Source organism: Bombus impatiens, unplaced genomic scaffold (assembly GCF_000188095.3).
Source record: "Bombus impatiens unplaced genomic scaffold, BIMP_2.2 scf_0693, whole genome shotgun sequence".
Taxonomy (NCBI): domain Eukaryota; kingdom Metazoa; phylum Arthropoda; class Insecta; order Hymenoptera; family Apidae; genus Bombus; species Bombus impatiens.
Window position 1 is genome coordinate 1 of NT_177112.1, and position 60,883 is coordinate 60,883.

The following is a 60,883-nucleotide window of genomic DNA, read 5'->3' on the forward strand; positions in this document are numbered from 1 at the left end:
TTGTTAGATTTGTGTGTTACTTTATTATATGGATAATAAAGCGCTCCATCTCGCGTGAAAACGCACAGATACGCACTTCTTTCTCATACTTTCATTTCGTTTATGATGTAATTTTCTATCGACATCATGAAAAAACTTACCTGCAGAACCACCGCCTACGATTATGAAATCGTAAGATGGCAAGAGTGATTCGGAAGGAAGATTCTTCGAGGAATAATTAACAATCGAATATGTGGCGTATAGCGATACGGTTAAGAGAATGGAAAGCGTCGATCTGATCAATTCTGATTGGAATCCTCCCAGAATATTGCGGCTGACATCCATTTTATACGTCTCCGATCTTCTTTATCGAACTGTAACATTAAGATATAACAGTTTACCAATTATCTTTCATAAACTTCCGCAAGTGACCACGCGCGGCAATTTCGTGAGTTTTCCCATTGATCATAGCACACAATAAATCCTTTTCAAATGCGTAACAACATATAATTGTAATATCGGAAATTTAGGATATAAATGTTTCCCCGATTACTTACAGTTTATTAATATTGAATTGAATATACAGGCGTTAATTGGACAGAAAACGATGTTTGTTTAACCGAAACTAAATGCGATACTCGTATCAATCCCAAGTAACTTTACAGACATCTGGCATCTTTCGTCACAATGAACTTAACACTCTCACTCTGTCTCTCTCTGTCTCTCTCACTCTCTCTTTCTCTCACTAGCAACTCTACAACTCTACAACTTTATCAATTTTTTCAACTTTACTCTTCGACGTCTCGATCAATTATAACTCTCGCAACACACATACTTTCCAACTGGCATACTTTGATCTCTCGGACACCCAAACAAGGACAAGTTTGAGAAGCTGCTAAGTTCTCGCGCATAATGTTATTGGTACTAGAGAGGTTAGAATTTCTTACACTTATAACGTATTAAGGTATAAATGTGTAATTAATATGCGCATTTGGGTGATGTTAGCACGTTTTTAACTTAATATCTACAGGTTATATATAAGAAAAATATATTGAGACTATTTCGATGCAGCTTATATTTAGTTCTTCAAAAAATTGTTCCTGCAAAATTTATCCTCTTCCTCTGAGAGAAAAATATCATGACCCTGATAAGTAAAAATGTACTATAGCTGATAAGTAATGGAAATTGGATCTATAAATATCTGGAATTAACTGTTACACAAAGCATTAAATGTATCAAAGAAACTCGTTAGACAGCATCCATATGGAAACTACTAAGCATTCAGTAATCTCGACCATAATGATACGTAAACCTTCACCCGGGCTTGTTACATCTTTTATGCTAATTTAATTTGGAAGATATATTTATTACTTTATTTATTTGTGTATTATAGCTATTTACTGGTATCTGGATGTTACTGTCGATTTACTTTTCTCCAAGACATAGTAGCGGGATAAATATTCTTTAATGGTAATTATTCTATAGAAGGTACTCATCACCGATTTGAATAATATTGAAATACATTTTGAAGATGGACATTCTGAGCAATATTTTTCTATACCTGTAGACGCCGCTTGGCATGGGTTACCAAGGTATTCGCAAGAATATATTTAAGTTACGATGACACCTCTTTCTGAAACAGGCGACCACACTTTCATATAAACAGAACTCACTATCATAACTATTTTTAACTTTATACGAATATAAAAAAGAAATTGATTAATGGCTTATGGGTTCGGCTGTATTAATAGCGGATGGCACAAAATAATATTCGAGAAACTAACTGATGCTTGGAATGCTGCACTTAATACCGACCGTCAATTAGTCGAAAACGTCACATATATACCTTTATTTATTGAGAAGTTTACAGAGAAAAAACTTGTAAAATGAATTGTCAAATAAAACATATTAAACATAAATTTCGTTCTACCTTGAAAACTAACGTCGAGTGACAGGTGTATGTAGATGTAGTAAAAAGTTGTCCAGAATGTTTGTTTCGACGAAATGTTTCGGTTTCATCCAAATTGATGAGTTGTATCCTATTCTAAACAATTCTTTATTTGACATGTACACAAATGGCGAATAAGACTGTCAGATATTGGAAAACCTATGACATATACGTGAATCTTATATCTTATGGTGTAGAAGATCAGAAATAACGGAAAAATCGAATATTAGCGAAAATGCGGAGACTTTGAGAATACGTACGTGGAATGAACCTCAAACGGAAGAGAGTGCACCGATCAAACGCAAAGCAAGGAGGCAAATGCTGCTTTGCTACCGAACTCTTGAATACTCGATTCTAATTAACTATTCTGTTTCTATTCATCAGTTATTTCATTATCATCTGTTTAATTCATAGTTTATATATAACAAAGGACATATAAATATGCATCAAATAAATATATACGTGCTTCCTATTTAGCATACGTTCATTAGAAATGAAAATAAATTAGTCAAGTATGCGGTAAGAAATGTGCTGCTCACAAATATCAGCGAGGAAATATAACTATTAGTTAAAATAACTTTACATAATGGTTGTGTTAAAGATTGTTTTGAATAAATTATGTTACATTTTGTGAATTCACCGGATGTGTGCCATTTAATTTTGTTATATCTCATTCTGTTGCAGATGCTAAGGTGATTTTGAACTTTTTTAAGCTCAATGTTCTTTTTTTGTAAGTTCTACATCGTAGCCGATAAAAAGCACGATCCAATGATCTGTCATAAGGTGTAACCCTGAGTTGATCTTGTACCTGAAAATCAGATAAAATAGGGAGTGTAATTGTATCGGTTGCTTTGAATATTTCTATCTAAAGTTTTCGCCGCTTATCTTTGCTTATATCTGCAAAGAATGTAGGGATGATTGATGAACTGCTCTAAGCGTATCTGACGTAATTTTGGCGCACGCTCTTTCGATACGCTTCATCTTCTTTTTTCAATCATTAACTCTAAGGTGATTTCTGAGCAGATACATTATGGCATAAACGCGATAACCGCGTTTGTTTTTAGTCTTTTGTGCTAATGACTTGTTTGATCGTGTATTCACAAAAATCTTAATTCAAGTACTACGACTATAACTGTATACTATCGAACAGTCGAGACTGACGAGCTTCCGTTCCTAAATCTTGACCCTCTTCTTTCCTTGTTTTGAGCGTATGTTTATGATATTTTGAGAGAAGCAGCACCTACGTGCGCGGTGATATCCTCCTTTGTTTTGAATGAATATGCGTGCAGGGAGCAGATATTACAGCGATTCGAAAATAGGATGCTACAAATAATAGGAAATGCATCGTTATACGAGATGTACGATCATAGAAATTTACAAATAAAAGAAATCAAAGACGAAGGCAGTAAATGCTACGAATGTTACAGTATGTTACAAAACACAAGGCACGCGAACAATAATATTTTAATGCAGAAACTGGCCTAAATCGATGTTCAAAATGTTTACCTATGCTGCAGGCAAACCTCCCATGTTCTTTATTTTCTATTTTCTGCCTGCATTCATTTAATATCTGTACCTTCAAAGACTACCTAGGAAAGTACTGGAAACATCTTGTATATTACATTCAAATTTTTATCTCATATTATATTGTATGCGGTTACTAAGAGCCACATAAGAACTTGAAAGAAAGCATTCGCTGACTGCCTGGGTGGTTTAACCAGCATCTGCCCCACAAGTGGAAGATCCGCATTCGAAACCTGGTCGAATAACACGAACGGAGGAATGTTTTAGTCCCTACAACGTTTAATTTCACTTGTCTTTATGTATTCAATATTGAGTACTTATTGTGTATACTTACTCTATATTTATGTAAGAAAACGCGAGATTTCAAACGTTCGTAACGGTGGGCTGAATTCCGTCATCCGTGGATCTAGAAGAAGATAGCGAACACTTGATGGTATCGCAAATTATGCCTTTTGCGTCACTGGCTAGTGAACCTCGGCGGTTTCGTAATGCAACGCCTAAAATACTCGAGTGTTTTTAGTAGAATCGTTGCTGACACGGAAGTGCTGCCTGTCCTTCGAGTTTTACGCCGATGATGTTATGAAAATACTGGATTTTATTCACTAGAAATTCATTCACATTGAATTTATTACTTAAATTTCATGGCCAAGTTTATTTGAAACGTTTTATTCAAACGGTTTCTTCCCATACTTTTATATTATACAGGGAATCACCTGCGGGCCCGTCCAGGTAGAAAGCTGATATCTTTTTCTATTTATTTCTTGATCTTGTAATGCTTCTGCGTAAACTACAATTTTACTTTTATTCCCAGTAGGAATTAATATATATCGATTTTGTGAACTTCCGGATCTAGATATAGACATATTATTACATAGGCATATTATTACCGATGAGAAAAACATTCTTACTTTAAATCTGTATCTATGTATTTTTGAATTTAAACTTACCATTTGTTGATAATTATTGCGAGAGAAAGTTTAGCTGGAACCTACAATAGTTCGAACGTGAAAAGCAGATCGGCGGGAACTATGAGAATTCGGGATTTAGGTGCTATTGTCGGTAATATGATCATATAAACTGATTTCGAAATTGACTAGGAAAAACCGTCGGAAAACTGAGTCGTCTCTAGTCGTGAAAAATCTACATGGAAAGTTATCGTATTCCAGGATCTTGCGAGACAAATAGAAATGAATCGAGTATTAGTGTATGTCTCAGCAGACATAACATGACACGCAAGCGTTGAACCTAACCTTCTTGTTTTCCATTTTGATTTTTCTATGTTTATTTTTATGTATGATAATTATGAATGATATGAAATCTATACTATATGAGACTACACAACAATATTATTATGGATCCAGGCTATACATGATTATCTAAGAAGTAACCGCGAATTAGATAATTTATACTATCTGTACTGATATACTAATGTTAAAGACAACTACGTACTTTACACCGTGTCGTATGTATAGTAGTCCTTTCGATATCATTTAATACATAATCAAACTATATGCATTATTCTGTATGTACTTCTAATGAAAAACTATAGAAACCAACATGCATTTCAGATTTCAATATTTTTTAAATATGTTATAAAGCATAACATTTTGAGCAACTTTTTCCTCTAATGTAACTATAAATCAGCATACACATATATTCTGGTACATAGTATCCATGATATTCGCAAAAAATTATCGATATAATTGCGTGTCCATAATAGCGTATGCTATTTGATTCCCAAATGCCGGGACGAGTATATTTACGTAAACAAAATCTTTACCCAACAGGCAGCTACATGTACAGTAGGAAGTCGTTCAAAATGTTGATTTCTACGACATATCCAAAAAATCTTCCAAATTCAGTTAGACTTTCTACTTTTCTAATGTTATAAAAGAAAGATCAACATGTAAGGTACGTGTGCATCAGATTACGCTTTGCTCGATGGATAGTCAAGGTCACGGCAGACACGCCAGATATCCGTCACTTTTGCTACGTGATTATTTTGAGGAAATGTTCTTTCCAATGGGGAAGAAATTATTCAAATCGCTTGAGTAGCTTTTGAGATTACACTGGACACACGCATCCTGGCGTGGAAATCGTCTTTCTTTATGATATAAATATCGGCAAAGAATGTTCGATACGCCAACTGGTGGCAGAAGATTAAAATGCATCATTAATATAGAAAATTGACCTTATTTATCTATGCATACATTTATGCATGATACGTTAAAAAGTTGCACCTGCTATTTCATACAATAACGCAAAGAAACATTACGGCTGTCTTCATTTTTTGTTTTGAATATGTTTGAGTTACAAATTGATTCAAAAACGTCCTCTTATCTTGAAAACTGCATTTACGTGCACTTATTAAGATTTGTGGGGAAATTATAAAACGCTTGCGTTCAACGTTCAAACATGTACGTAAAAATGAATTTAAGATAATTTAAGTTATGCGGTTTGTGATTCTTTTTTATTTTACACAGAATTACAAGTTAGCGGATTCCTTTACACAAATATACAGAACCTGTATGCAACATGGTCCCTGCTTTTGCAGGAACGAAATATCTCTTATTGTACACATAGAATAAATTCGTATTTTCTTGACCATTATTAATGAATACAATTTAATGTAACACTAAGGTAAGATTAAGAGATCTTTTCAATGAACTTGCACTGGGTCAATCTAGCTTATTTTACAAAAGTTCGCATTTGTCTTGTCTAATACAATTGAATATTTATACACAATGTAATTCGCGTGTAACAAAGTTGAGGGTCCATGCATAGAACTTTTTCGATGCAATATATTATACAATCTTACACGTTTATACCGTTGATTATTTTTACAGCAATGTCAATGAAATTTGTACAGAATATATTCTGCTTCATACTCTAAGTATGTACATGAACCGTTTTTCTCTGGCAGTTTTTAAATTTCTTTTTTGTATTGCCACACTCATTACTTCAAAATCGGAGAATCAATGTTTTGCCATGAAGCTACAATTTATACTATCGTAGAAAATCTAATGTGAAACATCGCATAGTATGAAGTTAAAATTATTATGAAAGTTGCATAGTACGAAGTTAAAATTATTATGAAAGTTGCATAGTATGAAGATTGGTAGAATAGAAGATTGTGTAAAAAAGTATGGGAAACGTTTTTGATATTGCTTCGAATAGAAAAAACGTAGTCAAAATCACCACAGTGGGAAGATACGATAAATGCAGTTGAAGACTTCCTAAACACTTTTGGCATTCCTTTGGATACCGATCGATGATTTCGGCTTCTCGATTTCTTGTTGTGCTTCCCCTCTTACAGTAAACGTTACGTAATATTTTTTCGAACGATCCAGTCTTTCAGCTGGAAGAGCTATTATTTGCTTCTCTTCTCCATGTGTTACTTCCACCTGCAACAAAGATAGAATTTTTTGTATAGTTTCACAACGTAATTTTTAAAGAAACACGCGCATTACTCATATTATTTTTGTTCAAATAAGTAAGCACATAAGGATTTCATTTGACACGAATTAACTTGATTTGAATCAAGTATTTAATTACTTAGTATTTAATTATCGCACTAATGCAACTCTTGCATAATTATTTTCAGTTTAAATGACTAGATTTTACCCTCATTTGCCCCTTTCCACGGCTCTCTATCTTCGGAAGAAGATCCGCTTGTTCTTGGCCGCCTCCACCTACTGCAATTATAATCTACAATCACAATAGGGAAACTGATTCCTTTTGAAAGTCATTTGGATTGGATTCTCGTATTCAGCATACCATTTCGGAATTATTAATCATAAAAATAGTAACGTTCCTTTAAACTTTTCGCGATTATGTATATGTGTCTCATGGATATTTTTTCAAAAAAACGTTGCGAAACTTTTGTGTATAAAAATTTCTTATGAAAAAATTTTCTATTATTTCCCAACTTATTAATTAATTAGAACGTTAATGGTGGAAGGTTGAGAAATATTATTGAAATGTTATCATATCAAACGTTGATAATTAAAAGAAATTAAAGAATACAATTAACATTGTATAAATTTTCTTATTCGACTATTTCACGTATAAACGTCTGAAATGGAATCCTGAAACCTATCAACTATGACAATGCACGGAAATAACGTACGATATGTGTACGCTGGGAAAGAAGTGTAAGCACTAGTGGCGTGATGACAGCGGTGAGTTTTTTGGATGCACTGCTTCGCTTCCATACAGAAGTCTGGAGTTGCTGGTCTTTTTTGAATCTTCCTGAGCTGATCGTACAGGAAGGCCTCGAAGTGTCTAGTAAGAAACATTAATTACATTTTCATTCACAATACTATAAAAATATACGCTAAGTCAATTAAGGAATCATTATGAATGGTTTTATAGCATCAGTAAAGTAAACAGCAGCAAACGAGTCCTATATATAGACTCGATAGACCGTCATGTTATTCATATGATACTTTTAAAAAGATGGATTCTAAGACAGTCGTTACAAAAAATGCACAGACACATAAAAATCAAAGTGACACAAAAAACGATCTTCTAATTGTTTTAAACAGCGTATTTTTTTATATTTAGAAAACAATAACCTGAACGTTAAGGGTTGATCGTATTTTGCCACACCAAGGGTGGGTCCAGACATCCCAGCTTTATGGAAAGCATCCACCTGAAACAAAGAATATAATTCAGTGTGATTTTAGATCCTGATTAAGTATTTTGAATTAAATAAAATCTTAAATTCCAATTAAACAGATCAATGCGTAGATTATGTTGCATTACATAGGGAGAAATAGGCAAGATTATTACTTGTCTCTTAACCAAAACTTGTTCATTCGCTCTGCCATGACGTATCTGTAGTCTCTTCAGTTCCATCAGTTGGAAGAATATCTTTCTTTCCAAGTGATATCGTCGTAAACTGATTTGGACATCTCTTATTATGGTGTCTTTGTTAAGGGATTGTTGCTTATCGGTGTTTGGACAACATTTCATGATTCTTCTTCTCGGTATCCGTGATACCCTAGGACTGGGTTCTATGCCACTATCCCTGCCGCCGCTGTCACGGCGTTGTTTCCCTTGCAGTCGACTGACTCTACTTTCCTGAGGACTTTGAACTCGTGTCAAACGAGTTCGAGTACCGGATTGCATCTTTGTGAAATGAAGAGAAAAAATAATTGGTTACGAGAAGACAATCTTCTGGTTGCAATGTTATTTACACAATATGTATTACAATACTATTGTTGATGTGTTGTTTGATATAGTGAATCCAATATTACGAATTAATGTGAATCTATTTCGTACTAAAATATGACATTAAATAATGAAATGTTCTCGATGGTAAATTTGAAAAAGATGGTCAAGGCAATCTTGTACATCTATGTGCCTTTTCATTTTCACAAGTTTCTACCACTGATCGATACGAATAAATACGAATGGTACTCGCATGTTGTTATTGACATTATAAACATTTAATTTTCAAATTCACGCACAAGAAGCTTATTTTATCTTTTAAACCGATTATACATATTTATACATATACAAAAATTATATTTCATATTTTTATATTGGGTGTATAGTAAATGTTACATCGAATTGCATCATATTGATTTAAGGGATGAAATAAACTTGCAAAAATTGAAATACGGTAAATAATGAAATTTTCCCCATTAAATATGTCACAAAGTATATTGTAGGGAAAGACGTAAGATCCACCGGGTTATCGCCAATCTCACAAACGATGAGGAAAGACTAAATACCATCTAAATTTTTCTACCATCAGAATTAGCCTACTTGGGATAACGAGTCGGTCGCCGAAGTCCTGCAAACATCATGTCCAGCTCGAGACATTTCTTCCTCGCTCGTGCTTGGCAATACCCTGATGACACCCATCTCATTATCATCCTCGGCTTCCGTCTCGTGTTCTCCGTCCTCCCCGATAGCGTCTCTGATCTCCTTGTCAATCTCCTCGTCCTCTTCGTCCCATTCTGGACTCTCAATCACCGCCACTATAGCGCTCCTATCTGGAGAACGTTCTTCTGAACTTTCGAACAAACATTTTCTTACCGACGATCGTCCAGTTTGTCTAATTTTTCCCGTTGACGGTCTCGAGCGTCTGGTTTGCGCCGATTTCGGAGAACTCGAGGAACTTTCGTCAATATATCGAAAGGTCTCTACTAAAAGCACGGCAAACGGTATAAAGACACTCATGGAGTGGTTTCAGTACTCACCTGTCCCCAGTGCGTCTTCCATAGGATGTGTCTTCACTTTTTTAGCTTCGTCTTCATCCTTGTGATCTTCTAAATCGGACTTTGCAGGAGACGAGTCTTGAGCAACTTCCTCCTCGTCGTAAATCTTTCGTTTCGTGGCAGTTGGTGTATCTGCGCTTAACGATTTGTCTTCCATTAACGTAGAGTCTTTGGAGGATGAGAAATCGACAGATTTTCTATGAGCAGTTTGTTCCTTCTCATCCGGTGACTCCTTGCTCGAGCTTTTTGTTAAGACGGTCGATGTGGCCTCTTTCGTTTGTACCCCGTCAACAGCAATTTCATCCTCCTTCTGCACTTCTGACGTCTTCTCTGCAACTACTTTGCTCGTTTTTTCCCTGGACAATTTCATGGAAACGTTTTTCGTGGAAGATTCGCGCTTCTTACCAAATTCTTTCCTTTTTTGAGTCCCGCCACTCTTTTTGGGACTCTCATCCGACTTCGAAGACGAGGACTTTGATCTTCTTTCATCGAAAGACGCCTTTCTCTTTACGGTTGCAGATTTAACTTTTGATTTACTTTTCGTTTCTTCCGACGCCGACTTTTTCTCTTCTCCTTCTGACGGTGAAACGCCGGCTGTCCTTGGTGTAGTGTCCTCTTTCTCTAAACCTATTTGACTTTCCGGACTTCCAGATTTGGTCGCTTTCTCCGAATCTTCGTGGTCCTTCACTAAGATCGACTCAGACACGTCCGTTTTCTCACTACGCGTCTCTTTATCGAGATTCTCGTCGGGTTTTGTTCCAGATGACGCTTCGTCTGATCTGGAAACGAGATCGTCTTCCTGTCGGCTCTGGTGTCGTTGATACTCTTCAGAATCCAACGTGGGACTTTCCGACTCAATCGGCTCGCGTGCATCTAACCTGCCTGGAAAGAGGACTCTACAGAAAATTGGCAGAAACTTTATTTAAATAAAATCTACAGGAAATTAACAAAAATGTTTCTTTAACAGTAAGTTACAGTTCCAATATATTACGCATAAAAATAAATTCAGTAACAATGATATTGACATACTTACAATCCAGCTGTTATTCCGGATTAAAGTCTTACCTTTCTCGCTTTCATCTTTCCTCCGATCTTTTTTCTTTGCCTCATCACTAAACGAGGTCTCGATTTGATCATCCTGATCTTTTCTCGTGTGGTCCACGGCTTTCGTGTCTTCTTTCTCTCGGTCTGATTTTACATCTTCTTTTTCTTGGTCCCGTTTAGAATCTTCCTTCTCTCGACTCTGCTTCGAGCCTTCTTCTTGTTCAATTTTCTCTTGTGCAACCTGCTGTCTCATTTCTTCCACATCTTTCTTCAAACTGGCAGCTTTCTGCACAAGATCGGTACGCGATGCGTCACTCTGCTCTAAAATATCGTCCGCTTTGCCTGAACTAACGTCTCCCGCTATTTCTTGCATCTCGATCACTTCCGTTCTTAATCTGTCGTCGAAGGTGACTTCCTTCGAAGCTTCCGCTACGGATTTTGGCGTATCTGGACCTTGATCTTTATGGACCATCGCTGTCACAACGACGCGTTCCACCGTTTCTTGGCTGGTGCTGTCGGTCACGTCCCTACGATATCGACTTTCAACGATGTTCCCTTCGTTTTGCTTTTCCTCGTCTATCGATGTTCTAGGTGTTTGTTCGCTGTGAAGCGTTGATTCTGTTGGCCCTTGTTCTTTGTCCAGCGAATGCATTCGATCGGTTGCACTCTCGCCATTGTCCGATGTTTTCGATCTGCTGGATTTCAATTTCCTTCTGGTGCTCCTGTGAGTCTTTGTGAATTTCGTTTCTCTTGAACTTTCCCTGGGTGTCTTTGATCTTCTTCCAGACACCACCTTCTCGCATTTCCTCTCCAAAGATTTTCGTACCACCACCACTTCCAGGCTATCGTCGCTCACGCTTTCGTCGTCGTCGCCTCTCTTTGAACCCTCCGTTCCATTAGTTTTGCTCTCGTCTTTTCTCGAATCGAATTTTTGCTTCGACGTGTCTTTAGCGCGTTCGTAGCTGCCTGACTCTGAGGATGATCCGCTTGAGTCGTGTCTGGATTTCGATGATCGTTTTTTACTTCTTTCCCTTCTCAATTTTCGATCCGTATCATTTTCTTCGTACCTGCAATATGTTGTCGTGATTATTTATTTAAAAGTGTACTTTGGAACAAATAATAGATTCGTTACTATTCATATTTAAAGTTATGAATAAATTGAAATCTCATCTCTGCAGAATGATTTGACATTTTATTATTATTTTAAGTTCTCCGAATAATTGGTAGTTTCCGATTATGATAGTAATTAAATAAAAAAGATTATATTCGTGCGATTTGAAAGTATAATTTGTGAATGTTTCAATTTATATTTTAAACATTACGTTTCGATTTCTCAATTTCCATACTTTCGAACTTGCAAATTCTTAACCTGCAAATCATCAGACATTTAGGTTTTTAGGTTTTTGTATTTCCAAAATTCCAATCTCTTATACTTTCAAATTAACGAATATTCGCGTTTACAAATCTGCAAATTTGCAGCATTTAAAAATCGTCGAGTTCTTTTTGTATTTTTTCTACGGTAAATAAAAAAACATAATGCTTAATAAACGTAAATGAGTATAAGAAGAATATAATTATGAGAGATATGACGTTCGAGGAGAGACGTCAGACTTTCGGGATTTCAGTGTTGCCAATATCAAAACATAGCATTGCTCGTTTCATTTGCTTTATGCTGTTTGTCTTCCTACGTTAACGAAGTTTGTTAGTTTTACAAATTGTAAGTGAATCGTGGTAGCGACGTGGCCGGCGGTGCTTTTAACGGAATATTTTGTAGCTTGTAACTCGAGTGTTCAGCATCGGATCAGCAAAGGCTTTTGATCATCGATGCTGCACTGCTACGTGCATCTCCGTCGAAGCGCACGTCGAGCTGTCTGTCTTTTTCCTCTATGTCTCCCTGTAAGATCGTGTTATATTTCAAAGCAAGTCTACTGCACTTTGTATTTGCATTTTCCTTCGCAAGTTGTTCGTCGAGTTCACTTGCACTGTCATAAAACTCAAAAATTTCTAGTTTTTTGAAATGAAGTACGTTAAGATGAATTTACGATTTATTTGCAGGTATAGGTTATTTTCGGTGTAGCACGGAGAAATACGAAAGTGCGGTGTCTCTCCCGGGCACTTGAGATAGGTGCTGCACTTTTAGTCGGTATTCACACGGCGGCCACAACGACACTGCATCAGTGGATGCTAAATGGGCTTAAATGATGCTTTCAATGTTTAAATTACAAAGAACATGCATCATGTACGATATTATGTGTAACGACAGTGGAAGAAAGAAGAGAAGACAACTAAATTGCAACTCGGGCAAATTACAATGAAAGACAATTGCACTGAAAAACAGAAATAATAATTTCATTGTACTTTATAATTCTATAAAATAAAAATACGTTCTGTATACAAATTTCGACTATATTAATGCATAAATTTATAGAGACTTTTATTCTATAAAATTCTATAAAATAAAAATACGTTCTGTATACAAATTTCGACTATATTAATGCATAAATTTATAGAGACTTGTTTCTTGGCACTTACAGTGTTTTCTACAAGCACTTTCCAACTAGCATCAAAGAATCTTGCAGTGAAGAATATAACGAGTGAATGTAACAAGTGTAAATTTTGAGTAGTACATATTAGGCATTGGAAAAATATAAATATGCGTATGTATGCATTAGGTTGTCCAAAAAGTTTCTTTCATTTTATAAAGAAATAATAGACGCACAACATTTTTCGTTTTATATTATTTTATTGAATCATTGTTCTGTTGGAACAAAATGGATCATACATAATTCAATAAAAGAATATAAAACAAAAATCTTGCGCATTTATTATTTTCTTATAAAACGAAAGAAACTTTTGGGGCAGCCTAATACATCTACTGTACTTCAGTTTCCGCAACTACGCGGTCAGTCTGTGTCCCTAACCGACGTGTTATTCGAGGAAACACCGTATGTAATTTAAAGATATCTTACCGTGCTGATTCGCTACGAGCTCTCCTTTGATGATCTTTTTTCGAGGATGACTTCGATAATCTAACCTCTTCCTCGCTGAAGCTCCGGCTATCCTGGCGCGCCAACTTTCTTAAATTTCCTCTTCGTCGCGTTCTCTTCTTAATCCATTGCTCCTCGTAGTATAATTCCGGAAGTTTGCAACTACGATCTTGTCTACGGGGACTGCTTTCCGTATCGGTGCTGCTATCCAGATGCCTCATTCGCAATTTCGTTGAGAATACTGAAATCGATTCGATAAAAATGAAAAATCCAAAAAATCTGAATCAAACTATTATGGAAATTGCTTCGAAGGGAAATTGGTAAAATTTGCAGCATTTACGAACGAAAATTTTGTTGTAATACGAAATCGATTATTTGGTAAAATGAACGTACTTGTATTGGTTCTTAAACATGCAAGTAAGTCGGATATTGTCATCAATATCATCATCACCAATATCATTCCTTGAGAAACATTGAACAATTTATTCACAGTTCTACGACAAGTTCCTGAACATTTAATTACGATTTTCTGATAAATCTTATATAATCTAATCATGATCTCCTTTGACAAGTCTCGAACAATTTATTTTCAATTATTACAACCGCCACTATCACCACAATTACTAATCGCAATTAGTATTATCACAACAATAATGCTTTCCACCCTTTCACTATTATCGAATAACTTTTCAATGATTCACACGTGAACGTTCTAGGATTCTCAGACGACTGAAAGAATTGTAAGATAACTTTCTTGATTCTCAGTCATACTACACTACCACAGTCTTGCAGCTTTCACCACTAAGAACACTCATTTCTGCCATGTATAACCAAACCTCTTGTCAGAAATCAAATAAATATTTTAACGTAAGCGATATTTTTATATAAACATTCAATCTCTTTGCACATTGTCCTATTCGTATCTCACCGACGTATCACTTCCTTTGTCAAATCACAGCCGCATTTAGCACGTATCACACGTAGCAATCAACAAAAGACTTGGTTACATCGTACGTCTTATGAAAACGACATTTCTGTTAGAATGAAATGCAAAATTTTACTACAGAGTTGTTACTTTTTATGTCGTTTCTACGTTAGGGTAGAGACAGCTGTTGTACATGTATATGAATATATTATAAGTAATGTAAAATGAAAAGAGAATATTATCGCATGCAATGACAGACGAAACTCTTTGAGATAAGGAGATCCACGTGGGGGTCACTCGATAACATCATCGATAGGATGCGAATGTATAGGATGGCTCACTTAAGCTAAACGATAGGTTAGAAATAGAGATATTCATTGAGATATAAAAGCTTCAACAGCGTGTGAGAAGGTCCCTAACCTCGCAAAAGGATACGATAAAATAATTGTATATAATACGTACTAATAAGCTTGCCATAAATGTGCATAAAGCTTGTACCATAAACAGGAAGTGATACATCAGATTTGATTACGGTATAGTACGACAAATATGCAAATTACCACTATCTCGTACCGGTATCTTAATGGAGATTGTCATTCGCGTGCTATTAATCCTCATTGTTACAACGAATTATCAAATGTCCCTAGGAATAAAGTTATGAAGAAAAAGTGGCGTTTTATAAGAAAAATTTTAACGCCAAAAAGTCTGATATTGCGTCTTTGAAGCTCATAACATAGAACATAAAATTTTTCTACGCATAATACACGTTATAAGACTTTTTTTATACTTAATACACTTTAAAGACATTTTTGTAAATAAATACGTATATACCTGACCTGACCTTTATTCGGCACAGTTTTCTGCATCCTCAATTTCTGTGCCGTAGTACCACCGTGCATTTGGATCAATTTCGCACAATCCCTGTGTCCCCTGTAAAGCGCCGCGTCCAGAGCTGTCATCAGATTGCCTTTGCTAGTTCGGAGAACAGCATTGATCCTCGCGCCATTGTCCAGAAGAACCTTGCACACATCCAAATGTCCGTGAAGTGCAGCCACGTGCAAAGGTGTCTTGCCATCTTGCGTGGCAACGTCCAAAGTGCTTGGCCGTTTTTTCGCCAACCATTTGATTAATTCGATCCTACCGGAAGCAACAGCTTCATGGGCGACACCGGTTCCTCGTACACTTCTCGCGTAAAGAGAACCACCGTGCTGGGCAAGAATCTTCAAGGTTTCCAGTTGTCCTTTCGCTGCCGCACAAAGTGCTGGTCTAAAATATTTCAGATTTTTTTTTAGCTTTGAGCTTTCTTTGTAGTTTCGTCTAAGTTGGATATTTTTCATACTCTCGTTTGATTTAGCTTTTCTCTTATATTTCCTGGAAGCCAGATATTACATATTTTAGCTCACTTCCATTTATACATTCATTTTAACTTTATACATGCTCGAGTCACATTCCTTAGTTTTCATATCTAAAGGCAACGTCTATGTATGTGAGTACATTGTATCAGAAACGTGTATCATTATTGATAATGACAGTCTCTCTATATGTAGTATCTATAGACTATCTGGTATTGTCTATTATTATGTATGTACGTATGTGTATATGCAAGATAATAGTGTCAATGCACCCTATGACCTATGAATTTTAATACTATAATACTGACAGGACAAAATTAATGTTGACATAGATGCAGTATAGTCGGTAGAAGAAATACAGTAAGGTCATAAAACTGGTTAGGGGTAGATTATTGGTAAAGTATAGGTAGGCCGTAAAGAAAATAATTATAAATTGAGGCATTTTGAGAGACATAGGGACCTAGTTCAAGACGCTGTACGTATGATGTGAATCATCAAATGGTATAGTTGAAAAATTGACCTGTTTTTTAAAGTTACAGGAAAATAAAAATTATCTAAATTACAATATAAATATAAATTTTCTTATTATTTTATTTAGATATATAGAAATATAAGAGTTCGTTGAGATCTAAATTTAATCAGAAGATAATTTTAATAACAACACTTCCTAAAAAATTTCAAGTGTACTGGAAACTTACTGAGTTATGAATGCACTCAGTTTAATAAACCCTGTCTTGAGAAAGACGTTCTAATTTATGACCTCACTGTTTTGAGACCACTGATTAACCGCGTATTCGACTACTACCAAAGACTCTCGAAATAAAAATCTAAACTTCTATCACTTTTGTCGTACATCAAGATGTTGAAATGCACCAACAAATCTTTTGTTTATGAAGCTTTTACCATAGAAAGCTAGAACGAGTATTCTCTGAGAACTATGCACATCCAATCTACTTAATAGATTAGTGAAAAATAAATTTCCTGTTTTAATTGACAGTCTCGTTAATATCAATACAATTTGTTTTTTATTTTAACCGACAAAATTGTATCATAAAATTGAAGTCTGTGCTTCAATGAACATTCGTTCCAGTTTTCTACAGTACTTACGTTCTACCCTTTCGATCCTGCCGATTCGGATCGGCTCCTAACTTTAGAATTAAGGCTGTGGCATCAGCGTGACCAAGAGTGGCAGCATAATGTAGGGCTGAACATCCATTATCGTCTACGTGATCAGGGTGAGCACCGCAGAGATTCACTAAGGCCTCGACGCACCTAGCGTGACCTCTGGAAGCAGCGCAATGAAGTGCTGTCAGGCCATCCTTGTCTGCAGCTCCTGCGGCAGCTGAGCCACCGGCTCTATATTTTAATTATTGCTTTTAGAATCATTCGTCTTCTTTCTTCGTTGAACATATATCGAAAAACTACTTCCTACCCGATTTTGATGATTTGTATACTGACTTGGGAAAAGATGGAAGGCATCTCAACTCGATGGATATATTTTCTTCTTTCCTTTTTTGGGTTCGCCGATGTATTCGAAATCGCTTGACCAATCGGGATGATTCGTTTTGCCTCGTAAGGTATATCCTCCCGCTGATCTCGGTAATAAGCTTTTCCGGATTTATTTATTGCAAACTATTTTCCTTCCGAACAATCTAATTTTTGTTCTCCTATTTTAACAATTTTTATCAACTTTTACCTGTACAGAGAACCGTCGGTCAGGCTTAGTTTTCGAGATGTTCGTAAATGCTGTCGGTAGGTACCATTACAGTGAATTCTGCTTTTAATTGTACATCCGTGGCAGCGTATGCGCGACAGTATTGCTTCACGGCGCGGCGGCTAAATAAAATGACGTCTAACCTTAATGGAATGATTGTCTGAGAAAAGGATGTACGTTACATTTCATAAAATTTACAGGGAACGTAAAAACAATTCATTGTTCACTGTAGTAATAAAAGAAGCAGCTGGTGTAACATACAGCATTCTTCCACTTTGTAAAAGAAGTATTAAATTAATAATGAGAAAGTAATTTATTAATCGAAAACATAACATTGGGTATAAAAGTCATTATTTTTGACATTGGCAAGTAAATTTTTGAAAAGTCATAAAAATAATTCTTTTTTTTAAACGTACTTGGTAATACGCCTTTCTTCCACTTCTTCGCTACTGTTTACTCTCTTTTCAACTATAGCAGCTCCTGACCTCTCGTCATTATTGGGTACTAAGAACGTTGCCAGAGATCTACATCATATTGGGCCTTATTCCACGGAAATGTCTTAGGTTTAGATTAGGTGTCATTTTATCTGACCGCCACTGTGGAACGGCCGGTAAACAATACTAACGCATACCTTGCTACGAACGCACAATTATAGGCAGAATTCTCTATAGTGATACCAACAGTTATTAGCAAATATCTCAAAAATCAAGACCGACTGTGATTTATATATATAGGAAAAAGATATTCAACATGCCGAGGTTAACAACACATTTCAAAATCATCAAAATCGGAGAGGAGATAGTTTCTCTACAGTTCCACCATATAATATGTAAGTAGTTTCAGAATTTCGATACATATTTGTCGTTCATATATACTCGGATCGTTTCTAGATCTCACAATTAATTAATTATATATTACGGTACTTTCAGGATCTTGGTACGTTCACATGCAATTGTAGTTGCATAGTTTCGAGATCTCGATATGTTCGCACGCAATCGGATAGTTTCGAGATCCTGGCGAATTTTGTACTTTCGAGAGCCGGCTCGATCTCGCCCGAGTTTTGCCGACCCGTTCCGAAGCACGAAAGTCTCATGAATTCGAGAATCAATTAAGGTATTTCATACATTTTACGATATAAATATTTAACGTTGCAAAATTCAATTCTAATCCCAGCGACGTCACTTACGAATGTGTTACTAGTTTTAAAAAGAATTATTTTCTCAAATTACCATTGTGTATTGTTAAAATTTAAAGCGTCATTCTTTGCGATAAGCTACCCTAAAATAGGATTGTTTTCGGCGTTAACGTTCAACGACAGTGAAAGACCGCGTATTCGAATGAAATCAAACTTTACCTCGCTAAAGCCAACACAGCTTCCACGCTACCGGCACTTGCCGCCCATAGAATCGGCTGTCTTCCATCTTCGTCTTTCGCATTCACATCGGCACCGAATTCCAGCAGAGTCTGGAGAACTTTTAAACCAACTTTCTTAGGTACAGCAAGTTCCGCAGTCGCAGCTGCACCACAACATTGAGCGGCATAGTGAAGAGGAGATCCTCCGCGAAGATCGGGTGTGGATGGCCGAGCACCCGCCGCTAACACCAAGCGAACACATTCTGCTTCCCCGCACACTGAGCGACAAATAAACATACATTTTTATTTCTTTGTCGAGTTTTCAACTTTGCATGTGTTTATCCCGATATAATTGTTTGCTAACAAGCCAAATTTCTGAAACCTTTTTCAGAAGATATAATTGGGAAGATAGCAATTCAAGGTAATTTAGTTTTTTGAAACAGTTGTAATGTTTCAAGAGATTCATTGCTTACACTTTTTGTCCTGCTTATCGAAGTAACCATTAAATTATCTTTTTATTACTTTCAGTTTCCAATTACTTACAGTATTCTCTAAAGCTACTTATTAAAATGCACATGATGTACTCTATAATGATATTAATAAGAAATAAATAAATAAATATTTTCATGAATATTAAACAATATAATATCTTTCGTACTACAACAATTTAAATAAATTTAAATTTTAAATTTAATATATATATTAACTTCGTAGGCCTTCCGCTTTGCAAATGTCGTAATAAACTACATAAGAGCTTGGATTAAACATTTTGAACGATAGGTCTCTGTTTTTATACTAATAAATTTAAGGTGGTTAGTTATTTTGAATATAAACATATAAATAAATTTACTACGCACATTAAACTAGCAATGAACTTTTTTCGCTACAATAGAAAAATGAAACCATTTGGTAAACATTATGTTGCAAGAATTAAAAACATCATTATTATGCGTTCGCGTGTAATTTTTTATTTCTTGTTTTCTCTAAACAAATTGCCATCCAGTTTCATTTTTTGCCAATGAAACATGCAAATCAGTAATATTAGCAGTTATTATGCAATACATGTCAACTTTATAAATCATATGCAAAGAGATGTTTCATCTGAATTATCATCATCTATGAAGTTGCTAGCAGCAAGCAAACTAATTTTTATGCGAAGTATTTTCTTGAAGCCGTCGCCTTTCTAAGAAAAAAATATCAACAAATAGTGCATATGTAAGTCAAACAAATCACGTAGTATAGACTCAGCATTGGTAAGATAGACTTCCTTCGACCATAGTTCTGCTTGTCTTCGATAATAGGCTCGCAAGATAGCATCATGTCCCGCGTGTCCGTATTCGGAACACTCGAGTAACGTTACAAGCGATAAAGCAGCGACATCGACAAGTAGGTCGGAATATTACTTGGTGAGAAGTTGGCTTTGTTGCGTCCGCGCTTGCAACTCGAGGCGTTCGTGAATTACACAGATGCGACTCGTCGATAGAGAAAACTTTCTTTTTCATACCGTAAATCCGACAGACGAACGTAATACATGGGCAATTGCGGTGTACGGCTATAAATCTCTGGTCATTTGAATACACCAAGGACGACTATGGTCAATCTTTCGGTTTATCTCGGCGTGGGTCTTGCTCGCGTGTTCCTTAGAGAACCGGAATGACGTCACCAGAACTGACCCACTAACCTTACCTGACCAATACTGAACCCTTATTTTATCGGAGATTAGTAGAAAAGATACGCCCTGTAATTCACAGTTTCCGCAAATTCTAAGGAATCGTTACCGAGCTCGTGTGGCCGTTCGCGATTCGACCTTTCATCCGGCAAAATTAAAGCTGGCTCTTTATAAGCCAATTTATGCCCACTTTCCACCGCGGACTTAAACGACGCTTTGGCTAATCTTGATCGCCAGCGTATTCTCTGACCGTAAAATTACCATTCACGCAAGATGTAGTTATTGTAAATTGAATATTACATGCAAGGTGTAACGTCGTCAGCGTTTGGATGAGCAAGAAAAGATTTCATACAGAGTGCGATTGGAAGTATAGAAATGTACAGGTAAGGATCTCTTTTACGCGTGTAAAGATAAACGAAAATTATAGGTTAAAATTTTTCCATTCGAAGGTTAATTTCTCAGGAATGGGTTAGTCTCGACTTTGAAAATTCATTGCATACATATCATCGACTTGCTGGAAGTGAGTGACTCTATTAGGAAAGGATATTACGCGGAGGAAATTCTTTCGGAATACAATTTTTCAGGTGTTATAGAAAATGACTAGTAGCTTGATTATTTAACGATGGACAAATTTTGTTTACAAATTATAGTAGTGGTCTTTGGATTTCTAAGATCTTTCTAAAATATCTATTATATAAATATATGTAAGTTTGTATTGTTTATACTGTTAACGAGAAGGTTAGAACAATCTTTGAATTATGATATTCTTGTTATATATTGTAATTTTGTATAACATAAAAGAATGTTACTCCCATCTTCCTTTTGAATTAATATAAAACATTTGCTTGGAAAAGATGGAACAAATTTTCTTCCTTTATAAATCAGATAGATTAAAACTCGATAGATTAAAACTATGATTAATATACGCTGACTACATTACTAGAGAATCTTTTTAGGAAATACTTGTATCAAATTTTAAATACACCAGCGATATTCCAGGTGATAGGCGGAACACCATGTATAAAATATTGTTATCTACAAAGAAAGTGCCATGTACAATGTGTCTAGATTGTCTCGAACCGCTCAAATATTTGGAAAAATATGAAAGATAGTCCGACAGATATCAGACAAAGATTGCAATGCAGCGAATGATGCGAAAAACACAAATTTGTAGCGTTTTAAAAACCTCCAAACGTGAGCTATAAAGATATGTACTAATGAAAAGTCGCCGTATAGTCAAACACACAAGAGTACATTTTTTTGTACCATTCATATTTCCCAAAATAGTTGAGCGATTCCTGATAAACCGGGCATACTGTATGTACAGATTAAACGTGAAATAAGGAGAAAATAACGAGTAAGATGGAGTGACCGATAAGGTTAGATCGATTGATTCGAAGTATGTACACATCTAAGTGATTTCCAAGAACACACTTAAACTTTTCGGTAAAATACGTAATTCGAGTGTATGGTGTATGTACGTATATGAAATGCATCAAGAGTGCCACGCAATGAAACAATTATGAGCCAATTGCAAATAAGGCTATTTAGAGAGTCCTTGGCCAGAGTTATGCATTACTAATCGTTAGAACGAAATTACGAACAGATCGAAATATACGAAACGCGAATACATGGAAAGGTAGAGGCAATAAATAATAAAAGAAATGCATAAATTGATAAGTAAATGTATATATATATATGTGTATGTGTGTGTACATATCGTGCAGTAGTAGTTACACTCGTATGACGCTAGTGTAATCGCTAGACTGCGGATTTTTATGCGCTTAGGTACGTGAAATGTGAAACGTAAAAATCCATAGAATGCAGATAACGTAAAAAATGTCACAATGACCATTACACTATTCAGTAAGGAAATTAATTCTCTATCTACGTTACGTTCTTTTAATCGTATACAGGAAAACAGGAATCTGCATAAATATCCTCAGTCTAGTGGTCATCGATCGTCATAGCGTTAAGGATTAGTGATCATGAAAATACCAGTGGCCCAATGAAGAACACTGTGTCCCTCCAGATCCCTGGCATTCACGTCGGCGCCGTTTGCCAATAAAACAGCCACTAATTGCGTATCACCTGCGATGACAGCCAAATGAAGCGGCGTATGTCCTTCTGCGTCTGGCGCATTTACCAGTTCCGGTGCCGCCGCCGCGACGGCACCTGCGGTTCCAGCGTCCATGCAATAGTGAAGTGCGTTCCTCAGGGTACGATCTCTGTAGCCAATCGTCTCCTCTTGCTCTCTCAACAGCCTTAAAACCCTGGCTCTGTCGCCCTGTTGGCAAGCGTGCATCAAAGGCGTGGCGCCGATTTGAAGCACTCTGGAAAAGTTGAACGACGCCCTTTACACGTCGAAAGGAAATCTCGCGGAAATAATGTACGAGGGTCGTAGGAGAAAGAAAATATATTCACGGAACTTGTTGGAGAAATTTCATGCAGAACGATCCTTCCTATTTGCCGACGTTTCGCAACCGCGACTTCTTCAAACGTTTTCTAACGATGCTTCAGCTCACGCGTAAGAATCGAGACCCTGCTGCTAAACAGCGCAGCGGTTGAATAAATGCATGCATCGATCGCAGGGGAAAGTGTACCTGTAAGGCCTTTTTTTCTGATGATCCTGATACCGTACGGCGCTGGGCACATCACGCGACCACTGAGTTCCAGGCGTTTTCTGCCTCTGACGATGATTCCTGTATGGTGTCAGCGGGGGCAAGGACACGTCGGCCACACTTTTCTGCTGCTTCGGTTTTGGCTTCTCCTGGACCTTCAACGGGATCGGTGGAGTCTTAGTGTCCATGCCCGTCTCTGCCACCGGTTCACAATTGGTCTGACCTCGCGTGGAAACATCTTCCGCCCTCTCGGCCGATCGAATTCATCGCGCCGAAGAGAATGTCCGGTTCCTCTACCCGTGAACTGGGTCAGCCCTTCGAATAAGATTCCATGTAAACTTTGTCCGCGCCAGCGAATACGAATTTTTAACAGATTCCACGCAATCTTTTTGCGTTATAGTTTCTTTGGTATTTACGCGTATACAGGGTGGTAACTGGTGGTACAAGCGGGAAGGGGGTGATTCTACGCGAAAAAAGAAGTCGAAAATATAGAATACAAATTTTTCGTTCGAGGCTTTGTTTTCGAGAAAATCGACTTTGAATTTTCGCTCGGTACGCGTGCACTCTATCACGTCTCATTATAACGGACCTCACTGTAGATCTTTGTCTCGATGGAAAAATTAAAAAAAAAATTTTGTTCTATATTTTCGACTTCTTTTTTCGCGTAGAATCACCCCCTTTCCGTGTACCACCAGTTACCAGCCACCCTGTATATGAAACGAAAATCGGAGTGTGTACTGTAAGCTGTAAATTTAAGTTGCTTTCTTGTTGCGTGTAGATAGCAGATTATGTTAGGGTTATTTAAAAAAGAAAGATTATTTCAAAGATTCGGAAAATTGTTTTCGAGTCAGGGAAACCTTCTGTTTCATAATAACTCTGATTTATTTGGTTGAAGACAGACGATTAAATTCCATTACAGTGAATTACGAGCTTTGTTTCTCAGGGTTTGTCAGAGGTTTCCTTCTCTGTGTTTTTAATTTGTATTATTATATTATTATATTATAATTTATAATTAAGCAATCAAATTGGACGTCTTGATTGAAGTAACAAGTAAACAAATGGACAATTAAAAGCAACAAATGTAATTGTAAAACCCATTGTTATTAGGTATAAAACAATTGTTGAAATACCATTGCGCTTAAATAATTGCATGATCATAAATAAGTAATAATAGTTAACGCTATAAAATTAACAATAAAGAAGCTACGATAACAACGTCATTAATATTTAATAGTCTTTCATGTCACATAAGTATCCATTATTCGGTTATTATAAACGTGTAATTAATGTACGTTAAGGTATAGTAGCCAACAACGAATAAGAGCTGATCGTGAATGAATGTAAAATGAGGGCATTTCCTCGGCTATCTAATGTCTCTGCCACATTTTTTACAACCTAATTCTAGCACTGTCCGTTGTTAAATATTGTCTGGCTGAAAACGCTTTAATCAGTGCGCGCCGGGAGTAAACACAGCCACTGCGTGACTGACAGCGAACACCTTACAGTTTACAGCAATCGCAACAATAATCGCTACAGAACTACTCACGGACATGCCCGCAGCGTTGCCGCAAATCCACCAAATTTGACAACGCTGCGACGCGACAATGTGAAGATTTCTATGTAGATTTTTCTAATATCCGTAAGTAAGTTTCGTCGACATCGATCGTACGGAAAGATTCCGTCTTCCAAAGTAAAAATAACGAATAGTTTGGATAATGATTAAATTGATTGACACCGAGACCTCGTTCTCATACGAAATAGCCGACACGATCGCAGATCCCATCAGAAGTTTATCACTAAACTCGACCCGAATTTAAAGCTCGGTTACTGACCACGTGGTGGATTGACCAGGTCACTCGCTGCCATAGAAACCTAACGCCACAACACCTATCACTCGTCGAGAGCTATTATGCCGGGTTTCATGGCAAGGTCGACATATCTTCAATTTTCGTTTCTTTCTCCCCTACATCGTTTCCCCCGCCGTGCGATTAAAACGTGCGATAGAACTCGCAAGACATTGAGCGACCGATAAAGCGTCTCGCGCTTGTTTCGTCGAACGACGAATTCAAATGATTGGAGAAGCGAAAAAAAAATATTCGAGTAACTTGATCCTTCTACGTTTCACGGATATTTCAATGTCGCGTAAAGTGGTATAAAAAATGGAGGAGAAAAGGAAACGAAGGGAAGCTTGTTCATTTCACACGCTCCTTTCTTATCGCGAAGCGATCACTTTCCACGCGAGGCTATTATTACAGTCGATATTGAAATTTGAAATTTGTATCGTTTTTCTTAAGCGTTTAACGACGTAAGCGATGCTCGCTTTCTTACGTATTGCGCGAGCCAACAAACTCCGTACGCTCGTTCTATCTCGTTTTAGGCTGCAAGAAGCGCCATAAGAGACGAAGAAGGCTGGCGTAGTCCGAGTATTCGGCGTATAATTTGAAAGACGTATGCGGCCGTGGAAAATAGAGCGATATGAATCGATTGATCTTCAAGGGAAAAGAAGTTTGATAAGAAAACTAAAGACGAGCAGCTGTGCACGCTACTGGCACAGTAGCACTGAACGAAATTGACTCTATCGGACGTGTTGACGAGCGCCCTTGAGTTTCGCCGTGAAACAGGGCAGTCTAATTTGAGTGGACTATGGAAAGTACGAAACCCGATCGAATCTACACTACAACCTTGATTACGATCACAGCGAACCACAAATTACAGCCACACGAACTTTAATGACATTTTACTCAGAAAGAAAGTTTACTCTATGCAGAGCAAGATTAACAGATCTCTCGTGTCGTTGAAAAGCGAGACTTTAACGAAGCACAGAGGATAGATAGGCGTTTCAAATTTCAACTTTGATCGCTGTTGTCAATGAAACCCATTTCTACCAAATTGGATCACTTTGACAGATCCGTCCCGTCACGCTCGAAATGCAGAAAATCGTTTCCTAACCTACACATGCATCATCGAAAATGCAATTTGCTCTGCACCTCGAACAGTGTTACCATCGTTCTTAAACAGCAGCGTCTACGTTCCTAACCTGTTTCCCGTCACGTGTCACGCTATCGTGGAGGTGGAACCAGACTTCCAGTCAGTTTATAATGTGTGTAACGGCATGGCAGAATCGATAGTGGTTTTCAAGTAACGATCTATTTTTCCCTGAAAATCCTACAGAGGAGAAAGATTCGTCCTGGCGAGATTCGTTTTTATCAGCGACGAATCGATCCAATCATTCGACCATCACTTCGCAAGGATACTTCTATTGCTCGGTGCGTTCAAAAAAATGATGTGTTTGGTTGTTCGAAAAGTTTCTTTCGTTTCATAAGATGATAATAGATGAATGACAATTTCTGTTTTATATTATTATATTGAATTGGGTGTGATCCATTTCGTTCTATTTCTATTATTATGTCCTTATTACACTAAAATTATTATTATTTCCTTATAAAACGAAACGAAAAAAACAGGTTAGGTTTCAAACAACCTAATACGTCCAACAGCATGCCGATCGTAAGAACTTGAAATAGTTTTAATTTATATACTATTTTTATTTTACTTCATTTAATAATATTTAAATACTTGAATAATTATCGCCAAGGATTGGCTTCATGTGCCTTTAGACTCTAGACGAGCGGCGAATCGCGATAAAAATCGATTTCAAACTAAGAAGAAAGTACTATCAAATACATAGGAGCGAAGAAAGTATTTCCTTTTAAATTCATTGAATAGTCGTTCGTAGAAGAAAGCTCTTCGTATATTTTTCAAATTAACATGGTCATGTCAGCCTATAGAATATTAATACCTCGTTAACCTAACCTTTAATTACATCGTAACGATGGGATTTTTTAAAAAATTAACCTTGTAAATAAATAACACATTTTATTTTCTATTCTTTACATATCTTCGCACAGTAGAAAAATCTGCTGCTACAAATTCTATTCTTACGTTTACTTTCATCTTACTCGTTATTTATCACCATATGAACTATGCCTAATTATTTTAACAATTATCCTGCCGATTGGTCACTCGTATCGCGAAGATTCAAGATCATAGAAAAGGATCTGTCAGTATCGGCAAACTTGCAAACGCGTGACTTATGAAATTCCGCTAGTAGTGTCAGTTGGATCGCGAGAGAATTCAGAAAATTCGTGATTGGAGAGAAGTCGAGTCGTCGTAAAAGCGTCACGCGTATCGACGGAAGGAAAGCAACTGGGTCTAGCGGGTAATGCAACACCTTGCAAGGAAGAAAGTAAAAGCGGCAAGAAACACGACATCTCTACAACGTTATGAATATAGTGAGCGCCAGCAAGAAAAGTGCATTCTACATTCCAAGAGCGTTTCTGCTGGAGTACTGAATCAGCGTGGTGCTGTGTAACGAAGTGGCGAACGTTTAGTGATATCTATACACACGTACGACGAACCCACGTGCACGTGTTGCCGTAACGCGGCGATGACTGAAAATCGTTATTTCGTTGATTCACCGTGCCGCACGTCGATCGTTATTGCTCCGTTAATAATTCGCGGAGGCCTTCGTTCCTTCGTGATGGCGCGTCGTTAATATTTAATGATAACATCTCCGGTTTCACGTGAGTTTACGTGCGCTGCGCAGTAACGTCGTGAGAACGTTTGATTAATCGCGTTTATTGGTGACCAAACTGATCGTTGGCAATCGTCGATCGACAATAGAACACGAAAACGATCACAGTCGTACGAACAATCATGAGAATCGATCTGAAGTAAGCGGCAAGCCATGATCGAGGTAAGAGGAATTTTTAACTCGAACTCATAGTTTCTAGTTTCTATATTGTTCTCGCTTCAACAAACAGAAAAATAATATTGCTGAAAAGACTTTTGCTCAAACTCGAGATGTTGTTTATTAACGTTAGAAAAATATGATCGGAAAGAAAGAACGAAGCGCAGTTCAGACTTATCCTTCGATTCGTTGCGTGCTTATTTGAGAAAATTAATGAAAGTGAATGTGAGTTGGTAGTATTAGCGTGTTTGAAGTAAATCGAGTAGCTCCTCTTCAGATAAGCCCCGTATCGTAAGCGTACTTCATTGATGAATATGTTATCCGGATCTCGTCTGTGAATAACACGTAGAATAGTTTGTCGTGGAAAATGTGCGAGAAATTATTTTTAACACGTGACAAACAGGACGCTAGTTTGAAGATAAATATAATTGACGAAGCTGACAGATTGCATATTATAATTGTTAATGCGGGAAAATTAAAAATTACGTCGCATGATTTAAACGTGGCGGCATATCAAGATTGTAACGATAGGGATTAATAAATATTTTCATATTAACTTTTTAACATTATATAAATCTTCATTTTATATAAATATTATATACATAGTTTTACAGTGTTATGTTATGAAAAATGTAGATGTGAAATGTATGACTGCGTAAGTATGTAGATATGTGGCCATCTACAACTGCTTGCTGTGCGATACACATGTACACTGTCTGTCGGTGTAACAACAGTCGTCTCGTTGCTCACAAATTCCATTAATTTTACTTCTTCTATAAAGCTTTCGTCTATAAAGTTTTAACGTGTAACTTAAAAAATGATAACGTGCCTGAAAGTATATATACAAATGTATATTTATCATACTATTAAAATTACGTGTTTTACTCCGAACGTGTGCCACCGTGTCCGAGGATTACACGTGCGTTTCATTGCCAGTGATAAGGTTTGAATTCGATAGAGAGTGTCGAAAGAGCGAATAATATGGGATATTGTTGTTTTGCTTAGAACTTACTTTCTGAAAAATTGCGCTCCCAGCTTTTGACTATTTCCCATTGCGAGGTGTAATCTTGAAAAATGTATTTGTCACTGATCGACGCATCATCCACGAGGTTTCAAGAACTCTGAAGCGCACCACACGAGGGTGGGACGCGCACTGACATCCCTTTGATACCGCGGCTAGTTAATGTAAAGGTTGCCTAGTTACCACCGTCTCAGTAACGTATCAACAGAGGCAGAAACACTTATATGTCTCTGTGACTGGAATTGGATCTTTGCACTTATTGCTTAGCTCTACTATATTTACCTTATTTTCCTCGACTAATTTACGTTCTCAATTTGTTACATTCAACGACAGTAGAAACATAGATTAACAACGTAGATACGATACTAATTAATTCTACGTTGTTATTTATTGATATTCATTGTAATTAATCTTGCATAGAAAAGGATTAAGTGGAGTAATGTGAAAAATACGCGTGAATGAAACGATATATGTGTAAATACGTCTCTTTTATATTTTATATTTTGCTTTGATATAAATATCTTCTTCTTTATCTTGATATAAATATATTTTAGTGTGTAAAGAAATTTTTAATAATAAATGTCCTATTAATAAGTGATCTGTATCTTTTACTAAAAAAATAACAGCGAGGTTTTAAACTTTAATTAACAAATGTTGAATTAATAATTAGATAATATGTTTATTAGAGTTAGTTAATGAATAATTTTGTAAATAAATAAAATATATGTACATAATATTAATACAAATATTGCTATTAGAAGATATTTGATACAACAGGGGGTATAGCTCAGTGGTAGAGCATTCGACTGCAGATCGAGAGGTCCCCGGTTCAAACCCGGGTGCCCCCTGATTTGATTATTTTTTTGCTCTACTTCAAACTCAACTTTTTTAAATTCATATTTATTGGTATAATATATTATAATATAGATATTATATCTGTATTTTACAATGCATAAGAGGATAGTTTAACATTTTAACCTATACTATATACTATACTATAATAATAATGCTATAATACTATAGTATGAATAACTACAAAGGCATATTATCATCCTACGTAATATAATAAGATTTGCATGTATGTCAATTACTTACGCGAATATTGTAATACATATTTTAAATCGTATATTTACGTACTTATTTCATATATGTACATCTCTTTAAAAATATATAAAATAATTTTCTACATTCCCTCTTGTGATATTAGACTTAATCAGCAAATGATTGGACATTTGAAAATGTGCAGTTTGTACAAAAAATTGTATTGGAAGAATTATTCAACAAATATTTATGTTGTAGAAGTCACTAGTAGTGAATAATTATGCTAACTAGAGTAATTTAAGAACATCTGCTACAACATGACAGAATTACAATGTACTGAGATTGGTAGTGGGAATAATTGTAACTTCTCAACGTAGCGCAACGTATGACGTACTATGGCGACGTGTAGCATGCATTGTTTTCAAGTTTCTTTGTGAAAATAATCGGGTCCGAACCCGCAAGTAATACAATTTTGATTAGTATTTGGTGCTTTTAATAAACAGTTCAAGGAATTCAATTCGAAAAACATGAATTATAATCATTCAAGTCCGCGGCGAGGTAAGTTTGTTGATCCGCGAATATATGTCATTTTATCTATTGAATCCATTACTATTCGTGGCTTAGATTTGATAGTGTAATGAGTTTATTTTAATAAAAATAATGTATTTATTTATTAATACATTTTACATTTATTGAGGAATATGGGTACAATGTAATATAATATTACGAAACGTTATATAGAGGTTATGATTTCTAAGCCTCTCTTATTTAATAAAGTATTAATCTTTATATTGAGATAGTTATGTTTTATTATAATAATATTTTGTGTAATGTTATTTAAATGAGAAATTTTTAATAGGGAAGCCAAAAAGATTGCTTGATCCATCTGCTGGTATTTCTGCATCAGCATCGATGCCTCAGAGCCCATACATGTATAATCAGCAGGTAAAGATTAACAGGCGTACTTATTATAAGTTATTGTAGAATATGAGAACTTTGTTCTTGTTTGGTCTAACAGATTCCTATGGATAATGGTATAGTACCAGAGTATGGTTACAACATGCCAGAACAACAGCCTCCACCATATGGATTTAATATGACGCCGATGCAACATTACCTACCTCCTGAAAGTCGTGGCGATGAATATGCAACCTCACAATTTGCGACGCAATTATTGACACAGCCAGTAGTTACAAACATGGCTGTACAATATGGAAATGTTTTGGTTGGATCTGGGAAACAGCAATTTGAAAAATATGTGCCAGTTTCAGCTTTAAAATATTATTTTGCTGTTGACACAAATTACGTTGCTTCGAAACTAGCTTTGTTATTTTTTCCATTTACTCATAAAGTAAGTTATCTTGAATCTAGCAAATAGAGCTTAATTATCTTCAAATAAACGATTAATATTTTCAACAGGACTGGTCTGTGAAGTACGAACAAGATGCTCCATTACAACCACGTTATGAAACAAATGCACCAGATATGTATATTCCAACAATGGCGTTTTTAACATACATAGTTTCAGCTGTATTAGTTTCTGGAACTCAAGAACGTTTCACCCCAGAACAGTTAAGTATTTTGGCTAGTACTGCTCTTGCTTGGGGAGTCATAGAACTAGTTGTGCATATTGTAAGCCTCTATGTGATGAATCTTGAGACAAGTCTTTCAACATTAGATTTGTTAGCTTACTGCGGTTATAAATATGTCGGTATGAATACAGCTCTTTTGGTTTCCTTGTTATTTCGAAAATTTGGCTACTACATAGTTTTATTGTACTTCAGTGCGTCTTTAGGATTTTTCCTTATACGGTCACTAAAGCTAAGAGTCATTCCACAAAATAGCCCGTACACAGCTTCTGGAAATAAAAGGAGACTCTATTTTATACTATTTGTAGCAGGTATTCAACCTGTGCTAATGTGGTGGTTATCTTATCATTTGGTTTAATCAGTAATAATATGGAAAGAAATTGAAATGCGTTTAAATAAAAACAAAATGTGTATATTTATTTGATTATTCACATCATATGTGCATTTTTATAATAAAAATTTCTTCCAAAAATTACTTATTATTCATTAAATGAACCTGCTATTCGTTATAATCTTTGTTAAATAATTTTGTATAAATGAAGTTATAAATAAAAAAATTATGATAATCGTAAATTATTTCAAAGTTTCTTACTATTTTTTTATAACATAATATTCATAATATTCATATAATATTTATTAATCAATCATCGCGAATTTCGAAATGTATCTGAGGAATATTACCGACCGTGCGATTGCTTCGTGAGCGTGTTTCATAGCAGGTATGTACATGCATACACACACATTGATATAATTCGCGTTGTTTACTTCGGTTATTCTCCGGAAGGTGTCTTCGTACTTTTCCGTAATTCTTCGTCGATTCACGAAACGGTCGTTCATATGGCGCCACAAGCGTGATTAGTCAGTCAGTCAGCCGCGAGCCGCGGTGAACTGAAGGCGTAGTGAGTGTTTCTGTGGGCCGACGGGCCAAAAATGGCGGAGCGTACGAAGACGACAGCCCCGGCCACCCGGCCCGTTCCCATGAAGCTGTTTGCCTCCTGGGAAGTAGATTGTACTGCACCGAATTGTATACCCAGGTAATCGATAATCAATCGTAGATTCTTATACAGCTTCTGTGTTACACACGATATTCGCATTGTTACTCCGTTGTCACTGGTGGACGCCAGACACTCGACGGACATTCACGGTATTCACACGCCCTTTTTTCCATGATCATTCGCATTTTTCTGTTCGCACCCCTGCCTCAAGGGCACCAGTGTTCGCGTACTGTTTTGACCTTCCATCGGATTAACGTGTTTCTTTTATAACATACGCCAGATAGGTTATTCGGGATGCGTGTCAGGTTGGGACTGCGTGGCGCGCTCTGCCTATTGTAGGATGCTAGCTGTCAATCGGATGTGACAGATGACCGAACGTGTGTATCATAATCTCCATCCCGATATTCACAGTGGTTTTATCTCGCCGATAGTCGATCGATATCGTTCCAATACCGGCGATTTTCCTTTCTTTTTTCTTTCTCTATTTGTTTATATTCGACGGTTTATACTCGACGAGTAAATGCAAGAGATTCGATGCAGAGAGAAAGAGAGAGCGGGAGAGTGAGAGAGAAAGAGAGAAAGAGGAACGAAAGGAAAGTTCAAAGTTTTGTGTACGAGTCTACCGACATTGGCTACCGGGAAAGAATTGTTGCTATGTTGTAGGTCGAATGGTAGATGCTTAGTCGCGTGCGAATAAACAAGTCAAACAAACAGTCGTGTGTTGATTGTGCGTGTACGCTCGTTAGATTAGAATATGTTCCGCCAAAGTTCACACTTTCGTGCAATGGGATGTCGTGTTCGAATGTCATGGTTGTCCGTTTTCACGGGCGCGTTAATTTGATCTTAACCTCCGTTTCGTGATATAATGTCCCATTGAATCATTTTCTTTCCTCGTTACGCGTTTCTATGCACCGATGAACATTCGAAAGTAAACAGAAGCCTTCATGCAGGATATAATATACGAGTAATCCGTAAGTACGTTAATCACGAATTATTTCTGCTACGCATTTTTATGAATAGTTCACCATGTTTCTCTCTGTTTGAAACGAAATAGACAGCGGCCATGATTCGAACTGAATAACTGTATATTATTAATACACATTATTACATTTTGTTCGAATTTAAGGAATTTAATCCTTCATTATTAAATAATGAAAGTTTGCATTAGATTTACGTTTGGTATTTAATTTTTATTTGTATTCTCTCCATTTTACTATATATATATATATTTAAAACACGATAAAATCACGGAATAAAGGTGACTAGAATATAAATATATACGTACTTGTATTTTATTCACTTTCATCTTGTATTCTCCTGTAAGAGAGACACAGAGAATGCGCTGAAAATAGGTCTGATGTTTTATCGCAATTAAGTACATTTAACATTAACATTATAATGTTATTAATAACTTGTTAAAATACGATATAAGTGTTAGAGGATTAAATTAATCGCGTACTCATGCATTAAAGATTAGTATTCATTTATTAATCGGTTACTCGCATGTATTTACGTATTCAAAAATTAATAGATATATCTGCAAATCTATACGTTAGCAGATACATATTTAGCATTTTATAGCATAAAATTTGTACCAAAGAAATCGAGAAGTCTACGTATCGCTATCTGTACACTTTCCAAAAAATGATTAAAATTCCACCATCAAAAAATATATAAAAATATCAACATAATATGAATAATTATTTACATAATGATAATAAATTTATAAAATTTCTCTGAAGAATCGACAACTGATTATTCTGTCGTATTAAATGTTAAATCAAAGCTTCCAGTCGTTTACAAACGTATTTTAATTTCGTTTCGTTTCTTTCTGCTCAAAATTCTCCTTGAAGGTGGCGCGATATGTTGAAGATGGTTTTTGTTTTGCCTGATATTTCGGACGTCGGTTGTAATCGATCGAAGATATCCAATATCCAATAACTTAGTAATTTTACTACGTGACATCCGGCTGTTCCGGATCTTATTGCCAGTCCTTTCCGATAAAGGTGTTCTTATTGCGTATGAATCGCTTTGTCGTGCCCGTAACGCAATTCGCTAAAACGTAATTTATATCCGCGTAGTTGCGTCGAGTTTTTTTTTTTTTTTTTTTTTTTATAAAATTTGTACCAAAGAAATCGAGAAGTCTACGTATCGCTATCTGTACACTTTCCAAAAAATGATTAAAATTCCACCATCAAAAAATATATAAAAATATCAACATAATATGAATAATTATTTACATAATGATAATAAATTTATAAAATTTCTCTGAAGAATCGACAACTGATTATTCTGTCGTATTAAATGTTAAATCAAAGCTTCCAGTCGTTTACAAACGTATTTTAATTTCGTTTCGTTTCTTTCTGCTCAAAATTCTCCTTGAAGGTGGCGCGATATGTTGAAGATGGTTTTTGTTTTGCCTGATATTTCGGACGTCGGTTGTAATCGATCGAAGATATCCAATATCCAATAACTTAGTAATTTTACTACGTGACATCCGGCTGTTCCGGATCTTATTGCCAGTCCTTTCCGATAAAGGTGTTCTTATTGCGTATGAATCGCTTTGTCGTGCCCGTAACGCAATTCGCTAAAACGTAATTTATATCCGCGTAGTTGCGTCGAGTTTTTTTTTTTTTTTTTTCTTTTCCATCCGGCACGACGTTCGCATAAATCGACGCGACGATAATAATAATAATAACAATAAATGCTCTCGCACGATCTTGAAATTTATTAAAAATAAAATCCATAATGAACGATACATAATCCCGAGAAAGGTCATAAGTTCTTGCACAAATTAGGATACGGTATAATTAAAGCTCGCGCAATCTTCCTATTATTACGTTGTTTATCGTTACTTAGCTTTCAATATATCATCATTGTTATTACATCGTTTATTTCATTATCGTTAATCACGTTATTTATTTCATTGTATTACATCTTCCTACGTTAGTAAATCAAATCGTTCGTTACCATATTATGCAATGTACACATAAGAAATAATTCGAATTAATCAATATTCTATCATTATATAACGTTGAACCGTAATTCGCTGCCCGTGCTCGGCTATACTTAATGTGCCGCCTGGTACATTTAGTTTACACATGATAACGCAAGCAAGAAACTTTCAAGATATCGATTAACATGTTCGATGTAGACGATTCTCCAATTACCGCGAATAACGGGTTTTAAGCTACGTACAGACCTTCGTCGTTCTAATTAATACCAGTTGCGAATTACTCGAGGTCATAGACTACAATTAGTATCGTCGGTCGAATAAATTGCCTATACACCGAGTTTCCTCAACGTTTTGCAACATGTATCAAGTATTGCCCGCCCCGTCTCTATGATAAATCGGATATTCGTAATGAACGTGGTCCACCTGTTGGTTTCCAAGAGGCGCGGGTGCTCGCCATTTGAACGAGCTAAATGGAACGATGAAACATACATTTGCCCTGGGAAACGTCTTGCGCGCTGTTGTCATTTCCAAGCGCAAATGCGGACAAAGGAGTTGAGCATTGGTCGATAATTTTTAATTAACAAACGACGCAGGTTAAATATGTTTTGGGGATTGTTTCGAAGTTTTCAGAACATCACTCGCGCGATATTAAAATATTACTCGTCCTGATGATCGTTATTTGGACGCTCAAATAATAGCAAACGAGTGAAGTTCATCTCAGAGCTTTTTGTATCTTTTTATTCCTTCGGTGTATTTCGAAATGTTCGAAACGTCTCGAGGTTTACGAATGTATTTTGGTTTCCGCTAAAATTGCAATTTAAAACGGCGGATTACAATTACTTTCTACCCACGATGAGTATACTTGTCGTGAAAAAACAATAGTATTTGGCGCTAGAATGAGTATACTCATTTTCGTACCCAATATTATAGTTTCTTCACAACGAATAAACTGCTCGCAGCACTTAATATTTTCTTTTCCTTCACGACGAGTATACTCGTCGCAGCACGAAATAATATCGCCACTTCTTCACGACGAGTATACTCGTCGCATCACGATATAGTATTGCCATTCCTTCACGACGAGTATACTCGACGCAGCACGAAATAATATCGCCACTTCTTCACGACGAATATAGTCGTCGCAGCACGAAGTAATATTTCCATTCCTTCACGACGAGTATACTCGTAGCAGCACGAAATAATATTGCCACTTCTTCACGACGAATATACTCGTCGCAGCACGAAGTAATATTGCCATTTCTTCACGACGAGTATACTCGTCGAGAACGGTTGATCTAGTTTGCCGCTGTGATCTTATCTCGGGCGATCGTATATGGTTAGTCGACATTAATAAAAATAATAGTTGACATTAATTGGTATGAATAAAAAAACGCTAATTGTAGTTGGGTAGAAGCTGCGTGCTACGAGCACGCTCAAGTTAAAGTAATTTGTCTGATAAGAACAGCAGTTGACATTAATTAGCGTAAATAAAGAAGCTAATCGAAGGTGGATGAAAACCGCCCCTACGAAAACGACCGAGTCCAGTAGCTTCAGGTGTGTCCAACGTTGAGATCTTGGAATAATTGCGATATGTGTTGTGTGTAAAGATGTTTATAGCGCCAGATATTTATCATTGTCAAACAAACAATTCGATCGACGCAGCTATATTCCTCGTTTCGCTTCCAATTTGCCAGAACATTGGTCCCAGTTGTGGCAAGAAGCAGAGAAACATTCTCGTAATATTTTCAGTGGTTTGCATCGAGTGTTCAAATGTAACTGTCTTCCATAAAAATACGTCAACCCGCCACGGTTATCTTCGATAGACCTATATCTTCGAATACCATAGGTTGCTGTCGTTTGCAATTACGCGAGGTATATGGAAATCCTCTTATTCAATCGCCAAGTACCTAGCTTCGAGTACGTAACTTTAAGTACCCTAGAATCAGTCAGCGAAAGTATGTCAAGAAAGTCAGGAAAAATATATTTGTCGTGTGTTCGTTCGCTACGTACCGTATTATATACATTTCAGTCTGGCAAATATCGTAATCCGGAAACTCATACTACCCTGCTAAGTTCGAGGAAGAGACACCTTCGTCAAGGTTAGAGTAGCCTGAGACGTTAGAGTTGTTTCGTTGCACTGTGAAACACGTCGAATAGGGCAGCTGGTATTTTGCATGAAAAAATTGCAGAATCGCGCGTCTAACGCCCCACTGAACTGGTCAAACGACCAAAGAGATCGAGATCGATCCTGTCACGCTTTTTACCTTGAATTATTCACGGATCGCAGCTTTCACGCGCTGCTCGCCGGCGACAGGGTCTTTGGAAAATATTTACAATTCTAATGGAAATCTGAAAAGGCTCACGTGCGACGCGAGCAGTATGATCTTTTGTAGTTGACCGTCGTCGTTAGAATCGGCCGTTTCATCTGAATTATAATTAGTCCTAGACTATTGCTAGTCCTTTGGCACGAGAATTGCCTACGAGGGATAGACAACTGCGTTTCGTATGTTCCACGTATTACAGTGCATGGCTATTAGGATTTAGTTATCGTTGCAACTGTACAAACAGGAGAATAACGTTAGATACAAATAGTAAGAAATCGTAAAGTACGTGCGGAATATATTTTTCAGTCCGACAGGACGATAAGTGATATCTGAATCAATCTTTTATTTTTTATCGTTCGACTCTACCGGAGTCGGATTTCTGTTATTTTGTACGTGTACGCTCTCGTTCGTAAGTAGCCGGACATTTATTACCGATTTTATACGAATATCTTGCTTCAGTTTCTCTTATGGATTTATTACGTTGTCCTATGGTTTCGATGTCACTTTTGCACAATGTTAAGCGATATTTATTTATTTATTTATTTATCTACTTAGTCAGGGGAAGAAAAAGTAACCGAGTATTATTTATTGTTTCTTATTTATTGAATATACGTAGAAATTAAATTTATAAAATTACATGCTAACGTGCAGTAAATTACAAAGTAATATGGACTAGATAAGGCACGGTACAACAAATTCTAAATTAAATGACTGCACTGGGGAAAAAAAAAATTGAAGAGTAGACACCATTGAAGTTTGAAATCCGTATTATATTATATATATTAGTATATATAATAGTATTAATAATGTATTTATTATAATATTTATTAACAAATAATATAAAGGTACGAAGACATATATAATGTATATAATAGTACATATATATATATATATTATAATAAATATTCTAATACATAGACATATACTATTAAACATAACATATTAAACATATTTAAAACGCATATAATATACATGAAACGTATTAAAAGTACAAATTATATATTAATACTATTATATATCTTTTTATATGTCTATATATAATAGTATTAATATTATTATAATATTTATTATAATATATATATGTACTATTATATATATTATATATATCTCTATATTATTTGTTAATAAATATTATAATAAATATATCATTGATACCATTATATATAGACATATATAATAGTACATAATAAATATATTATTAATACTATCATAATATTTAATTACTATTATAAAATCTGGTACTAAATATATTATTAAAATATATACATATATAATAGTATTAATATATTATGTTTAATATTGTTAATACGTTTTATGTATGTTATATGTTTTAAATATGTTTAATAGTATTATCATATATTTATTATAATATGTATTAACAAATAATATAAAGATACGCAAGCGAAGTGATACGGAGGTATATCAAGATGATAAGGTCATCGAAAAAATGTTGTCTTCCGTCTGTTCTTTATCTATTAATCTATTTAACGTGTCTATTTCCCGCAGAGTATTCCTCCAGTATATTTCCTATACCTTTTACCTTTCGTTAAATTACCAATTTAATTTAAGAGTAATAAACACGAGGACAGAGCAATGAAAGCGCCCAAACGATTTTAGCCCATATTTTCGTTTACTCGTCCTTGTAATAACTTTATCAATACAGCAGAACCTCGATTGTCCGAGATTACGTAATCCGGATAATACGGAAAGGTTTATCAGTGTTCGTAAATCGTACAACAAAATCATAGAAAACGTTCGATGGCGTAACATTGTACGTGCCTTTAGGTTTAATTAATCGTCTAATCGATGGAAAGTTCAATTAACCGCTTTCACAATATCTGACTATTCACGCTATTTTATCTGTGTCGACTACTATCTTTTATTCGTTGCTGTTTTATATTTTATTTGAAAGAATCTAAAATCGGGTAGAGTTCGCAAGCTTTTCTTATAATACGAAGCAATTGGCTGTATCGTTGGCGAGTAAATATCGCTGATATTGTCCAAGGGCAACACGAAGATCGCGAGACAACAGGGTCATAAAATCACAAAGGAAACTAAATTCGTCAGATGTTTATGCGAAGTGTGTAAACACGTCAGCGCTTGGCTGTATGCGTGTATCTGAGAAGCGAAACACAAGTGAAACAAGCTTTCCAGTAAAAGTGGAAAACTGTTTACAAGCTTACAAAATAATTATTTGCTAAGCACATAATCTTTCGATAAACAGATTGTCCGATGGAACGTTATTTTTCTAATTCTCCGTTTTTAACGTTTCTCAACATATGTCTGACAAACATATATTTTTTTCAGCCATCAAAAAAACTCCATAGAGAATATAACGTTTAACAATTGCAGTATTTTATTAAAAACCAATATTTAAAAATATTCTTAGGGACGTGTTTTAGCGCAATATCCTTGAAAACAGTTCCTTCTATAGAGAAGCATCGAGCAATATTTACAAACATACCGTGTCACGCTCCTCGCTTTTTTTCAGTAGCCGTGCGGTATTTTCGTTGCCTGGAATTCCTTTCTCAGTGGCAACCATTTGTCCTAAAATATTCGCGAACAATGTTCTGGTAAAATATCGCGAAATACCCCATGGAACTTGTGCCAGAAGCTCGAGCGAACGGGCATTCAGCGAACTTTTCAATATGATTTTTTACGTGGACGGAATTCCTTAAAAATTGGAATCTTACTGCTTTTGAATCTTTTCGAAAAATACGCGACAGCTCAGGTTTCTTTATGCTCGTCAGAGCGTACGGTCGTTAAGGCGTTAAGGGAGAGATAACCGCGGTCACCATGGCAGTTGAGTCATTGAACCATCGAGTCGCAGCATGGCTAGAGGAGATCTTTTCTTTAGAAGTTGACGCGCTGGCTCGTCTCGGTTTGTCGAAGAACGGGTCACTGGTTCGCATCGTACGACGATTATTTCGTCTGGCGAAGTATCCACGTGCACGATATGCGAATAAATCTTCTACTAGCATCAGCAAACAGGTAGAGAATCATTATTACGCGATCGGAACAAATGTCGAGGAGCATGGTGAGAGGGTTAAGGTACCGCTTCACCCTTGGTTCGCAGCGTTCCTTCATTTACATGACAAAGTGGTCGCGTTTTCTCATCGCCTGGGAACTTTTTCCACCTCTTTTGCGGTTCTCGCTGCACGGCAGACCGGCATACGCTGGTCGATTCCGAGCACGCAGCAATCGTATTGAATAAATCGCGACCTCGCCTCCGTTACGTTTACCCAGACCGGACGAGTGTACTAATCGCAAATCGCCACTCGACGATGGGGGATACGCGTGGAGGATGCCACAGGCCAATGCGAAATATCCGCAACGACAGCGAACATTTCGCCAGCGTAGTGTGTGTGATCGTGGGTACACGGGCGGTTCGCAAGCCGATCGGTGTAGCTACGTTATCGTTGAAACCGAGGTAAATAAGGCTTCTTCGAAATGGTTGCAAGAAACTGACGATGCTAGCGGCGAGGATGAAAAAGACAAGGAGAGAAATGATTTTATCGTAAAAGATTTATTGCACAGGGAAAAGATTGTATCGTAAGATGATGTACAAATCGACTTAACTGCGGTGTAGTCGACGCAGTGCGTGAATTTAAGTGAACTTAATCGACGTAGCTTAGGACTCAATTGATTTTTCAATTGAAAAGTCTAACGATCGATTAGTTTCCGAACGACTTAGCCAATTTTTAGGGAACGTTGGGCTTGCGCTAATTGGCTTCTCAACCCTCCGTGTTTCAACACTCGTCGCAGAAAAAGCTTTCAAGTCCGTAGTTGTATGAGTCACATTTCGAAATTTCATCGGTCCTGTAGCGAGACACGACTGCCGTGGCTATGTTGAAAGCAATCTAGAAATGTGGTGTGTGTGTGTGTTTAAGGTAAATATCTTGTCTACTTTCATATATCTAGAATAACATAGACACACACACGCGCGCGCGCGCGTTTTTAGTTTATATATACACACACGTTTCTATGTCATTTACATATATATATGGAAGTTGACAAGTTATTTATTTTAACACACACGCACACAAACATTTCTAGATTATACACACACACACATTTCTAGAATATATATATATAAATACACACACATTTCATCTACATATGTATATATATATATATGGAAGTTGACAAGATATTTATCTTAACAAACACACGCACACACATTTGTAGATTATATATATGTATACATACATTTCTAAATTATGCGCGCACGCACACACACAGAGAATATATATATGTACATATGCACACACATTTCTATATCATCTACATGGAAGTTAAAAGTTATTTATCGCAAGCGTATATTTAGTAAAAATTAGCGTACAGCATGAACAGCTATTTAAAGGGTATAAGAAGACTTAAATGCGGTCTCAGTGAATATTGAAGTTCATAAGTGCAATGGATAATAATTGGCTATGCTAGTTTATAATAATGGGTAATAATAATTGACTGTTTCAATTTTTTGGTTTTCTATAGATACACACTGTTACATTATTGTACACGTTATGTATCGTTTAAATATCTTGCAATTTTCATGCACGTGTATTTTCAAATTGGTTTCATGACTTGATCAGCATAGTCGTGATATAGTCGAGTCTCGTAACAGTATTTAATCAGTTAGCTGTTTCTGACGAGTATACTCGTTATGTTATGACGTCGTGTTATGACAAGCCCTGCCAGTAATAAAACTAAAAAATAAAACAGTCGTTCCGTTCCAATTACGACAGTCACTTCGTTAATTCTATAGTATAATAGCCGTACGTGTTTGACGAGTATACTCGTCGTACAGGATCGTCAACAGGAAAAAGTCGTCTCCCCGTCGTTTATTTCATTTATTGAAAACGATCATCCGCGATATCCCACATCCCACAACGTTCAACTTGCGTTTATTTTCGAGAAACAGTTCCGTTTAACCTGTTAACTGCAGAATTTTGTTTAAAAAATCCTTTACGTGGTGCGCAGGTAAAATCAAACACCGACGAGTATATACGTCGACCGCAAGTTAAATGCTCTTATTGTGAATTTTACGAAGAAAATAAAGCAAAACGAGGGAGCATCACATTCGACAAAGAGTTAAAAATCAAATAATCAAAATTAATAACCAAATAGTCACACTTTTGTTTTTATAAAACACATAATAGTTTTACTGGAAGCATAAAAAGAAAATACCATTAAATATTACCATTAATAATATAGCAATATACCAAGTAATATACCATTTATATTACTTTTTACTAAAATTTTAACTTCTCCTAGTAAATGGTAATTATCTATTTTACACGACGAGTATACACGTCCACCGTGACAAAGTAAAGTAAATCGACGTGTGTACACGTCGAGCGCAGTTGACCGCTTAACGTGTCCAGCCATGACCAGTCGTTTTTCGAGCAATATCGAACAAATGACGCATAAAATTCGCTCGAATTTACGGCTATCCGCAACGCTGTGTTTCGTTATCGTCGCTGCTGCCAATACTTCGCATTTGCTCATGGAGATCGCCTATCCGTCATGCAAATCATCCGCAAAATTTCACTTCACGTTCCGTTTCCCGTCTTCTGTTCCTCGCGTAACTTTTTCGCCGAGCAGCGGCTCGGTTCGATCGCTGGCGTGGCAGCCGAATCGATTCGTCATCGATACATCGAATAAGCAGACTCGTTTCGCGTTTCCTCCATTGTTTCTGCTCATCGCGGTCGAAAGTTGACGTCAATACTTGCGTCGTGAGTTCCTTCTTCGCGTGGATCACGAACGTTTGCCTCACCAATTCGATGGCAAACGCGGAAGTATCGTTGGCAACGTCGAAATGCTATCCGGTTTCGTAGGACGAATTTACGCGACGATTTTCGTAGTCGCGTAGAAACTGTGCGCAGCGCGCGCAGGTCAGCCATATTGCTAGGTCTCTTTTTACAAGACTGACGTGTAAATACGATTGAAAATTAAGGAAAATTAAACTATACTAAATTAAATTATACTAAATTAAACTATATTAAATTACTATACAGTTGAAAAGTACTACAACGGTTAGTTGCTTACTTACACATTTCCCACAAGTTGCGTTTCCATTGCGAAATTGTTCAGACGAGTCGAATATCCATAGTCTTGTCGCGTATGATCAGACAGTATTTTCATGCATCTACGGGAAATTTTCTAAGCGCGGATCGCGTGGAAGATTCGCAATGAAAGTTCTGATTGTACTTAAGCGTTTAGTGCGAGAGATAAATCTCCACGCGGAGATAGTGTCACGACCGGCATACTTTAAATCCGATGGACTGACGATAAAGATAAAGATGTGGCGGCACTCGTCGACAATGTATATCGCTGAAGTGCCTAATGAACCATCAACATCCCAAAGGTCCTTGCGCCGAAGGTCCTAGAAGAAAGAGTACGTGGCAACGATGGCGGACGCCTAGCAAATGCATGGACGTTGGGGATGTTGAGGGATGACAAAAGAAACCATATGTGTACATACGTGCGTACACATTGCAATTCTCGTGCAAATTAGGCTGGGAATATTTAATTAGTCAGCTTGAGTGCAAGAAAAATAAAAATGCAATTATGGATACGATTGTATTTATTGTTGTATATTGTTGCTTGAGTGCAAGAAAAATAAAAATGCAGTTATGGATACGATTGTATTTAGTGTTGTTATTTTCTGTTATTTTATTTACAGATACAGACAGTCGCTGCCTATTTTTCAAAACGTGTGAAAGATTCTGAGTAGACTGTTGGCTATACTTAGGAGGGAGATTTTCTCAGATGAGTAGTCAGTTTAACGAAGTATAATTGTTGGAAGTTGCAGCGTATCTACCTCGTAATAACCGAAATGAATGGCATTCGGTCGGAAAATTTGATATCGACTGGAAAAGCGGTTAGCCATAAGCAGCTTCGAGAATCGATATCGACATCTTCTCGTAATTTTTGTTTATTTTTCCCAACGTTTCTACATATACGCAAATGCCATAACTCGAACAGAGAGAAATTTTCGATCTCGATTCCAACTATTAAACACTTTTTTCCTTTCATCTGTTCCGCTTGAAGTTCGCACTGCGTTTGCGTATGATATACGTTACGAGCAAAAATAGACTAGTTTTTTTAGAAGCAATTACTCATCTGAGAAACTTGCCTTGTTAGCGTTTAGTGTGTAGAATGAATCTACATCAAGTGATAGCTAAATGGAAAATTATTGATTTTTACTATTTACTTATTGAGCACACCATGTACATACACATATATAAATATGTATAATTCTGGTGTAAGTTAGTTAGTCGAAATACGTAGTTAGTGAGCCTGATTGCGAAAAAAATTTAATTATAGATGCAATCGTGTTTATTATAGACATTTACAATAAACTAATTGATGATGGATCATTGTCTAGTTTCCAAAACTCATGAAAGACTGGAGGAAAACTGCTGGTTACATTTAGCGTTTAGTGTGTAGAATGAGTTTCCATCAAGTGATAGCTAAATGGAAAACTATTGATTTTTACTATTTACTTATTGAGTATACCATGCACATACACACACATACATATGTATAATTCTGGTGTAAGTTAGTCGAAATACGTAGTTAGTGAGCCTGATTGCAAAAAAAATTTAATTATAGATGCAATCGTGTTTATTATAGACATTTACAATAAACTAATTGATGATGGATCATTGTCTAGTTTCCAAAACTCATGAAAGACTGGAGGAAAACTGCTGGTTACATTTAGCGTTTAGTGTGTAGAATGAGTTTCCATCAAGTGATAGCTAAATGGAAAACTATTGATTTTTACTATTTACTTATTGAGTATACCATGCACATACACACACATACATATGTATAATTCTGGTGTAAGTTAGTCGAAATACGTAGTTAGTGAGCCTGATTGCAAAAAAAATTTAATTATAGATGCAATCGTGTTTATTATAGACATTTACATAAACTAATTGATGATGGATCATTGTCTAGTTTCCAAAACTCATGAAAGACTGGAGGAAAACTGCTGGTTACATTTAGCGTTTAGTGTGTAGAATGAGTCACCATCAAGTGATAGCTAAATGGAAAATTATTGATTTTTACTATTTTCTTATTGAGTATACCATGTACATACATATATATATATATATATGTATAATTCTCATGTAAGTTAGTCAGTCTAAATACATAGTTAGTCAATACAAACAGTATGAACGCCTACAATAAACTAATTGATGATCGACCATTGTCTAGTTTCCAAAACTCATGAAAGATTGGAGGAAAACTGCTGTTTACATTTAGCGTTTAGTGTGTAGAATGAGTCTCCATCAACTGATAGCTAAATGGAAAATTAATGATTTCTACTATTTACTTATTGAGTATACCATGTATATACACATATATACATATGTATAATTCTCATGTAAGTTAGTCAGTCTAAATACATAGTTAGTCAATACAAACAGTATGAACGCCTACAATAAACTGATTGATGTTGGATCATTGTCTAGTTTCCAAAACTCATGAAAGACTGGAGGAAAACTGCTGGTTACATTTAGCGTTTAGTGTGTAGAATGAGTCACCATCAAGTGATAGCTAAATGGAAAACTATTGATTTTTACTATTTACTTATTGAGTACACCATATATGTACTTGTATATGTATCTATAATTCTTGCGTAAGTTGTACTCGAAATATGTATAGTTAATTGTCAACTTGGTTGCAACAAAAATGCAATTATAGATTCGTACAACAAACTCGAAACTCATTGATGTATCAGTGAAATGGAATGCGCGATCAAATTTCTACGCCGCTTATTTTCGCGATATCTCGTCCCAACGTATCGTCGTTGCTAATTTTCGAAGTGCACGCGTATTCGTGCACGACACACACACATTTCGAAGAAAGTGCGAATATATATATGTGTTGCTTGTAAATTTCGTCATCGTATAAATCGGTGAGCGTATAAATGAGTCAATATGACCGAGAAGACATATGTAAGATACGATTAATTGGTTTAATATTCAACTCGCCTATCGTTATATTTATTTATTCTTTGATATATGTTATTTATTATCAGTATCTATCAGTAAATATGATGAATATAAAATGTACATATATGCAATTTATTATTTAAGTCGTAGTTAGTTGTCGCGAGTTCTTTGAAAAATGTCTTTTTAAAATGTGTCACATTGTTCACACTATATGTAGTTTTTTTTTCATAATAATTCTTTATATTTCTTTATTTGCTCATTTCGTTTCGTTTCGGTCTACAAATATTCGAAACATGTTGAAATTTATGAATATATTTTAGTTACCACTGAAAATGCAATTGAAGCGGTGGATTGTAACTGCTCTTTACGCTTGACGAGTATACTCGTCGTGACACGAAATAGTGTCATTTCTTCATGATGATTATACTCGTCAAAAACAGCCAACTGATTAAAATACATATTATTTAACAGTCTTTTTTATATGGTTGCTGTCTTTCGTTGGCTCAAACCTGCCTACTTTTTATCGACGTCTGCGAACTGGGTCGTTCGAGGCCTCTAAAGCTTTTTTAGGTTTTCGTGTTTTAAAAAAATCCCACAGAATTCCCGAATGCTGTTCCAAGCTTCTAGAACGTCATACAACAGTGTTTGTTGCTACCAGTGTCATCTGAATTTTTCTAACGAATAATTCATTCCTATTATAATGATTTTTTGAAAAATGAAAAATAAAATAAAATAATTGGTTGAAAACGAGCCTGTTAATATCCTTTAATAGTCGTTCTCGATAAAATTTCTCGTTTACGTTATTGCGTTCGTATTGTACGAAAACCGATCTGCATTTTAATGAAACGCGTTGTTATCGTTTACGGTTTGTTTTCTGGAAACAATTGATGAAATAATTAATACAGCAAATTTCTGTCATATCGTTTGATTATCGACAATAAAGCATTTGCATTTCGTTTCCTAATGACGCGCAATAATGAACATTTCACTAATGATGCCACCCATTCCGATCAACTTCTTTTTACATATTTGCTTCGTTAGCGATTGAAAATAAAAGCAACAATCGTATCTTCATTCTATAATAACAACTTCACAGCAGTTGTACAATTAACTCTCGTATCGATTTTACGGTAATTAAAGCCACGCGATTCGCTAGCTATTTTACCATAAATTATAATATATTTAATACGTTGAAAATTGACTGTTATAATTTACGGACGAAACGAAATATTATATCTGTACGTGTTATAAATAATAAGAAACAAAACGGCGTTCGTCCGATTTTTCACCGATGTCTGAATCAACTTCATCTAAAATAAACTAAAATAAACTTCACTGTCCTGCTATCACAAATATTATTTTTTATTTTACACTTTGGGTATCGCTTGGTACAGCCGACTATACACATGCACAAATGTTTTCACTCCATTCAAATGATTGATTTTCCATTTTCGACCGCCTTCTCTTTACCAAATGGAAGGTTTTCAAAAAAATTGCACGTCGATATCGGTTTCTTATTATTCAAGCGCACAATGTAAAACGTTCTGTTTATAGCATTCACTGCTTTTCTACTGTTTTACTTAACAGTAGTTGTTGCGAATTTTCAACTAAGCGCCCATCAATCAAGTTGCGACTGATCGGTTGATATCGTGAACGAGATTAACGTCCACCGTGGAGGTAAATTACAGATGTGGAGTATGTTTAGGTTATTTATTTGCATCCTTCATTATACGCAAAGAGAATCACTAGCACATTAAGGTACAGATCTAAGTTATACCTACTTAATACTGTTTAGTATACTAGGAAGAGTTCTAAGCTCTGACGAACACTGTTTTAAGACTCTGCACTACCTCAAAAAGCTTCTCCTGATTCTTATGTACTAACTTTAAATCCCCTGAGTTTAATACCTACCATCACTTTATCGGATGCTAATCTGTTACTTCAGATCTTGTACTTGTGTACTCTCTAGTATTGTTAATTGATATCAGACCTTTACTTTACATCTGACCCATTGGCCACTTAGAATGCTTATTAGTCTCTTAATGAGACTGAGTACTGATGTACGTTTATGTGTTACTTAATACTGTTTAGTATACTAGGAAGAGTTCTAAGCTTTGACAAACACTGCTTTAAGATTCTGTTCGCACTACCTCAAAAAGCTTCTCCTGATTCTTATGTACTAACTTTCCATCCTCTGAGCTTAATGCTTACCATCACTTTATCGGATGCTTATCTATTATTTCAAATCTTTTTCTTGTGTGCACTCTGGTATTGTTAATTGATACTAGACGTTTACTTTACATCTGACCCATTGGCCACTTAGACTGATTATTAGTCTCTTAATGAGACTGAGTACTAATGTACGTTTATGTGTTACTTAATACTGTTTAGTATACTAGGAAGAGTTCTAAGCTCTAATGAACACTGCTTTAAGTCTCTGTTCGCACTACCTCAAAAAGCTTCTCCTGATTCTTATGTACTAACTTTCCATCCCCTGAGTTTAATGCTTACCATCCTTTTGTCGGATGCTAATCTATTGCTTCAAATCTTTTTCTTGTGTGCTCTCTGGTATTGTTAATTGATACTCGACGTTTACTTTACATCTGACCCATTGGCCAGTTAGACTGATTATTAGTCTCTTAATGAGACTGAGTACTAATGTACGTTTATGTGTTACTTAATACTGTTTAGTATACTAGGAAGAGTTCTAAGCTCTGACGAACACTGTTTTAAGACTCTGCACTACCTCAAAAAGCTTCTCCTGATTCTTATGTACTAACTTTCCATCCCCTGAGTTTAATGCTTACCATCCTTTTGTCGGATGCTAATCTATTGCTTCAAATCTTTTTCTTGTGTGCTCTCTGGTATTGTTAATTGATACTAGACGTTTACTTTACATCTGACCTATTGGCCACTTAGACTGATTATTAGTCTCTTAATGAGACTGAATACTAATGTACGTTTATGTGTTACTTAATACTGTTTAGTATACTAGGAAGAGTTCTAAGCTCTAATGAACACTGCTTTTAAGACTCTGTCGCACTACCTCAAAAAGCTTCTCCTGATTCTTATGTACTAACTTTCCATCCCCTGAGTTTAATGCTTACCATCCTTTTGTCGGATGCTAATCTATTGCTTCAAATCTTTTTCTTGTGTGCTCTCTGGTATTGTTAATTGATACTAGACGTTTACTTTACATCTGACCTATTGGCCACTTAGACTGATTATTAGTCTCTTAATGAGACTGAATACTAATGTACGTTTATGTGTTACTTAATACTGTTTAGTATACTAGGAAGAGTTCTAAGCTCTAATGAACACTGCTTTAAGTCTCTGTTCGCACTACCTCAAAAAGCTTCTCCTGATTCTTATGTACTAACTTTCGTCATTGATGCTAGTCATTGATTGCTTTTAGTCATTAATTTAATTAATTGCTTTTGCCCTATTACCCTCGCGTATCTCATTCTTATCGCTTTTAATTACCACGCTGTATTTATGCTTCCCAATACCTGGACAGATAATCTTCATAATCTTTGTATTTATCGTTGTAACGAGGACAGTGGCACTTGTGTTTTCTTTTAATCAAAAGGGGCATATAATTGCAAAGTGGGCGCTGTGCAATAGAAGATTAAAGAAAATTGAAAATAAACAACTGCAGGTAGAACGTACACTGAAGATAAAGCTGTAAATCGAGTGCGTAGAATATTCTTCTTTAGATGACACGTTATTCGCTGTATTTCTCGCCTTTCTTTTTATCTTTTGCTTTTCGCTCTTCCATTTTTAGAGGAACGTGTGAGACTTGAAAAAAAGTGGAATATCCGCGAAATTGTATTTCGTAAATAAAGTACAGCGCCTAAGATTTGATTTATTGAATAATAAAACGAGGTACATGAAAACACGTGTATTTTTATACTCGCAAATATCTCTGCCGATTCTCTCGTCATCTAATCTATTCAACAAAATAGTAAAACAAAGCAAAAGTGAAACTATCGGTTAGCGGGTAATTTGAATTCTATAGAATTTACATATTTCTATATTTTTTCATCGTCACGCGTATTATATTGTACAATTTCCCCACAAACGCGTTGAAATCCGAGATCTGGCCGCTAGTCACAGTAGACGAAGGGAAAAACGACAGAAGAAAGAAGAAGGAAAATAAAACGAGAACGAGAATCGAGAGTTTCGAACGGGAGTGCACTGTCGTGTGCATCGGAACCGCGAGCGACGAAAAACCAGTGCACAGTCGGCCGGTTTCACGTGGCCCCGAGTGCCATCATGCGATCAGATCGATTCGGGTCACTGATTTATCGATTAGTCCTGTCGATTTACTTGCTTCGTTTTTTCCGCCCGAATGAATGGCTTCTTTATCTCTGGCAATAGTTGAGGTCGTGAAGTCGTGGTAGGAGCGCAGCGTCTGGACCACTTCATTATCTAGTCGCACGACTTTTCCCCAGAATTTCCCCCAATTCTTACACAAAACACGCTTTCAGAAGCAAGTAGATTTTCCACCTTTTTTCTCTAGAAACGAGAAATACGAGCAACGTAGGAATTCTATCTGAGATTTTATGCAAAATCTCGAACGAGTTGTTTGGATGCGTTTTCGATGCTTAGGTTGATGGCAAAACAGTAGCAAAAAAAGTGCACGTAAAATAATTGTTTTCGTAAAATTCAAGGCATCTTTTGTATCTTGCTTTTTTTTAATTCGTTTAATATCGATGTTATCTTCCTTTCTAATATTAAATTCCTCAGTTTTGTTTCCACATTTTTGATCGTTTTGGTCATTTTTATCCGCCATAGCACACCCGTATATTTTTATAATTTTGAGAGTGGAAATTGTAGCAAAAAAATAAATAAATAAATAAAAAATTGCCGCGCCATAAGTATAGTTTCTCTGTTTAAAGAATCGAACGCACGTACGGTGCATCCAGCGAGCGAAAAGAGAAATCGAGCGCCGCGAAGCTTACGATAAGCACACGGTCAGCCGACCGTTTTTCAAACTCATTTCCCTCGAAAACGAAGCCTCAAACGAAAAAATGTTACTCTGCTTTTTCGACTTATTTTTTCACATAGAATCACCACTCCAACCCTTGTATACGTGTCTATGTATGTAGACGCTGCGTACGTATATCGTCACACGTGCTTCTTCTCCCTCCAATGCACGTAATTTTCTTAATAACTTACTTTACTTTTCTCTAACTTATTTTACCACAAGAACACAGCGATAACACGCGTAGCATGTAGAACGAAGCTGCCAGTCAACAACAGGTTGTTACGTACACGTACGTCCACATAAATAGTTCAGTTTTCGAACACTGAAATATGATACGCAGGTTTTCGTCCACGCGACGCGTCTGTGTGCCTAATCTGCTGTGTGTCGAGGCTGCACTGTATGTGTGCACGCATATACACGAGACTCGAGGATGCATCAACTGATCCGATGTAACTTAAAATCGAGAAACAGATAAGAATGATAAAAAGCGCGAGTCATTAACATTCCCATGTCGAAATGCGTATCTAGTTATGGTAATTGCTACTAATTATAGCGACCAAAGCTACAAATTCTTGGAATTTATCTTATCGTGGTGAAATGACTCACAGGATATCATAGAAATATTTTGATATATCGAGTCAACCAGATATTCAACGCCAATTCGAAATACGTGGCAGCCATCGCTATTTCGTGTGGCGCCACACACAACGCGGAAATAAATTAACAGTAGCCATTTTCTATTACGATCGCTGACCATGCGAATAAGAAATCGCGTCATTTCGAAGGTCGTTGTGGGTCTACAACGAAATCGGTGAATTTATAGAATTTATGGAAAATTTCGAAACCTGCAAGTTGCCAAGACGCGCGTAGTTTTGAAGAATAAAAAAAATTGGTAGAAGAAATATTTGAGGTTATGTAGCCATTATGGTTCCGTTTCTTTAACCATCTTCATAGATGTACATATTTAAGTGTATATTTGTCTACAAATATAAAGATAACAGTTTATTTATTTCTACGCGTATATGTTCATACGTAGTTCAGTTTTTTCAAGAGTCAAAATTGTAGATTAATTATTGGATTGGCAACTAAGTGACTGCGGATTTTGTCATTGGGTGGTATTGACAAAACCCGCAATTACTTAGTTGCCAACCCAATACATTGGATATTGTGCAACACAGAAACACATCTCTGTTCTCCCTTTTTTTCTTTTTCTTCGCGCGTTTCGTTGCTCGCAGTTTGCGAACGAATATCGCACGCTGCGATCTCGCACGGCGAAATGGTAACGCAAACGGTGGAATATTTTCTAATCGTTTGCTGCTGGTTCGCTCGCTGCGATCGCGATAACTGCCAACTTCGCAGCCCCAAGTTTAATTGCCATTTGCCTGCGTGTAAAATTTGCTTCGTTTTTCCGGCGAAATTTCCTTCGTTTCAACCAACAGTGCAGCGTTTGTCACGTGTCTAGGGCCGTTTGAAAAAAAAAAAAATGATGGACAAGGTAATTGTCATCGTTGCACGAAATAAATAAGGCTTCGACCTTAATTTCATCGTAAATTAGTTAAATTTGTGAAGTCGATTAAAATTAGCAAATTCGATGGAAAGGTATAGACCAATAAGAATACTCGTTGCAAAAGCTTCGTCAAATGATGATCTGCACCAGCTGCCGCGGCGATTGTCTGAAAAGTCGATTTTAACGCCAACGATGAAACAGCATTAAACAGACTGTTCATATTCGAACAGTCGATGAATTCGAATTTGTTTGATTGACATTTGCAATTAATTTATATATACATTTATATTCTAGAAAAGTTAATTAATTGTGTAAGTTAATTATTAATTGAAACATATTGTGCAAACTTAAATAGCACAATTTGGAAAGAAATTTTGGACAGAAAAGAAATGCTGTGGGCAAGTGGTCGCGATGATCCACAGATTCCGAGCAGTGGTAACGTTACACGATGGCAGCAGCAATTTTATTAAAAATATAATTTAATTGTAAATATGATTTGAAGAACTTTGAAAATGAAACTGTGCCAATTTCTAGTATAAAAAATAGTAGAAAAATTTTTCCCGCTGTTGGTCGTAAAGAAGGCTTTTGGAGTAGACTCTAATAAAATTTTATTTTTTTCTAGTCTTCTTTTCTTTTTTCATTTTTTTTTTCATAATTTGTTTCATTGACGTAAACGCAGAATTACGCCAGAAAAGGATAAGATGATATTTAGCAAATGTCATGAAACACGGAATTAATGGACTTGAAATGGATTACGTACATTTTTCTTGCTTTACGAGGCAACGGCGCAAAATTGTAGGATATTACGGTCGATCGTACACGTCGAAACGATGTATCACATTTTGCGAAGGTATCGCACGATCGAAATGTCCTGAATTTAGTTCTTTTCGGAAGCACGCGAGTTTGCATAGAAAAAGACATCACATTACGGTTGGCAACTAAGTGATTGCGGATTTTGTCATTAGATGATATTGAGAAAATCCGCAATCACTTAGTTGCCAACGAAACGGCTAACGAAAGAAAATTGAAAAAAACGTATTTGAAATATGGTTGATAATTTGCGATAGCAGAGTATCAAACAAGCTACCAAAGTTAAGCAATGTGCCCATAAATCAACAGTTAAGTGAGTAGCTAAAACGCGTGGCAAAAAGAGAGCGACGACGAGTATACTCGTCAAGCTGAGAGTACGCGTGGCTGTATAACACAGAATTAAGTTTCAACGAAACGATTGTTTCATTTCTCAAATTTATTATTAAATTGAAATTTAAACAACAAATTGGAACCAGTTTTTCATAGGTTTGTCGTCAAGCAGAGAGTACGCGTGGCGGTATAACACAGAATTAAGTTTCAACGAAACGATTGTTTCATTTCTCAATTTTATTATTAAATTGCAATTTAAACAGTAGTTCACAACAACCCTTTTTCCCAACGTGTATACTCGTCAAGCAGAGAGTACGCGTGGTTGTGTAACACAGAATTAAGTTTCAACGAGATGACTGTTTCATCTCTCAATTTTATTATGAAATTGCAATTTAAACAACAAATTGTACCCAGCTTTCTACAGTACACTCATCAAGCAGAGAGTACGCGTGGCTGTATAACACATAATTAGGTTTCAACGAAATGATTTTCAATGAGATGACTGTTTCGTTTCTCAACTTTATTACTAAATTGAAATTTAAACTGCAAAATTGTAGCTCCTTTTCACGCGACGAGTATACTCGTCAAGCTGAGAGTACGCGTGGCTGTATAACACAGAATTAAGTTTCAACGAAACGATTGTTTCATTTCTCAATTTTATTATTAAATTGCAATTTAAACAGTAGTTCACAACAACCCTTTTTCCCAACGTGTATACTCGTCAAGCAGAGAGTACGCGTGGTTGTGTAACACAGAATTAAGTTTCAACGAGATGACTGTTTCATCTCTCAATTTTATTATGAAATTGCAATTTAAACAACAAATTGTACCCAGCTTTCTACAGTACACTCATCAAGCAGAGAGTACGCGTGGCTGTATAACACATAATTAGGTTTCAACGAAATGATTTTCAATGAGATGACTGTTTCGTTTCTCAACTTTATTACTAAATTGAAATTTAAACTGCAAAATTGTAGCTACTTTTCACGCGACGAGTATACTCGTCAAGCTGAGAGTACGCGTGGTTGTATAACACAGAATTAAGTTTCAACGAAACGATTGTTTCATTTCTCAAATTTATTATTAAATTGAAATTTAAACAACAAATTGGAACCAGTTTTCCATAGGTTTGTCGTCAAGCAGAGAGTACGCGTGGCGGTATAACACAGAATTAAGTTTCAACGAAACGATTGTTTCATTTCTCAAATTTATTATTAAATTGAAATTTAAACAACAAATTGGAACCAGTTTTCCATAGGTTTGTCGTCAAGCAGAGAGTACGCGTGGCGGTATAACACAGAATTAAGTTTCAACGAAACGATTGTTTCATTTCTCAAATTTATTATTAAATTGAAATTTAAACAACAAATTGGAACCAGTTTTCCATAGGTTTGTCGTCAAGCAGAGAGTACGCGTGGCGGTATAACACAGAATTAAGTTTCAACGAAACGATTGTTTCATTTCTCAACTTTATTACTAAATTGAGATTTAAACTGCAAAATTGTAGCTACTTTTCACGCGACGAGTATACTCGTCAAGCTGAGTGTACGCCTGGCTGTGTAACACAGAATTAAGTTTCAACGAGATGACTGTTTCATTTCTCAATTTTATTACTAAATTGAAAATTAAACAACAAAGTGTGATCACTTTTTACTCCCGACGAATACACTCGTCAAGCAGAGATTACGCGTGGCTGTATAACACAGAATTAAATTTCAACGAAACGACTGTTTCATCTCTCAATTTTATTATTAAATTGCGATTTAAACAGTAGGTTGTAAATGTGCCATTTTCCCAAAAACGTTGCCATTTTTTCATGACGAGAGTTCTGTTCTACATATTTACGCTAACAACTGTGTATTATTGTTGGAAGAAACAAGCTATTGCTTTGAACATTGCGACTGTTTCCTGCAAAATAAACAGCCGTGTTTCTCTCAGCTCGTTTGTTTTTCTCTCTATGCAAAATATGCAAATAATCTCTGGAAAATATGCAAAACACTTTGCGAATATGCTCGCGCAGACATCCATCTTCCTTTTTAAGGTTCCATGTTTGTCGTCGTTGATGCACCGTGTTTTCTAGATCGGCAAAATCGAACCTTCTCAGTCAGTCATTTTGCCACTTACTTTCTCCTTCCATTGCTTTACGCTCTCCTTTTAACAACCGTCCACCAACAACGTTTTTACGCTTCCAAATCTTTCGTATTTTACGCGACGCGATACGATCGGCGAACGAGCAAAAAGCGCGCGAAATTGAACCGGCCGACGTCGGTTCAAAAAACCGACTTGCCAAAGATATCGTCGTTTTTGCTCGGTTTTATCGTTCAGCGAAAGTACCGCTGTCCCGCGCGTATCTTTCCGATCGATTTGCCATCGTCGCGCGGTCACGTGACAAAAAGGACACGCAAGTTACGTGGCGATGCTCGTTTACATCAGCCGCGAACGATCGATGATCGTAAATCATCGTTCTTGTGAAAATCGATGCGAAAATAATAAAAGAAATCGGGAAAATGCAGAAGTTTTCCTATTTTTTCAAACTTGTAATCCTTGTATTGGCTTGGCAACTAAGTGATTGCGGATTTTGCCATTAGGTGGTATTGAGAAAGTCCGCAATCACTTAGTTGCCAAGCCAATATTTTACCGTATTTTAGCAACTGGTTGAAACTGTGCGAATTTGCATCGTCTTTTCTTTGCACGAACAACGTACGGAGGAAAAAGTGAAAGATACGGTGGATTTTCAACTCTGCAATTTTTCTTTTCTATAGATACAGCGATACATGTACAGAGTGTTTCATCTGACTCGATAGATTCGTTCGTTTATCGTCGTGGAACGAGTATTGAAATTAATGGCAAACGTTTAGTGATTTTCTCGTTGGAGGTCACGTAAATGCTCATCGTTAAATTTCTTTCCTTTTTTATTTTTGCCAGCTGTAAGATTGCTGTTGTAATGAAAATACGTAGTCGCGTTTAAAAATACTCGGATCTTGAAATGTCGATAAATATAGGAAAATATGTTAGTATGTTTCATAATAATAGAATTTTGCAGAAGGTAAATCATTTGCCAATGACAACTCAACTCGTCTTTACCGACGAGTTAAAGCGCCATTTCAATAGATCTGACCTTGACCATATATTTTCTTGCCTAACACATTTGCCCTTCTAATCGAATATTCTCTCGCTCTGATGCTTTCTCCTATCGTAAAAACTAAGCGAGATGTTTAAAATGGCGAAATTAGGCGAAATAAGAAATATCTATACGAATATACTAAAATAGACGCGACGTACTGCTGTTTTCTTGCAGAAAGAAAAACGTACAAATCTGTGGTTAAGCATACAATATGTATAGCTAGATATTAAATGCAAAATTAATCAATAAAATTAATACTTAACTCTTAATACAGTCTGTTACTTTTTCTCTTATAATTTCTCTGAAAACTTGCAAATTCCGTGTCATTAGGTGGTATCGACAAAATACGCCATTACTTAGTTGCCAATAGCAATATACGTAACAGTAGGAAAAAACTGTCGAGTTATTATTTATGGTCGTCTAAACGTCCAAAGGCAAGCGCCGAAACCAGCGAAGTTCTACGTTAGAAAAAGTTTCTCACACAAGCACACCCATGTTTGGCAGTTTTTTAGCCTAATTCTCCTTCAGGCTCTGTCAGTGTTTGTATACAATTTCTGGAAAGGACGTTTGGTCGAAGCGCGATCACGTAGTCTTTATAAGTGCGCGTTAGTCGTGTTACTAGGCTGTCTGGAAGAAGCAGAAACAGATATACAAGTGTGGAGAAACAGTAGAGTTAGTTTTATTTCAGCGGGAGAAGAGAAAGTGAATTGGCGAAGAAGTAACGGCTACGTTAAAAAAGAAACGTTTGGCGGAAGATTGGAAAGAAAATAGTGTTAATTGTTTAAGAAAAATTGTATTTTCAACATTTCAAAATGTTTACACCGTTTCGTCGAACGTATGGGGCAGCACCTAACCACACATCAAACTTTCGTGAGTAATCGTAATTAATTTCAGTTTTATTTGGATAATTTAATTGCTGTTTGATTTTATGTGTATAATTGGCATTGATATTTGGAACGTCTTGCGATATCAAAATTCGAACTTTCTCGGTGTTGCTTTTTTTTTCTTAATATTTCTTTTAATATATTTTTAAGATATTTTTCTTAATATTTGGACAACAATACAGATTGGAAAGTATTTTTTACGTTATCTACGTGAGCTATTGTAACATAAATACATAAATGTAATACATTTTTCTTGGTACTTTGCTATATTTACTGATAATATAGAGCTTGGCAATTACAATTGTACGAATCTTGTTATCGCTGACTATACGTGTAGTCTATATAGATAGCTATATAGACATATAGCTATATAGCTATATAGCTAAAAATATAGCTATATAGAAAGGACGAAGGAGCGGCAAAAGTTTTTATGTTTGGCAGGGAAACCTATAATAGTGGAAGCGTTATACGCGTTGGCAACGGAAGAGAATAATAGCGTGGTAATCGCGAATCGTTTGGACATGCAAGGTCGGTCTGTAATAGCTGAAACACTTTTCTTATCAACTCGCCTAATGTCTTTCCGACAACGATAACTTTTCCATGGAAATTAAATTCTAGTTGTGCAAACGTGCGTTTCTAAAAATCATTAATTACATATATACGTATGTCTACACTGTGTCTGGTTTATCTCGAACCGAGACACAGTGTTTCAGACAAAACTTGTATCGTGTATCGGTGTATCAGATGTATCGGATCCAAATACACGAATAATTCGAAACAATGTTTCAGAAGAGAATTATATCGAGGAGGAGAGTAAATAAGATAATTCGAATAGTTTGAATGATAGGAGAACAAATTTCAGATTAAAGTTTGCAGTATTGAGGGGGACAAATGCTCAAATATTTTGAAGAATTTAAATGATAGGAGAAAATGCTTCAGACAAAACTTGCATCGTGAGTGACAATTGCTCAAATATTTCGAATAATTCGAAACAATGTTTCAGACAAAAATTATACCGAGGAGGAGAGCCGCTCGAATATTTCGAATAATTTGAATGATAGGAGAAAGGATTTGAAATTAAAGTTGTATTATGAGCGACAAATGCTTAAATATTTCGAAAAGCACGAATAATTCGAAACAACGTTTCAGACGAAACTTGTATCGTGGGGACGACTGCTCAAATATTTCAAAAAGTACGAATAATTCGAGACAATGTTTCAGACAAAAATTATACCGAGGAGGAGAGCCGCTCGAATATTTCGAATAATTTGAATGATAGGAGAACAGAATTCAGATTAAAGTTGTGTAGTATTGAGGGGGACAAATGCTCAAATATTTTGAAGAATTTAAATGATAGGAGAAAATGCTTCAGACAAAACTTGCATCGTGAGTGACAATTGCTCAAATATTTCGAATAATTCGAAACAATGTTTCAGACAAAAATTATACCGAGGAGGAGAGCCGCTCGAATATTTCGAATAATTTGAATGATAGGAGAAAGGATTTGAAATTAAAGTTGTATTATGAGCGACAAATGCTTAAATATTTCGAAAAGCACGAATAATTCGAAACAACGTTTCAGACGAAACTTGTATCGTGGGGACGACTGCTCAAATATTTCAAAAAGTACGAATAATTCGAGACAATGTTTCAGACAAAAATTATACCGAGGAGGAGAGCCGCTCGAATATTTCGAATAATTTGAATGATAGGAGAAAGGATTTGAAATTAAAGTTGTATTATGAGCGACAAATGCTTAAATATTTCGAAAAGCACGAATAATTCGAAACAACGTTTCAGACGAAACTTGTATCGTGGGGACGACTGCTCAAATATTTCAAAAAGTACGAATAATTCGAGACAATGTTTCAGACAAAAATTATACCGAGGAGGAGAGCCGCTCGAATATTTCGAATAATTTGAATGATAGGAGAAAGGATTTGAAATTAAAGTTGTATTATGAGCGACAAATGCTTAAATATTTCGAAAAGCACGAATAATTCGAAACAACGTTTCAGACGAAACTTGTATCGTGGGGACGACTGCTCAAATATTTCAAAAAGTACGAATAATTCGAGACAATGTTTCAGACAAAAATTATACCGAGGAGGAGAGCCGCTCGAATATTTCGAATAATTTGAATGATAGGAGAACAGAATTCAGATTAAAGTTGTGTAGTATTGAGGGGGACAAATGCTCAAATATTTCGAAGAATTTGAATGATAGGAGAACAGATTTCAGATTAAAGTT

At 36.1% G+C, this 60,883-nt stretch overlaps 2 protein-coding genes, 2 long non-coding RNA genes and 1 other non-coding gene across 12 annotated transcripts; 3 read left to right on the plus strand and 2 right to left on the minus strand.

Annotated features, from left to right (window-relative positions):
* Positions 1–287: 287 nt before the first annotated feature.
* Positions 288–2,065, minus strand: LOC105681260. Its single transcript, XR_004462394.1, has 2 exons — positions 1,910–2,065; positions 288–353 (listed from the first exon to the last, which is right to left on the minus strand). It is a non-coding gene; the product is annotated as an uncharacterized LOC105681260 (long non-coding RNA).
* A 3,832-nt stretch (positions 2,066–5,897) lies between these two features.
* Positions 5,898–29,272, minus strand: LOC100744030 (ankycorbin). Of its 8 annotated transcripts, none has more exons than XR_004462391.1 (15): positions 23,329–23,723; positions 22,724–23,058; positions 19,058–19,334; positions 17,097–17,345; positions 15,479–15,903; positions 13,695–13,953; positions 10,747–11,792; positions 9,664–10,563; positions 9,224–9,609; positions 8,246–8,581; positions 8,029–8,105; positions 7,581–7,735; positions 7,076–7,146; positions 6,561–6,855; positions 5,898–6,527 (listed from the first exon to the last, which is right to left on the minus strand). XR_004462391.1 is itself a non-coding variant. In XM_012390060.3 (15 exons), exons 2-15 carry the CDS (start codon positions 23,532–23,534, stop codon positions 6,688–6,690), a joined length of 4,890 nt encoding a protein of 1,629 aa, XP_012245483.1. In that variant the 5' UTR covers positions 23,535–23,661; positions 29,109–29,272; the 3' UTR covers positions 5,898–6,687. The 8 variants fall into 8 exon arrangements, 7 of the variants coding, with proteins under 7 accessions (XP_012245483.1, XP_033178756.1, XP_033178754.1 ...); XM_012390060.3 differs by adding an exon at positions 29,109–29,272 and having other exon boundaries at positions 5,898–6,855; positions 23,329–23,661; XM_033322865.1 differs by having other exon boundaries at positions 5,898–6,855; positions 9,664–10,011; positions 10,087–10,563.
* LOC117152127 lies at positions 12,369–13,119 on the plus strand. Its single transcript, XR_004462393.1, has 2 exons — positions 12,369–12,621; positions 12,781–13,119. It is a non-coding gene; the product is annotated as an uncharacterized LOC117152127 (long non-coding RNA).
* Positions 29,273–29,893: 621 nt separating the features above from the next.
* Positions 29,894–29,965, plus strand: TRNAC-GCA. Its single transcript has one exon. It is a non-coding gene; the product is annotated as a tRNA-Cys (tRNA).
* A 542-nt stretch (positions 29,966–30,507) lies between these two features.
* Positions 30,508–32,166, plus strand: LOC100743912 (protein YIF1B-A). The gene is made up of 4 exons (XM_003492367.3): positions 30,508–30,716; positions 31,018–31,103; positions 31,177–31,509; positions 31,578–32,166. Exons 1-4 carry the CDS (start codon positions 30,686–30,688, stop codon positions 32,103–32,105), a joined length of 978 nt encoding a protein of 325 aa, XP_003492415.1. The 5' UTR covers positions 30,508–30,685; the 3' UTR covers positions 32,106–32,166.
* Positions 32,167–60,883: the final 28,717 nt, after the last annotated feature.

Coding starts and splice junctions, on each gene's coding strand:
- LOC100744030 (XM_012390060.3), bottom strand. CDS start 23,534: ATGGACACTAAGACTCCACCGATCCCGTTGAAGGTCCAGGAGAAGCCA. Junction 10,564..10,746: donor GAAAGATGAAAGCGAGAAAG/GTAAGACTTTAA, acceptor TCCTCTTTCCAG/GCAGGTTAGATGCACGCGAG. Junction 7,736..8,028: donor GATCAACCCTTAACGTTCAG/GTTATTGTTTTC, acceptor GTTTCTTACTAG/ACACTTCGAGGCCTTCCTGT.
- LOC100743912 (XM_003492367.3), top strand. CDS start 30,686: ATGAATTATAATCATTCAAGTCCGCGGCGAG. Junction 30,717..31,017: donor TCATTCAAGTCCGCGGCGAG/GTAAGTTTGTTG, acceptor AATTTTTAATAG/GGAAGCCAAAAAGATTGCTT. Junction 31,104..31,176: donor CATACATGTATAATCAGCAG/GTAAAGATTAAC, acceptor TTGGTCTAACAG/ATTCCTATGGATAATGGTAT.